This window comes from Alligator mississippiensis, chromosome 3, assembly GCF_030867095.1.
Source record: "Alligator mississippiensis isolate rAllMis1 chromosome 3, rAllMis1, whole genome shotgun sequence".
Lineage (NCBI taxonomy): Eukaryota > Metazoa > Chordata > Crocodylia > Alligatoridae > Alligator > Alligator mississippiensis.
Window position 1 is genome coordinate 195,877,312 of NC_081826.1, and position 56,989 is coordinate 195,934,300.

At 42.0% G+C, this 56,989-nt stretch overlaps 2 protein-coding genes across 5 annotated transcripts; one reads left to right on the plus strand and one right to left on the minus strand.

Annotated features, from left to right (window-relative positions):
• Nucleotides 1-14,359: 14,359 nt before the first annotated feature.
• ZFAND5 (zinc finger AN1-type containing 5) lies at nt 14,360-27,324 on the minus strand. The gene is made up of 6 exons (XM_006258301.4): nt 27,104-27,324; nt 23,024-23,181; nt 22,499-22,610; nt 21,773-21,870; nt 16,333-16,458; nt 14,360-16,027 (listed from the first exon to the last, which is right to left on the minus strand). Exons 2-6 carry the CDS (start codon nt 23,172-23,174, stop codon nt 15,879-15,881), a joined length of 636 nt encoding a protein of 211 aa, XP_006258363.1. The 5' UTR covers nt 23,175-23,181; nt 27,104-27,324; the 3' UTR covers nt 14,360-15,878.
• Nucleotides 27,325-27,332: 8 nt separating this feature from the next.
• On the plus strand, nt 27,333-45,755 carry LOC109280760 (uncharacterized). 4 transcript variants are annotated; one of them, XR_009460985.1, is made up of 2 exons: nt 27,333-27,421; nt 45,143-45,755. XR_009460985.1 is itself a non-coding variant. In XM_059724791.1 (2 exons), exon 2 carries the CDS (start codon nt 35,213-35,215, stop codon nt 36,785-36,787), a length of 1,575 nt encoding a protein of 524 aa, XP_059580774.1. In that variant the 5' UTR covers nt 27,337-27,421; nt 31,681-35,212; the 3' UTR covers nt 36,788-37,983. The 4 variants fall into 4 exon arrangements, 3 of the variants coding, with proteins under 3 accessions (XP_059580774.1, XP_059580775.1, XP_059580776.1); XM_059724791.1 differs by lacking the exon at nt 45,143-45,755 and adding an exon at nt 31,681-37,983 and having other exon boundaries at nt 27,337-27,421; XM_059724792.1 differs by lacking the exons at nt 27,333-27,421; nt 45,143-45,755 and adding exons at nt 27,434-27,862; nt 31,681-37,983.
• The last annotated feature ends 11,234 nt before the right edge of the window (nt 45,756-56,989 follow it).

Consider the following 56,989-nt stretch of genomic DNA (forward strand, 5'->3'; position numbering starts at 1 on the left):
AGCTCTTGTAAGAAAATGAGTCTGTGTTTGAGGTGTGGTACTTTTGGATATAGCAGCAGAATTCTGGATGATTTGAGAAAAAGGGTTGTTTTTTTTTAATGTCGACTTCTAAGGCCCTCAGGTTAGAGGTAACTATGACAGCTAATGAGTAGAGTTTTAAATGTGGTCCCACAAGTTAGGGCCCCAGCCGAGAAGGCAGGAGCACTGGCTTCTATTCTCCACTCCACTACTACTGTATTGGGAGGTGACTTACTTAACCTGTCTTTGCCTCCATCTCCTTATGGATACAATCAGAACAAAATACATTTTTCTACCTATGAGATGTACAGTTGGAAAGGCTGATATGAATTTTAAGTATTTATTACTCCTTGGCACAGCACTCAGTTTCATCAGTAACGTTTATGATTTAAATGTCAATGCTTATTTTAGGGCTTGTCTTACACTAAGAAATTACCTCATGCTCACTAGTTGTTAACCCCTACCAGCTGACGTGTTAAACACAATAGACCCTGTTTGCACTGAATGTTTAACATTGTTTTAATTGCCACAACTCCTCAGGGCTATTTTCCAACCTAATGTAATTGCCAAATGAGACAAATACTAAAAGCCTAGAAATGCTCACCAGGAGAACTCAGTGTACACCAGGTTCATTTCCATTGTCAGCTCAGTCATTTATTTAGGTTTATCGGGTTTTTCAAATTACATTTTTAACAGATATAGATGCATGCACATGTGTAAATATAAACCTAGAAGCTAAAGCTCCGCTTTCACATTCAAATGTAAAACCTAACTTGAGTGTCTGCAATTCCCACTGTCCAATACAAAAACCAGAGAAAACATGTTTGAAAGGTCACCTGGCTTCTGAAACTGGTAGGGGAAGCAAGCTAAACAAGAGCATCCTCCAGAGCTACCTTCCTGCTACCAAGAATCTAAACTTTCTGCACATCAGGAAATGCAGCTGCATCTTATTCAATATTATCTGTTGTGATGGAGGATAAATTAAGACGTACATGTTATCACACTTCACAGAGCCATGTACCTGGAACCTAAGAAAGATTCATGTGCAGTATGGGTATAAGGTGCTATTGGTAAGCTAGTATCCTCTAAACATAGCTTCTGAATGTGCATCAAAGTTAGTCCCTACAGGGCTCATCTACATGTGCCGCTATGGTGTTGTTGTTACTGTGCTGTCATTTAGTACTTCCTTTTGGAAGTACTAAAAGATGGTGCAGTAATAGCCCGTACTGTGCCATGTGCACTGCACATGATTTATTTTTTTCTTTTTAAACAAGGGAGTGCGTCGCTATGGCAATGTAGATGTAGCATCATGGTTTTTGCCTGCGGATGCTACGTCGCCATAGCACGTTGCTATGGCGATGTAGTGTCACATGTAGATGAGCCCACAAAACACACTGCAGTCATCCAGTGATAGTGGGGAACAAAGGTATGGGAGGCAATAGTAAAATGCACATCTGAGAATGATGATGTCTGTGGGGAAGGCACACACAAGTGAGAATGAATAATTCTAGCTCCTGATGACACTGGTACAAAAGGACTAGTTCTCGGAGTATGCCTGGAACACAAATTTTACTGGCAAGTCTTTCAGGTCATAACACCAGACACTGGCCCTGTCATAAGCTCTGGATTCTGTCCCCAACCAATCATCACTTCTGTCTGATCAGGATTGATCAGGCCTTTCATCCAAGTTTGTTTCACCAAGAGCTGGAAAATCACTGTAGTATTTCCTCTTGGTTTGATGGCAAGAAGAGGCAAACTGTATCCCCCACCTCGTGATGGCATTACAGCCCAAACCACCCTGTTCTCTCTCTTAAGAGACCTCAGGTATAGTCAGTGTTGGAGAGAAGAAACTCTTTAGGCTCCTGCAGAGAAGAGAAGCCCTGGCATGTTGAGGATTAGCATACAATACTGTAAGCTCTATCTGGGAGGATGAAACTGTCTCAGCCACCAGAACCGGTGTCTGCAAATAAGATAACAAAACTTCATGGTTAATCATATTGGAAGGCAGCTGACAGAAATAAATCAATCAATAAGGATGTCCAAATTGCATGGCCTCTTGCTAAGAAGAGATCAGTTAGAGACACCAACTCAATCTTCACTCCACAATCAGGCCTGCAACCTGATTGAGAAAGATCAAGATTTTTCCAGGGTCATAAACTTACTTTCCCTTCATAAACCCTTTTGTCCTTAAAGCATGTCAAAAGAAAATCTGCTCTAATCTAAATCTAATCCTACTTAACCTAGTCTGACCTGGTCTTCCAGAATGCTGTAGGAGTCAAAGGGTCTCATTCAAATTACATTTTATGCACCCCTTTTGTACTTGGAAGCTGGTATTCTGTCACACACCTTGAAGACTTACTAGCGTAAACCTGAACAAAGGCCAGAGCAGTATAAGAATAGTGTAATATTCAAGAAAGAGCCTGGATATTTAGAAATATTTGAGATATTAATAAGATTAATAAGAAACCAAGATATTAATTAAGATTAATAAGAAACCAAGACAACCTAGAAGTATTCAGTAAATGTGTGTGCTTACTTGGAAATTATAAAGTTATAATATTGCATCAAATATATAGGGGAAAAGGGAACAATGAGTTAATGAGTTACATTTTCACCTCTAAATATCTGTGATCAAATACTCACTGATGGTACAGGGAAAAGAGGATAGTATAAGGTAAGACTTTATGATCTCATCTTACCGAGTCCCTATTTGCATGGCAAAATCACCCAACAGTTTGGCATGAAGTCAGGTGGTACAGGTGGGGATTAAGGTGCACTGTCAGAGCCAGGTGGGGATGCTTTCATAATGCCTGTCTGCATTGAGCTTAGCTGAGCTCATGCTTCTAGATCCTTTCTTTCACAAATGCTCAATGCACCCACATATTTTAAAGCATCTCACTACATCCCTTTAAAAAATATTTTTCAGTCATTGAATGTACTCAAAAGTGCCTAAGAATTGTTGTGCCCAGTTTTATAGCCGAGGAAAAGGAAGTTCACACAAGTGAAATGTGAAATGATTTGCCTTAAAAGCATGCGATGGATTTGAGAACCAACCTATTCTTCTGCCTTCCACTCACTAACCTCATCCTCTGGGTTATACAGCCTCCTATTTTTTTTTTACTGAACCATTAGATGGTGCTGTAGGAAGAGCCTGTGACTATGAAAGTGAACTAAAAGTGTAAATTAAAAGTGATCAGTAAAGAAAAAAATGTGTTGTGTCCTTTATTTTTTACTTCTCTTCAAAGTACAAAAACCTTAACATTTTTACAAAATATGTATTTTTTTTCATTTAAGAAAGGAGTCCTGTTCAGGCTGGCTGTCAATGATAGCAGGAGAAGATATAACACGAACTAATATGCTACCAGTTTTTAAAGGCATACAAGGCAAAATTTTTCCTGTATAGCTCTGACTGTGAACCTTAATCCTGACCTATAACCTGACTTTATGCCAAATTGTTTGGTGATTTTCAAGGCATCCAAAGTGCTGTTTGTATACCTAGCTTAACACCATGAATGAACCTAATTATCAGAGAGTAGGTGTTCAGCATTTTCTGAAAATCAGCTCCCTTATATGAGTCTGAGGTTGGACAAACGGCAATAGAGATATTCAAAATCACTAGTCACTTTTGAAAACGTTAAGCATACTGAGATAATATTTCAGGATGCATGCACAAAGAAAAACTATTGGGCAATTCCTGAACTGCCATTAAAAAAAGTGAAATGGTTTAGCTGTAGACAGGGGCAGCTATGTTCACTCTCACTTTGCATTTCATTTATATAAGGGATATTTCCCCACAACCAAAGCTTTTCTCTAGTAGAGTCAGTTCCACAAGGCCATTTGGGCTTCACTCTTTAGCCTATGACTGTTTTCCTTATTTAACCTCTTCTCCTTACTAAGAGTTTCAGTATGATTTGTCGGAAGTTTTACTTTGAGAGGACATCACGTAAAAGTTTCACCAGCCATCTGTGTATTAAAAATGCATATGCTTCTCTTGTCACAATCAATCTCGGATCCATTTTTGCTCCTTTTACTAAAGCTGTCACATTTTTGGCAGACTTGCAGGATACATGCTTGCAGCCTGCTGGGACTTTGAATGTGGAGTTGCCAAGTGTCTAATTTGGTTTCCTGAGAGTTCATGACCCTCATTGGATAAGTACATTTGGCCATCAGACAGCCAGTAACATTATACTTCAATGTAAAAGTTTTCAAGGGTGAAACAGCTCTGGTGGTTCATCTAGCAGATTAAGTTGCACCAGGGCAACTACATTTTCACCACGCAGTGTAGGTAGGTTAGGGTCCTACATCAATGTAACTTTACTTATTTGGTGTAACTCCTGTTATGTAGACAAGGACATTTTCTAATAGGTGTTAAATGAATTTGTGTACATCAGGCTTATGTTTATCTACCAAACATTTATCCAGGTTCAAGGAAACCTGAAAGAAAAATATCAAGAAGTTTTGATCTGGCTAAGAAAAGTAGCTGGTAACAAAAGTAAATGGAATTAAAAATATATGAAATATGAGGTTACTCCAGGATAGTGTAACTGAGAAATATAGTCCTCCAGGTGCAGATTAAAAATGGTAACACCATGTTTGAATGTGCTTCTAAATGCAGTCATGCCCTGATCAGACAGCCTGACATTGAAGTTCAAAGACTACAAAGGATTAAACACCTGGATGTGCAGCAAAGAGAAGGTAGTGGGATGTTTTTTATTGGCACTGGGTGCCACAACTCCCATGAAGAGCCAGCAGAAAAAGAGGTGCCTGGCAGCAAGAGTACAGATTGATGCAGTTTCCCACAAATGAAAGACTCCTGATCTGTCCTGAACCAATACTAATTACAAAGTTTGTTTTAGCCAGCATCCCATGCCTATTTCTCAGACTTTAAACCAAATACAATTACTCTGTTTACCTTTGATTTTCCCTCTATATTAAACAGGCCTAAATTTATTTAAGATTATTGGGCTTTCTGACTGCTTCTTGGAGGGTCAAGTGCTGGGAGCTGTTCTTACAGAGAAAGGGAAAACCACATTAAAGATACCAAGGAGCTGCAGGAGGGACAGGAATACTTGCTAACAGCACTTGATCCAAAATGCAAGGAACATGGGAAGCATTAGTAGGATATTAGCTCAGATCATTTGGGGAAGGGGAAAGTTTACAAACATTTAAACATTCTGTACTTATTTCAAACCCTCCCATTTGTGAAACAAAAGCTTCAGGAGGACAGGGGCTTGGACAAGAAAGACTGCTGGGGTCATCTGATCCCAGCAGTCTTTTCTGCCCAAGTGCAGGGGGCTGGACCCAAATATCTGAAAGGTCCCTTCCAGCTCCTACCAACTACAAAACTATGAGAATATATGGGCACACTTTATTTTGAAAATCACCACTAACATTTCATTTATTTTTAACTAGGTACAAATTTAGATGCATAGCTATACAGCATATAAACACCCAAAATAATCATGTTTTCATGTGCTGTTTGCTTTAGGAAACCTTTACTAGGTTTATTAGGGACTTGTAATGACAATATGTAGAAAGAAAAAAAAAATCGCATCACAGAAAATTAAATTTGTGTAGTGAAAATGTCTTCCATGCTCCTTTCCATCTAGTTCACGCAAAGTGATTTTGCAGGGATTCATTGTCTCATAAAGACTTTTAGTATACAAAACTGACTCTCTGGAGACTAAAATGTAGTGGATATGAGTTTTTCATCCCATCTGTGCGCATAATGGACTCAGGTGTACATTATATATGTTGATTTCCCTTTTTTTTGTGTTGATAGCCTTATATCAGTCACTTCTCTTAAAGCGTTTAATTTTTTACTGTTACTGTCTTTGGTATTATAACACCAGTTACAGGTGCTTCTCCTAATTCCTCTTTGGTGTTTCATTGCCCACATAACTATGTTAACATTATTCTTCATAGCCTGTCAGCATTGTAAGAACCCTGACACTTTCTGATCTGCCCATGCCCTTCAGTATTTGGACCATTTCTTTAGTTGTTCATCATACGTTTTCTTATTACAAACTTCAGGCAATATTTTACCATTTCTCAGTCTCACACCATAGACGTGCTTCTTCCACTGAAATCAACTTGAGTTACAGGTGTATATGCAAGGGAAGAATCCAGACCCCCGTGCCATTTTCTTACTGATGATTGCCTTAGTTTTTATTTCGTGTTGGTTACATTGCTGCCTCCTTTGATGAATTTGCTTTCAAGCATTAGCACAGGAACTGTCCAGTCATTCCCTGAAACTGAACAAAGTAAATTAAAACAAAATCAGATGTTCTTGGTTAAATTACAATTGACAATTTAAAGGCCAAAGTACATTCTGCTAAGGTTCAGAACGCCAAGAGGAAATTATAGTTATTTATTTCAAAGCTCTAAGAGGTAACACTACTTACACAACTTTCTCCTGCTGAATCTTAGCCTTACCATTGCAATGACTAATTCTTATACTATCCTTAGCAGAGAAATTTGTAATTTCTAAACACCCCTGACAAGGACCTCATTATTATTCTCCTTCTCCAGATCAGATTCTTGTTTAGACCATACTCCCAACTGGCAAGTCAAATCTGGCACTTATTTATTACCTGTTGCAAATTCAGGAGTATCTGTTCTGTCTAGTAGGCAGAACGTTCTGAATTTAGTGGAGCTACAAACCCCTGATTCTTCCTTTTGAAGTTTCAATAGGAATTGCTGTCAGATCACAACAATGGTCCATTTTGCTCTGTATCAACTTTTAATAATGGCCAGTAGGAGATGCTGCAGAAGGAGCAAGGAATCTTGTGGAGGACAAATTTGAAGTTACATCTCCATATAGGAAGTTTCTGCCAATTAAATGTAAATGAAGCATGAGGGATTATATGCAGTGTATTTATCTACTATAACTGGGGGTGCTTTCAGTAGCCATTGAAATGTTTAACACCTTTTAAAATCCTATTAAAATGCTGTTTTCAACAACTTGTGGTAATTAATTTCACAGGTTAATTAGTAATCTGAGAGGAGATGGTGTGGGGGTGACTTTTAAGTAGTAGGTAGAGGTCTAGCTACACAATTCCAAACAAATTCAGATTAGGTACTAGATATGAAAAAACTTCTACCTCCAAAAGATAAAAAAAATAGTTTTCACTGTATCCACAATTTCTTTTAAATTTATGTACAACAAGAAAATAAACTGGTAATTAGCTACTGTCAGGAAAGGTTTTCACAGACTGAGTGGCTGAGTTTAAAACTAAATGCAAATGAATCTTTAAAAAAAAATCTGTCAAGAAATGCTGTTGAAATCATCAACAGACAAAGCTGAATTTTAAAAAGATCGTATATATATGCAGACCAAACTGTATTTTTCATGCCATATCACTTTTTACTGGCTGCTTAAAATAACCCACCTTGAATATTTGAAACAAAAATGCGTTTTCTTACTCAGTGTATCTTTCCTACTTTGGCTGCTAACACTGTTTTATCGGAGGATTGCTTAAGAACAACTGTCACAGATTTTGTTCCTAGGTCATTAGCTTCTCATTATAAATGCTGACCATCCTGCAAACTGAGCTGTGATAAAAGGGAGCCAAATAGGCACAACATGGATAGAATACATGAATATGTATGGTGATTTAAAGCTTTGGCTTAATGTTATCTTTCCAATTGTATGCCAGCACACACGCTTCACTGTATCAAGCTGCATTAGGAACATTTTGTTCCATCAAATCGTTATAGGCTCCTTGGACTTTGGATCGTGACTTCGTTTTCTGTAAAAGGTCATGTATACCTATACTGTTAATAGAAATGCATCTTTCCTCTGGAACTGACACCTCACACTGAATCCAAATCTAAACATGCCCCACAATTCAAGTTTGCATCATGATGTAGTAGTCCCAAACTGCAAAGTTTGAATTTAGATAAGTGCCCACGGATCTGGAGAGCTCAGATTAGATGTCCTGTTTTGTCCCATTACAGAATTAGCAAATTCAGCTATGAAGGTGAAAATCTGCTAACTTGGGATCTGGCATTCACAACTATTTACCCAAATGTGCATATACAAGCACATACCCCATCCAGATTGAACAGTTGAGGGTACATTAAATTTGTGTCAATAATACCCAGGGGGGAATTGCATTAAGAAACCCCAATTTTTTTTTCTAAAAAAGACAAAAATGCTGATGGTTGCATGGGAAAGTTAATATTCAAGACCTCTGCATACTTCCCTGCCTTCAGTTGGACTCCAAATGCATGGAAGGGTCTTCATGTACTGCTGAGCTTGCAACATTGGGAACTTAGGGCAAGGACTAAGTAACACTGAAGACAGTTTCATCAGGGAAAAAAAAACAAATAAAATTTGCTTTGGTGGTTGCAGTGGCTAGCATTTACTGCCAAGCACAACTTCTTAGTGTTGATGAGACATCCAAATTGAAATAAAATCAAACATGACTCATCACATGAAGAACTGCTGCTCTCAGCCACCCTCTGTATGTATACTGTGAAATTCAGTTAGAATAATACCAAGCTCGAAACTGTTGTTTTTCAGCTCATGTATTTAAAGGTACAGCTAAATAATTTCAAGTCCTGTGTTTTAAAAGAGTAACTGTGGTAGCTGGTGGCATAACTACAGCTAAGCTTAATTAGGGTTTCATTATAAATCTACCTTTTGTGAGAAGGTTAATAACATTAGTTTCCTTATGTTTGCTTGTGACTTACTCTTGTCAGAACAGAATTTTCAAGGGTCTCATTCACTTTCAAATGTAAGCAGATAGCTACTGTGTTTGCCAATACAATCTTTACACATTTGCTTTTGCAAGAAAGCATGTGGTATAGGGAATACTCTGCATACTGTAGTGGCACAAATTACTCACAAAAGCATCAGTAAAGTTTTAAGAACTGCTGTTTTTCCAGAAGTTAAATAGCACTTTTGAGGTGTTGGCTTTTCAAGTTTCTGATAACTTTTAAGACTGAGATCCTTAAAAGATTTTTTTTAACAACTACTTAGAGGAACAACAACAACAAAAGGTTGATTTTGAAGGTTTGATTTTGATGGTTCTTGGAGTGGTGGAAATCGGAAGGATGCCCTAGATTTCATGTCATTGTCATTGAATTGATGCAAGGCCCAGTGCCAATCAGTGTTTACATCAGACAATTGCCAGTATAGCTGATGCAATATAACCACCCTGGCTGCATCCAGATGAGCGCAGACATTTGGCTCCCTGGGGACAACTAGTAGTGGGATACCCTGCTCCACCACTAGTTGTCCCTGGGGAATGCCTGTGCCCATGCACCTTCTGGTGCGTGGCAGGTGGGGTAGGGAAGGCTGGGACTAGCACTGTGCTGGCCCCAGCAGCCTTACCTGGAGTCCTAGGAGCCTTCAGGGGGCTGCAGTAGCAGTGATCCTGTTGCTTGAAGCCTGGCCAGCAGCCAATGTGGCTTCAGCCAGCCAGGCTCTGGTTTTGAGTAGTACTGCTGCCCCTGAATAAATCACTCTACTTTTTTTTTTTGTGTGGGTTATCCAGGGGTCAAAAAAATCCCCCGTGCTGCTCCCTTGCAGCGTGGAGAACAGCTGAATGTATGGCAGACACATCTACGGCGCCACATACTGCACAGCCATGCTCATCTGGATGTGGCCCCTAGGCGTAAACACAGTGATAACCAGTTCAAGAGTTCATATAAGGCAAATAACTGCACTGCTATAAGGCACATTTATAATAGTATAACTACATCTACAGTAGGACTTATACCGATACAGCTGTTTTTGGAAAAATGACCCACGTACCTGAGATACCTAGTTAAATATTCCAGTGTAGATCAGGTTTAACTTAATTTCTTCCTTCCCTCAAGACACTATAGCTTCCCTCCTGAATTCTCCTGGAGAAATCTTTACCATATTGGCAAGCTGATTGAGATAATATATTATATATCTATGAAACCAGTTTTAGAGTTTAGTTACAAACACTATCCCGTTTAATTCCCTGAGGAGTTACATTTACTTTTCTACTAATCCAGAACCTTCGCTGTCTGAAAATTTAAACTACTTCTTGCTATCACAAGGGCAGAACAACTGCATGTTAAAACGAACAAGTTTACAAGTTACCTTATCTCAATATGAAGTAAAGTAACTGAACAAGCTTCATATTTATCAGCTTCCCATTGCAACATAGCTCTTAACTTTTATTGCATAGCTTACTGCAAAAACTTTTTTCATAATTTGCTTAGAGACATATTTTTATTTTATTCAACTTAATAAAACCAAGTCATCTTCAATAGTTTTTCCTGTAATCCACAAGTTACAGGTTGTCACAGTAAGTTTCAGGGTTTGTTTTAAAATGAGCTGTCACACGTAAATCAAGAAGTGGATATTTAATGACTGTAATAGGCAAACTTTGTTACCTCAAAAAGTCATTTTAGGAATAGCACATATAATGCAGACTGTCACAAAAAAATGGAAAAATGTGTTTTGAAGGTGGTTAAAAATAGTATTATCAGCCAAACTCTATGTATAAATTAAAATTACCAAAATTTGAAATCTTAACATTGATTTTATTGTAAAAGATGCATATACAAAGCTACATAACTATGCAGTAGTTTTACTATACTACGCTGTGGAATTTTCATGGGTAGCAACAACAGGTTAAATGCTAGTTGCTTTAAGATTACAGCACAGGATTTTTCATTTGAAATTTGAGGAAAACCTGAACCATTCACAAAATAGGAAGATAGCTGATCAGTATAACTGTATCTCTGTATATCCAAAAAAGTGAAAATAAACCCTTTATTCCTTAGTCCTTGGAATCTAAACAAAAAGAAAAATAAATTTCTAAACTGGATAACATCTTTATTTTGGTTTATATTGAGACCTGATCTTTATAAATCTTCATGCTTAGGCTCTAATACTAATTATTAAGCACATTTCCAAGTACAAATATGGGCACATGGAGTCAGTTGGTGCTTCCAGCCCTATTATAGCTTTGGCAGCCCCAAGGATTGAGATGACAGCTGTAATCATTAAGGTGTAAGGTGTATCCCCTTGTTAGGAGTTGGGAATGCTGTAGGAATCTTGTCTTACTCCCTCTATATTAGCACTATAGTAACAGCAGCTGGATATAAGCTTGCAAGTTCATCCTATGGAAACCTCAGAACCTTTGGGTTCCTTCCCGTTAAGCTACCACCTCATCTAGATTTCATTGAGAGAAGAGGATACATAACAATCATTCCCTTGAAAACTTTAATGTATTCTTCTGCTTATACAATATTCCCCCATAGATTCCTGCTTTTATATAGCAACTGGCACATTTTGGGTCCTTCCATAAGGTAAAATGATCAGTGGTATTTTAAAAGCACTCCCCCAGGACAGCATGTTTATATTGCAGATAGTTCAAAACATCTCAGCATAGCTGCCTAGTGTTAAATGAGGTCTAGTATCAAGTGAAGCGATCAAGTTTCTTTCTTGGAAGGGGGATGGAGCAAGCCGCTACTTTAAACCTAAAGACTGATGCAGGCAGAAAAGCTGTCCCCTAGCCATCAACTAGATATCTAATTAAAAGTAGCCTTGTCAACTGCTCTTGTGTTTGGATAGTCAACAAGCTGTATATTTGGCCAACTATTGCATCCATTTGTCAGTGATGAACTACTATCAACTGTTAATTTTCTGCTTCACTACCCAGGCTGTTTCAGGCAGCAAAACAACAGTCATTTCCTTTGGGACTGTTAGAAGTATTCAGAAAAATAAGTTACCCTTGAAGTCAGTGTCCTTACTCCTTTCCCTATAGTGCAAATGTGGATAGATGAAGCAAACTAGATGTATACAGTTACCACTCTCTCCAGTCACATCACATAGTATTGCCCTTCTCTTTGATGTAGCGTGACTCATTTAAGCATTTAGGTTTCAGAAATTTTAATTTGTAGTCATGGGAAATTCACAATATCTAAGCATAGCTTTAAACTTAGGCAAGTTGTGGGCTCAGGAAAATAAGCATTCAATTCATGCTTAAAAGCAAGTCCTTATGCTTTTGGGAAGCAATATTTACATCTCGGGTACTACCAAAGTTATAACTCGAGAGTTAAGGTAGTAGAATGGACAGTTAGCTCAGTTCAAGAGCATTTCAAAGAACATTCTGTATGCCTGAATTTGGCTTAGTTAAATGAGCGGATCAGACACTTTCATCCTTGTGGAATTAAGATAATCCAGTCCCTCCTGCCCTGTGAAGATTCCTCAGCAAGGGGGAGTCCCCACTAGGTACAGCTTGCCTTTGCCTGTTACCTTACAGCAGACAAGGCAGTGCTGCATCTGAAAAGCACTCTAATGCAGCTCAATTCAGCTGATGAACACAGGGGATACATCTGCACATATAATTAATGCAAAGTAATAAACTCCCAAGCTGTTTGCTAAATCAACTGCTCCCAGGCGCAGTGTCTGCACATGCACCTGGAACAGAACAGCAGCAGTTTGAGCTGGAGATGAGCAGCCCTGGACTAGCAGCTAGTTTGAGGGTAGGGGAGTCAGCCCCAGGGTCTGGCATCAGGGCTGACTGGGGCACGAGAGTGCTAAGTGTGGAACCATGCAGCAGGCCATTCCCATACTCTAGCACCTGTGTGCCCCAACCAGCCTGCCTCCATATGCGTTTTGGCAAAGTAACTGAGCCGTAAAATAGTATGGTCCCTCATAGTACTACCTTACAGTGGAGTTAACTCTAATTTACTGTACCCTAATACCAGCACATGTGTAGATAGAAATGTTTACTGAGGAGCCAATTAATCAATTGTGCAGTAAAGCTCACATGTAGATACACCCAGTATGTTGTAACCTGCATGTAAGCTGGGTAGAGAATAAAGAAGCCCCCATCACTTTCTCCAGTGGTCTGGCCTCTAGTATACCAAGTTTGGCTCTTACATGGCAGAATCTGGACTGCTACATGTATGCTGACTCTACCAAAATATACACCACCTAGAGTAAGAAGCTGTCTCCTTCTTATAGCACCCAACTCATGAGTTCAATTCTTTTCATATTTATTGAATAAAATATTGAAAACACCTATTACTTATTATTATATAATAGTAACCATAGCAGCCCTTGTACATGTACTTGTTCTTAAAATAATTACACTACTTACCCGCCTCTGTTTAGGTACACTGCAGTCCCTAGTTCTCAAAGTTAGCGTGTAGTTTTTCTTATGTTGTTAGACCCCTCCTGTTACAATTCCTATATACAGTAAGCCACAAGTAGATGGAACAGTGTAGAACTCCATGTTCTGGGGAAGAAGAGGACTGGTAGGTTTGACAGGTCTTCCTTGAACAAATGCTTGTCCCATAGAAATGGAACAGGTAGGTAAAGAACAGGTATATCTTTTACGGTTGAGTAGTCCATACATTCAAATTTGAGAAAAAATGTGCTCCACACTTAGAATAGCAAACCCCTTCTGAACCATTTTAAGTAAGGTAGCAGGTTTACCCAGAGATGCACAGCCATGATTAGATCTCTCCACCCACGCTTCTAACCTGCAAGGTCTTCAAATATCCAGGTGCACATTCTTTTCTTATGATCGAAACACGAAAGTTTATATTCGACTTGAACAGAATATTCTGCTTCACCATATGTGCCTGGAAAAATGTTGCTTTCATTTGCTTTAATGAGATCCTTCTTGTTCATAAGCAAGTATCCTCATTCTGGAAGGCAAAACTCCAGAACATGTCCTTGTCCCATTTCATAAGAACATGCTGTCACAGCAACAGCTTAAACTCTTGAGTACTACCATCAGTTTACTGGATTGATACATAAATTATTATCCACTTCTGTTACAAGTATCCTTGGAAAGGAGGCAGCCTTCACCAAAAGTAGCTACCCACTTACTGTGAATACTGGTTACTCCCCTTGTGTTGTTAGGAAGGACAAACAGGCAAGTCCCTTATAGGAAATCCACATTTGTAGGCAGAGTCCAGAGCATGGGCTGCAGTGCAAATTCTTCTGCTCTTGGAGACATGGATAAAGTGGTGCATTCTGTGTACTGGCAATATTATCTATCACAGATCCACTCTGGAAGCTGGTCAACATGCAAAACAAGAAAAAAACCCTTTAAGTCCATGGCTAATGGTCTCCTTTTCTTCCCTGTCAGGCAAGATGCGGTTTATTTGTTGAAAGTTGTGCCTGGCCATCGAGTAATCCAGCCATCATGCTTCTCATCTGAAGAAACCATTTCAAGTGAATCAGTAAATGAAAGCGAGACAGGTTAGAAATATGCGGAAGACAACATCCAGGTAAATCGAGTATTAAACTGGTTGCATCCCATTTCTATACACTATACTAAGGCTCAGGTTACTGCAGTAAATAAACCCAAATGAACTATCACAAAAGGAAGTATTTCCTTCTGTACATGATTTTTATTATTTACATAATACAATATAGCATAGATGCTGGGGTAGCATGAGTATGTGCAATACATAAATATGAACTATCTGTACATTTATCTAATAACTCAAAACTGAAGGACAAAGTTTAAAGCAAAAACCTGATGCTTTTAATAGTGAAGAAAAAAACTAGACTGAACACTGCAGTAAAAATCAGGAGTAGCGCCTTGTGTACATACTTAAATATTTACAGATGAGAACAGGCATTACCACAACACTAGTCTAATCTGTACTTGTTTATATAAAAAACACAAAGTTTCATACATCACAGAAAACCTTCCATTATAACACAGAAGTGATATTACCAGACAAGCATCAGTGAAGTATACTGCCTTTTCTAGAGTTGTTATTGTACAATGCTGTAGATAATGCAGCCCATGCAATACACCCAAGAACACTACAGTCCTACACCCAAGTACAATTAAAAATGATAAAGCAGCCCTCCAAGTGTGGTTCCAGGTACCACTTAAGTCTACAGCAGCCATGTTGGGTATGTTTTTTTCCATGCAAAATGGTGCAATTTTATTACATTGCAAACTATAAAAATTAAAAAGCTCCTAACATTCTCTTGAACCAGAACACATTCAACATAAGTACATGAAAAATTAAATTGCTCAAATACTTTTGCAACTTAGATCAGATGCATATGTTACTTGATAGAGCTGTTGTGGTAAGTCTAAAAATCATATGTAGCTTCCATTTTGTAAACAAGTAGTACAGTATTGTGCTACACAACATTTTTAGCTATGCAAGAGTAAAAGCAGACAACTCTTCTGTTGCAGGACAGTTCATGTAGTTTCAAAAAGGACATTTCCTTTGGGAACCCATTCTTCTGGTTCCACAATGAACGTAATCAGTTCCAAGATGGTTTACTCCTCCTGGTTTCTGGATTTCTTACATTTTTCTCCATACACAATTTTAACTGTCTCTCAAATATGGCACCAACACTAATATCACTGAAAGGTGGATCCTCTGTATAGCTTACAGTCTGCTTGATAACAATGAAGTGTGGAAATCAAAAAATAGAACAAGATTCAACTATGATAGAAATAGACTGCCAACTTTTCTGATATTTTCCCCCCAAAACAGGCATGTAATAGTAGCCAAAAGGTTATATATCTCAAACACATTCCCAAAAGGCAGATCTGCTGCAAACATGCAGATTTTATACATTTGTTTGGCACACATGAACTAGACAAGTGTGTCCTCTGTGCACTTGTTTTGCTGTGCAGGTCTCAAAATCATCCAATTATATTCTGGGGAGGGCATATACATTTTATAGGGCTGTATCTATCCATTTCTGCCTGTAACAAACACCAAAACATCCTGAAATATCAATAAGACAGACAAGACTAAAAGTAAAACTCTGGAGAACATCAAAGAAAAATGGCCATGCATCTGCTCTTTAATGTTTTCCTAGGATATATTAAAATAAAACAAGGTAAATCAGTCTTTTTCACAAGTAGGTTAGTTTATATTCTCTGGATTTTTTCAGCCACAACAACTGGATTTTCTTTCCTGATTTTTGCTGCAGCCTCTGCTTTGTAATCATATGGGCAGTTATGCTTGTCAGAGTAACGGTGAAGTCCACAAAACAAGTTTCCACATCGGCAGTCAAACCCTGCGCAAACAAAAGGAAGCAGTGTCACTTGAAGTTTCAGATAAAAGAAAACCATAATTTTAAAGCTTAGTCACTAGAGAGAAGAAACTAAATTTTCCACAAGTGCTCCAGTAACAGCAATCTAGGAAGAAAAATGCTCCTTTTAAACATTAGTTATTTTAAGGGGTCTTATCCCAATAACTTTGAAATGCTTCCTGCCCAAAGTAAAGTTTTGCAAAGGATGCAAATACCAAGTTCAAGCCAGAAAGCTAGACAATGCAGACAAGCAAAACAGAACTTAAGCAGTTAACAAGCCCTTTTCATACCTGTAAGACCAACCTTCTTTCTACACATAAAGCATCTGTTCTTCTTTGGTTTGGGCAACTCAGGAGCTCTCTCCTCATTCTGTGAAGTACTGGGTTGAGAGACTGATGGACTTGGTTGAGTAACGACTGTTAAAACAAGAATAAATAAATAAAAGCTTAACCTTTATATCTGGAACTATCTTATCAGTTTGATTTCAACTGATAATGCAATAACACAGTTGTTCAAGAGATAGGTGTATGAGTCAGAAATTATGCTGTTTCTTCCCCAGAGCTATGTATACTTCATAGTACACAATACTATAAAGATTGCACATTACTGCCACTGTCTTTTAGCTACGTATTTATTAGCATGCGTTACAAGGCTGTGAATTTTATTCCTTCATTTATTCTGTCAATTTTATTCTTTCATGACTTGTCTTGTATCCATGTCTTGCCTTGTTAACCTCTCCCTTGGTTCTTGCATGTTTATAAGCATCAGTGCTTCCCTACCATTGTAAAGCACCTTATATCTATAGATTGAAAAAGTCTCTCAGAAATCCTAATAAGCACCATATAAAGCTTAAAGCAGGTCTCAAGATTCAAAGCATCATGCAGGCAAGTTAAATTTAAGGCCATGTGGTAACAGCACTGTTATAGGCAGCAATATCTTTAAGAGTCTTTCCCAGAGTTTTACAGGTAGCATTTACCTACCCTGTCTAGGGGCAGGTCTACACATGCCACTAGGGGCCAGCAATAAACTGCAGAGCAATAACAGTTTATTGTTCCCAGGAAGCATCTCTATACATGTGCCCAGACTGCAGCACACCGAGCCAGGTTGCAGCAGCCCCGCTCACAGAGAGCCTGGGGAATCCCTCTGCCATCCCGGGGCTGCTCCGACAGGGTTCAATGTGCTCCGGAGGGGCTGGCTAGAACATGAGGGTGCTTCAGTGTGGGGCTAGTGGGCAGGCAGCCCCAGCACTGAAGCACCCTCATGCCCTAGCCAGACAGTGGGCACCTACACATGTGCTGCTGTGCACGAAAAAGCTCCGCAGCAGGGTAGGACTTGTCAATACAAGTCCTACCCTGCTGTAGAATTTATTATTTTTCTGCGCCCTAATAGGGGCACCTGTAGACACCAAGACATTTACTGCATAGTTAATTAGACAACTGCACAGTAAACGTGTTATGCGACGCATCCTAGAACAGTTTAAAAATGCATATGGGCTTACTTGAAGTTTTTTGGGGAAAATAAAAATTCCTTCTGAAAGCTGAAGGAATCAGATTCATTATTGTGCTTTAACTTCTATAAGCAAGTCAGTTTAATATTTTCTTCATATCACAGGTCAAAAGTGAAGCTGGATCAGGCTATTAAAAATTAGAAAACATTCATAAGTTTCAAATCCCTAGGTCCCTGATACTGCCTGTGGGAGAGACCTGCTATGAACTGTACTATCAGCATGGGAATATTGGAGTTCATAGAGAAATTGATTTCAGTCTAGGAGAAAGCTCTCCACCTTCCAAGGCAAGCACTTCTCCACAGTTTGAAAAGTACAATAGCCCAGGCTTTGGCTGAACCTAAACTACCTTGTACTGCATTACTGCCATTTGCAAAGTTGATAGTCATTGATTCTCCATCCACACATCTCTTTCAAAATTAAATTTAATTGTCCCATCCCCACCCTTCTCCTGAACATTTGGGATTAAGCTCATATTAGCTTTTCCATTTTTAAAAGGTTTCACTGGAAATAAAATCTGGAAGAGAAAAAATGTACAACTCTCAGGGGAATCTGTTTATTACCTTAAAAATTAAACTGGCTTTGGCTCCATTACTATATTTTTCTGAAAATTCTTCTCTCTCACTAGCTCTGTACAAGGTATGCTTAAAACATTTGTAAGTCAACTCTTGAAGTAACAGGTTCAGCATATTCATATATAATACTCCAGAAAGTCTGCAAGCAGGTTTGAGAGCTTGTGTGTTCCAGAAAACCTTAAGTATACAGTACTTAAGTGCATTCCTCTCAGGGTGAAAGCACTTTAAGTAGTAGTCGCATGATTTTCTACACAAGAATCACTTATTTTGTGACAAACTTGCAGGTTTAACTTCCAGAGAAGCCTACTTGAAATGGAAACTAAAATTAATTTCTGTCCCAAAAGTTCATGATGGCACGGGTAGAGGAAGGAGAAGAACTCAGCATTTTAGTTAGAATGATTTTTCCAAAACAATGAAGGTACATCTGCCACCCATACACTTTCCAGTCTTAATTTTTCATAACTGGCTTTGCAAAATGTTCTTACCAATAAGCTTAAATATTTTATTTGACAGCAAAAATAATCTATTGTGTGCCAAGAACCTGGAAACCTGAAACAGGGATTATTTGAGGAACAAGTAAAATGAAAGTTCCAGTTACCTGACAAGAATTAAATCTCAACTGTTTTACTTTTTTTTTTTTTTAAATCAATACTACTGTCATGGTAGACTTTTGGGTTATTAGTTAAATCTTTTGACAATAGACTTCTGGGGGAAGTTTGTCATATGCTTACCACAGAGCCTCAAAATTAAACTAACTTAATCTCAAATGCTAAATATTTATTTCTGGATGAACATATGGCTGAAGCTGTCTGGGGCAACTGAAGTTATGGAAGATAAAGCAATGACCCCTTTTTTCCTCAATAGTGAGTATCTTTCCTATTACGATGCAAATAAATCATATAGTTCTGGACTCTTAAGGTACGTCCATTCCCTCCACCGTACTCTAGAGGTATTTTGTGCGCTTGATGACAGTGCAAGAGACACCCACAGGGCAACTTCACCACCTTATATCTGGGTTTGGTGTGTGGGGAAAATACTGAATCTTATCCTGTCAAGAATCTGCCCGACTGAAAGTGACAATGCATTATTTGGGACTTCAGGTCTGTTTTATTTGACAAAGCACCCACAAACTGATGGGCTAACAAGCTGATAGTCAAAACTGTGGTTGCTGAGGTCCTCTACTGCCTACATACCTTACTGTGCACACTCAAAACATATGAATTGGGATTTACTTTGCTTAAAGTGTGTGTGTCCTTGTTTTGTAATCATGAGCTACCAACTGAAGGACCAAGAAACAAGTCAAAGCAAGACCAGTGTAACCAGTGAACAGTTTTTTCATTTTATGAAATGATCTTGAGACATGACAATGATTCGAACCATTTCAAAACAGAAAATTTAAGTACCCCTCTCATTTGCATAGTTTTCCCATAACCGCTTCCACTTATTTATTTTCATCTCTTTAGAAGTGAAGACAGTTCTAACAGATCCAGTCAGCTACTGGAAGGCAGAGGGCCTTGTGCCCTTGAATCTGGGCTGGGCTGGGCAGGCTGCAGCTGTGCTCTGGGTGGGCAGCTGCAGCACTGGAAGGGGGCTACAGCAAAATTTGGGGTGGCTGCAGCCCCCCCCCTCCCCCCCCCATTGTCTGCCACCACGAGCACAGCACTGCACCCTACCCGGCCAGCACCGATCCAAGGGCATGCCCCCCAACTCCAGACGAGCTGCAACTGTCCTGTGCGCACCCTGCCTGGGCAGCACCAGCCCTAGCCCCACTCCCTCCCTCCTTCACTGTGGGGGACATTGAGCTGTACCCCACACCACACCCCTTCCCTCCCCTCTCACCACGGCTGACTTACCAGCTGCACACAGCTGTATCGGAAATCGGATTGGTATCATTCAATATGCATCCTTAAAAATCAGCCATCTGTATTGGCCCCCAAAAATCTATTGGTGCACCCCTAGTTGGTATGGACTTCTGCTACAAGATTTCTACAGCATTCAATTTGAATCAACTCTAAGACATAGGGGTTATCCAATTTAAAAAACACTGAAGTTTGATGTTAGCATACTAAATAAAATGGTGTAACTTTTCCAAGTAGCTTTTTATCAGTTAGGATGGAAAGAGACAAGTACTATTTTAGCTTGTTGTTTTTGGTGTCAATGAGCAGGCATGTTGTTCCCTAAAGAGATAAATAGTCAAAGGGAGTACAAGTTTTAGAGACTTAGTTACTGCACTTCAGGAGCTTGAAAAAAAATAAAAAATTACATGGGCAGTTTTCTTAAAAACATTTGTCATCTGGGGATTGTGACCATTCTTCAGGTGACAGTGATTCAGGCATGATTTGCTGGAACATTATTATGTATGTGGGAAGAATTTGTATTTACTGCAAGCCTCTTCAGCTACCATTTTATATCTCACTTCTAAAGAGGTAATTTGCAAATTTACAGCTTGTAGTCTCCCCTTTACTTCTACACATAGCATAAGAATGGTCAGCACAATAAATGTTTCAGAATAATGAACACTTATGTTTTTATATATAATAGACAGATCTTGTGTACAAGTATTTAAGAGTTAAAACATAAAAGCAGACTTTCTAACTGAATATAGCTAGACCAAACTGAAGGGCTAGCTGAGTGTCACTCACTACATCTTGTCAACATTTATAGTTCATCCACTCAAAGTAGTTAATGTTTAACAGAAAAGCCTTGTCTATAAATACCAGATTTAATTTTTTTTTAAATTAAATTCAGCATTTCGAAGATTGCAGAACCCAGGTGAAACAAATTTTACTTGACATGAAATCATGTACACATTTGGAGTTTACAAATGAGTTTTACAAAACAGTATCAATTGAATGACTTGGTACTGCAGGTGTAAGCATGTTTTTCTGCAGCCAATTATTTAATCCTAGGCTTCAGAAATATCATTAGATAGCTGTAATCTTTTTGGGATGAGAAAGAAATCTGGTAAAAAAATCTACTATAATTGAAGTGTTTCATGGCCTGCGCTTCTAAGCTAACTACATGTGCACCTATAACCAAACTGCTCAGTTAGTCCAAAGGACGGACTATTGAACTGTTTTCACAAGTTTTAGACCAACAACATTCCCCTGTTAGTCTGTGTTCTGATGTCACTACTGAAAATAAAAGTATAGCTCAACAAGCTTGAGCTGTTATTTTCCAAAGATATGTACTTTTAAAGGAAGTAATTTTCAAAGACTGAATGCAGCAGCTCTTGTGCATCTGCGCAAGCCAACAGGCACTGCAGATAAAGCTATTCCCAGTTTTTTAACTGTAGTTACAATCCTTTGGAACAGAGTAGGCAGGTTCCTAAAACAGATGATTCTGTCAACTAAAATGATGCAAAGGGTTCTAGGATTGCTTCAGCAATTACAATGGAATTTACCAGAACTTGCCCTCAGATGTCCAGATTCAGTGGACTTGTATGCATGTATGAAGGTCAAATATCCCAGCTGTTTCTCCCCTGTACTACGGAGACTGCGCTCAAAGCATCTATGGCAACTTTCAGTTTTGACACATTTCTTGTAACATTTATGTGGAAAAAAAATGATCTACTGAAGAAAAGGCAGTTTATGAAAGCGGTCAGCTTCTGTTAAGTGACTGACTGTATTCAAAGTTGATATGAAGGCATACCTGGCTCTGTCTCTGTTTTTGGCGATATTTTTTCCTCTCTTGAAATGCTCATTTCAGTCATTTGCTGCGTTACAGGCAAGGCGGCAACAGGCACATTTCTGTTTATGTTCAGTAAAAGCAATTCATGTTAGTTTCGATTTTGTAACATTCACAACAAGAAACTATTCCAGCCAGCAATATGTTCTAGAGCAATGGTTTTCAACCTTTTCTCTCATGCAGATGCCTAAAAAAATTGTGAATTCAGGTTCAGATCCTTTTAAATTGTAAGTGTGGGCATTCACATACTTTTGATCTGTTGTAGTCATCTTTCATGGACCCCTTAGACAGTCTGTGGACCCCCAGGGATCTGTGGAACACAGGTTGAAAACCACTGTTCTAGAGCCTAACTTCTAACAAAAGCAAAGTAAAGAGGAAAAGATACTTTATAGCTCCAGAAGAAAAAACAGGTAAATCTGTAGCACACTTTTTTCATCAAGGTCAGAAGTATCCTTTAAAATATAGTTGCTCAAGACAAAATACTGTACATTATTTAGGTCAGTTCTCAAGTACTATCACTACACTTTCAATAAATGTATACATCATTCATTAATTACAGACTAGGCACAAATTGTGAGCTATTTTATTCTCTAGAAATTTCCTGTATTAAGGCCAATATAAACTCAAGCCTCTAACTTGCTTTATTGATTGTAACTCATTTGAGTCTCAGAACCCCACTATAAAACTTACCTTGATTTATCAGATGTGCTGCCAGCAGCACCTTCACAGTTGTTTAAGCTAGCATCTGCTCTCTGTACTGATGCAGAGTCTGAGGTAGGACTGTTAGAACCGCTGGTTGTTCCTATACAACAGGAATGTGAAAGTTGATCATTATTCTTCATATTTGCTTGATATCAACCAAATGTTTGTACATAATTATTAGCTGTTCTCACCCATTCTTGATTCATAGGATTTTCCCTTGATATTTGATTAGATCAGATCTATCACTAATGGTCCAATACAGACTGCTTAAAATATATACAGCAAATTCTCAGCAGAAAAAGTTAATGGAACTAGAGAGGTGAAATACGGAGTTGTTCAGAATACACTGAGAGTGAATGTGTATTTATTTTTTTGCTAACTGCTCTGAAGTAGTAATTCCTTCCATTGCCAGATCGCTGATTTCAGTACAGTAATTTCAAATACTCCTCTTCAACATTTGTTCTATGATCCCTGCCATCTCCTCAGATGATTTTTTTCTTCTTACAAGCTTACCCATTGGACTGATTCTGCCACTATTTTGCTGTCGCTGAAGATGTTCTTTGTAGCAAACTGAACACATTCCATTTGTCCTAGGATTCCCATAAAATCCACATCCTGTACTACACAGCATGGGCCCTGGGGTCTGGTTGGTCTCCTGAGCCATTTCTGTGCTGTAAATAAAACCAAAAACTGCATTAGAAGCTGGCATGTCATCAAAAGTGATTACAGAGTTGGTATGATGGTCATTAGTATCTTTGCTTTTTTTCCCTAGAAAGAATGATGTCAGCATTTTTAACAAGGACTATGCTGTTAATATACAGTTGCTGTATTCAGGTGTATTGACATTTTTATGTATTTTATGAACTCTTAGCAGAAAAAACATTTTTAGTGCTTCAGCATGAGGTTGGAAAAAAAGTACGAATACTGAAACTTAAAACCTTGTAACGTCGTATACAGAATTAATGCAGTCACTGAACAGCAAAATCTACATTACATCATCTGTCACTTACTCTAGCTGGCTTCTATTCTTGAAAAGGTCATATCTGCAGAATAAGCTAGTGCACATTTGTGGACACTAATCGCTTCTGGCCATTAATACAATCAATTTCTCAGATTCCTCAGTAAGAAAACTGCTGCTTCTGCCAATATGACACATTGGTCCCTAATCATTTTACTGAGCTTCACAAATTATGAACAGATTGTATTTTGGTAATATGTTCTGTGAAGCAGTGTGAAAGAAGTCTACCAGAAGAACTGGCAAACACTCTATTTCAATCTGTACTGCTAAGTTTAGGAGTGGTTACACAACAGCGAGAGGTCTTGTTAAACTGTATATGAAACTTGACAGGATGTCAAGATGGCAACAACATGTGTGCAGACCTTTCAGTCTACTGGAGGCAACTAGTATTTATGAATACACACCTTTCACTTCTTAAAAAAAAAAAGACTGAAATGAAAAATGAAGCCTCCAGCTGCTGAAATTCACCTATTTACATAGCATGCTTGCTGCCTGCAGCTCAGCCAAGCATTTTTGCTTTTAAAAAGTAAAAAAAACATTACAGCAAGGCAGCTACATCTTCAGCAGATAATGAAACCCCTCATCTCAATAGGCCAACAGCAAAATTTAGCAATATAAATACTTCACCTTCACTGGTGGTTAATCTCTGCAATGCAAGGTTAGTAGAAAACCTGATATAGCAACCAAATCCTTGGTTCCCAAGGGCACTATTATAATTGGAGCACAGTACAGTCAAGTGATCTGCTACAAATAGAGGACAAATTAAAATATGAGATTTGTCCTCTAGAAATGTAGTTTTAGAACATCTACTGTGTGCAGAACATTGAACAGCAATTAGTAACCGGCTTTCTTTAAAAGTGTAAAGTGTGGATATTGCGGTCAAAAACTCTTCCCCCAAATTAGCAGCCTCCTTTTAAGCAGTATCCATAATGAATAAAAGATTTTCTGCAGACCAGTTTAGGCTTACAGCAAATGTTAAAATGCTTTTAGACAACAATATGAAAATGATGCTGTTGCCCAAAACACACACCTCAAAATTCATCTTCTGCAGGTTACATATCTTACTTTTTGAGAGATGGCTGAAAGTAGTTTTAGCTACTGTAGAGAATCCCTATTTCATTCTGTAGTAAGTGCTGTACAAAACAACCCCCCTCCCCCAAAACCCAAATACAGACTAGGAAAACTACAACGGGAAGAAAGAAAAACTGTCTACTTTTCAAGGGTTTAGAAACAGAAGTAAAGAAGTCAAGTCACCCGTAGGTAAAATGAAGTTTGATAGTTTGGGACTTTCATCCCAGGACATGGACCACACAACCAACTTCCTTGATATCTGTCCTAGACTCCCTGATGAAGGAAACAGATTAAGTATACTACTGATAAAGACAGATTACTAGTCAGGCAAATATTTTTGGTTTGTAGGCTTATCAACTCTACAGCAACTTTAAATTCTGAATATCTTCCTTATAAAACTGTAAAGCTTTAACTAGTCTTTATTCATTTTATCCAGCACTAAACATGAGCCAGCAACCCTTCAGGAATCAACTTGCTCCTGTTACGAATGAATGCTCTGTAAGCATGTTTTACCAATTACTATTAAACTTCGCTTTGGCTTTAAATACAGTATTCCCCCACCCCAAACAGAAGCTGTAATAGCTCCTTTGTCAGCAAATTATTTTTCTGCTTAAGGCACATGTCCCCATCTAAAAGGTCAGATTGTTATTTGCCAAAGACTTAAGAAATTGTGCCATTTCATTTCTCTTGCATCAGGTCCAGGCATCACCTGACTATGCATATGCACTAGCAAGACAACAGATACACCATCCTATCCTATTAAGTCTACTAGTCAGTACACAACATTTTGCTGTTTGCGTTTATGGATGCATACAACAGGGAAAACCCCCAAATAGCTGCTTTTTAAACTGTCATTTCAAGGTCTTCACAACAGGTTTGCTTGCTACTCAGAAGTGGAAACTGCCTAGGATGGAACTTAAGAATCTACAAATTAATACTTTGGTTTACACATCGAGCGTCTTTCCCTGGAAAACCAGCTTCTCATAGCATCACATGCGTGCTTGCTCTCCTCAATATTTCTCAGAAACTTGGGTCACATGGGTGACTGCATTAGCTTCCGCCCGTCACAAGGCTGCAATGTGACAGGCTGAGCTAGAGGCTCAGACAAAACCTCGTCAACAGGGGCCTCTGAAATCAGCTTCTATTTTTATCTGTAAAGGCTGCCAACTCCTCCACAACCCACAGAACTGAAGCAGCAGAGCATACACCCACGGTAATGGGAAAATATAAAATCCGATTAACATGACTACAGCTTCAGAGGGTGCAGATTCTTCAATCCAATCGTGAAAAATGCAGCATCATGAGCCAGTCGCCTCAAACAGCCATTTCCATTCCTAACCCACAGCAGCCGGAGTCGACAGCTGGGTGTGACCGGAGGCCCACAAGACAACTGCTCTCCCACTGCCTGGGCACATGCACACACAGTGCTCAGCATTTTTGGGTGGGCGGCTGCAATGAAAAGTATTTGCCTGCATACAGTCACCACTTTTTCCTACTACCGAAAGGAGGAACCAGCTAGAAGGTGGAGGATATTCTCGTTCAACCCTGTTATTTCCTGTTTGACAAGGAACTAGTTATTTTTTCGCTTGCACTAGCTCAGCTAGGGCCTGCCTGTAACCTTGAGAGAAAGCGAGCGCTGCTGGTTTAAAAAAAAAGTTAAGCCAGGGAACAAAGAGGAGCATCAAGGCAATGGCCTTCAGCCACTCACTATTTTCTTTTTTGGGCTGAGAAGCATTGCCCAGCTGAGAAGCTGAAGCACCAACTGAGCATCAACCTAACCTTTCCCCAAAAAAGCTCTCTCCCTATAAGCCACACAGTATTTTTCCTTGGGGGGGGGGGGGGGGGGGAGGGGGTGAGAAGTGCTGCCCAACTCAGGGACTGTTTGATGCTGATCCACCAACCCAGCATCCACCTAGCCTTAAAGCTTTCTCTCTCTTTAGGAGCTCCTTGGTATTTTTCCAATTTCTTTTTTGGGTGGAGGGCCAAGAAGTGCTGCCCAACTTGGGGGCAGCTTGGTGCTGAAGCCAAGTCTCCATCCAGCCTTTCCCGAAAAGCTTTTTCGTAGGGGGAACCACAGCTGCCTGTGTTGAGATGCCGAGGGGTAGCTCTCAAGCCCCAAACCCGGGGAACTGCGTCAATGACGGGGCTGAATCGGCTGCCTGACCTCGATACTTACTGCCCGCTCCCCACCCCCGTGGAAGCCAGACCCGGGGGCGGAGCGGAGGGAACAGAGCGGGGGGAAGCCCTGCCCGCGCCTGGCGGGGAGGAAGGGGGGAGGCAGCGGCGGGGCGGGCTCGGCTCCCCCCCGGGGCGGCGGCGGCAGACAAAAGGCGGCCGGGGCCCGGGCCTGAGGCGCCGCGCGCGCGCACACATACACACGCACACACACACACACACACACACACACACACACAAAGAAGCGGCGGCGAAAATGGCAGCGGCGGCTCCGTCCCCGCTGTGGGCGCGTGTCCCGGCCCCCCCTCGACACACAGACGCGCGCTCACCTGCGAGCGGGGCCGGGGCCGGGCGCTAAGGGGAGCGGGGGCAGGTCCTGGAGCCGGGTCCCTCCTTTGTTCCAGCAGCAGCAGCGGCAGGCGAGGCGCGCGGGCCGGGCCGGGCCGGGCCGGGCCGGGCTGGGGGGAGGGGAGTGGGGCTCTGCCGCTTGCAACGCACGAGCAACCAGTCCGGGGCCGCCGCGAGCGAAGGTGCCGGGTGGGAGGAGCGGAGGCCGGAGCCGCCGCCGCCGCCGCCGCCAAGCGCGAGGATGGCCGCCGCCGCACGCGAGCGCCGTCGGAGTCGCTAGCGCCGGGAGGAGGAGCCTGGTAGGCAGGAAGAGGCGGTGCTGGGCGTGACGTCACCGAAACCCCCGGCGGGGAGGGGGAGTCTGCGTGCGTGTGTACGGAGGGGCCGTGTGCAGAGCGGCGGCGGTGGTGGTGATGTCACTGGGCTGTCCCTGTCAGTCGCTTGCCGTCCCCCTCCCGCGTGTGGGGCTGGGGCAGCCCCTGCGCTCCTGGGCCCCCGGGCCGCGAGAGGCAGCCCCCAGCCCCTCTGGTGAAGCCCTGGGGTTTCCAGGCACCCGGACTTGCCTGTGGAAAATCCTTTCCCGCAGCCCGCACAATCCCGCTCCGAAGTCCAGAGCCCGGCTGGCCAATGTGGCCCCCAGCCCTGCCTGTGAAGGCCGGCGTGGATCCTCCGCTCCCCCCAGCCCCGGGAACCAGGGGGGCCACGGCTTCTCCCCACCCCAGCTCGCGCAGCAGACCGAGGTGTCTCCCTCTGGCTTGAAGCCTCACTTGAGATGTTTCCTCCTCGTGGAAAAAAATGCGAGTGGCTCTCTGGGTGCCTTGGCCCATTTGGTCTCGAAGCTTAGTTAAAAAAAAGAAAGCAAAGGGAGTGGCGTAGGAAGGCCTAGTTGTGCCTCTTCGTAGCTGTGATGCCAGGGGTCGAGGGCTGGCTGGGTAGACCAGGTGCAGCGAAATATGTTAAACAGTGATGGCACTGAGCAGTCGGGGGTGTGCGCTTTGCTTCAGCACCTGTAACCCAAGGATGGTAGATGTCAGGGATGGGATGACAGGGAACAGGTCGCTGTGGAACGGGGGTATCAAAGATACGGCCCATGGGAGTCACATTTTCCAACCCCTGGTGCTGGACCTGGGTCTCAAGTTAATCCACATGGTGTGCACCCAACCTGCGCTGCATGCAGGCCCCAGGGCACATGATGCACAAGGCACATGTGCAGGGCTAGTGTGGGACTTCCCTCGTATGCCAGTGCTGGCACCCTCGGTGCCCGTTCAGGCCGGTCCGGGATGTGAGCCTCATGTGCCACCCACTCCAGCCGGTCTGGAGCAGGCACCACGTGTGGGTGCAGTTCCGGACCAAGGAGAGTGGGTGCTAGATCCAGCGTGCAGGTAGTGGGGGTCTTTGGGTCTCCCATATGCTGGGTCCAGCACCTGCTTTGTGCAGTCCAGGAGTACGCTGCATGTGGCACCTGCTACAGGTAGTCCAAGACTCGCTCTGCATGTGGGGCCCATTTTCGTGGATCAGCTGGAGCAGGCATCTCATGTAGCTTACATCCTGATCTGGCCAGAATGGGTGCCACATGCAATGCAATCCTGGACTGGCTGAAGCAGGCTCCACATGCACTGGATCTGGCAAGCGAGTGTGCGGGGTATCCATGGGGCCAGCCCCACACCATTCATTGGGCCCATGGGCCAGATGAGTTTGACACCCCTGCTCTAGATGTATCCTGTTCATATGCTCTCCCTGAAGCATCCAATCCTGCCACGGTGAGAACTGGGCTAAATGGACTTTTAGTCTGACCCAGTCTGGTATTTCTCAGGTTCACATAAATGATGCTGTAATGCATGGAGGACTGTAAAGTGGAGTATTCTTCTCCAGTGAGGGCTGGAGGTGATGTATCAGCATGAGCATCATTATGATGCCTATTAACAAGGTTCAGAGATAGTTTTATCTATCACATGCATTTATGTTTGTACAAGTTTATAGAAAATTATTTTTAAATTAAAAATTACATTTACTGTAATGATGCAAGCTAATGGTTCTATTGTGAGGATTAAGCAGCTCAAAATAATTTTTTTTTCCTGTGCTATTACTTTTGTTGGTTTGTAATTTAACCTTCTACCTTTATCCTTTCCCCAAAACTTAACAGGAATGCAGCTTAGCTAATGCTAGTATCTGAGCTAGTTTTTTCAGGTACAGCTTGTGTATCTACATGACACCATGGGCTCCATAGTGAATATGTGCCTTGCTTCTGGCCACTAGCATTCATAAAATTATTGCCATCTGAAAGACACCTAAGTTTCTGTTAGACAGCATGTGCGTAACACTGCTACTACTATGCTCTGCAGAGCCCTAGCTCATCCCAACGTCTTGGGGGTTCAGCCCAAGTGTGTCATCCCAAGGGGCCAGCCTATCTCCTGTTGAAGTTTTCCTATTAAAAATATTCATTACTAAAGGAATCAAAACTCATGGCAGTGGTGATATCTTTTATTAGATCAACTAGATACTTGCAAAAGCTTTTGGGCACAAGCAGCCTTCATCAGGCATAGGAGAGTGCAAGGATTAGAAAAGTTCTCCTAGGTAGAAATGAAAATTCATATTTTGTTAAGACTAGGAACTTTCAACCTAGTTTTCCCACTCCTGGTTCCACTAGAGAGCAGAGGACCTAGGAGTAAGTTTTTGCAACTCATCCTTTTTTGATCTTGGGAAGATGAATAGCCAGGTTTCTCTCTCTGGATTAATCTTTTGGTCCTACAGCTCATCACAGATATGTCCAGCCATACCTTTCCCAGTGGCTGATAGGGAAAGATTCTTCCTTAACCCTTTCTGACTGAGATCCTACAAAGTTATTTTGCTACCGATCCCGTGCATTAGACTGGTATTTGTGCTGTCTACAAAGCCTCTGGCCCTGAGCTACATTCAAATGATGCTTAGCAGCCCAGTCGAAGTCCAAGGGCAAACCCAGACCCATCACTTGGGAAGTAGGTAATTAGGCACAGGTTGGGGTTCTGTGCCTCCTTCCTGTGGTACCTTAAAAGGTCATTCCTTTCTGGTGCATAGTGCTCCACTTCTTACATGCATTCGCCCTACATTATTTTAAATTACACTATTATTGTACATTTATGTACCCCAATTAGGGGTGGATCCATGATTTGGCAAAGGCAGGTACAGGAGAAACCACCTGTGCTGCAGGGGTGGCTGCACCCCTGCTCCCAGCCAGCGTCCTCCTGTGCAACCTAACAGTGTGGACATACTGCGCCAAGTCCCCAAAACAGGTGAAAATCCCCTCCATACTCAAAGGCATGTCCCTTCCCCTGCTCTTGTTGCTTTCCTACTGTTCCAGGTATGGGGCAAGGTTCAAAGCAATTCCTGCCTGTGGCAACCAGGCTGCCTGCAGGATGGGCTCAGTGACAGTGACAGCAGCAGCATCGGGCAAGGAGGTGGGTTCCCTCAGCCAGCCCAATGTCCTAGGAGCAGGTATAAGGAGTGGGAACTCAACCCCCTAACCATTGCCCCTCCCACTGTTGTTCCCATCTCCCCATCTGCAACCTGCGACCTGGACTGGAGGGGAAGGGGGAATGGCTTAGCCCCATAGAGGAAAGGGGCATGGCTTGGCCCTTCAGTGGGGAGTGGAGTAGAGGGCATGACTTAGCCCCGTGGGAGAAAGCGGGCAAGGCCTGGCCCCAACCCGGCACTGTGGAGGAGGGATTGCAGCTTAGATTCATGGGGAAAGGGGACATGGCCCACTCCCAAACCAGCCCCATAGCAGGGGAAGGGGTTATGGCCTGGCCCTGATTCAGATGCAGGGATGGGCTTGGTCTGGCTGCAACCAGGAGTGGGGGGATTGGAGTCTGGGAATTTGGCAGGGGGAAGGTGATCATCATATCAATAGCAATCTCTCCACCCAACACACCAAATTTCCCACCCCTGAGTAGTCAGTTTTAATAAGCATTCCTAGTTCTGTCTCATAAAAAATTAACTTTGATTATACTTTCATACATTATTCTTGAAATGAAATGTGTGTGCATACTACTTCTACATTTTTCCAAATAAATATTTAATCTGTGATGTAATACACTGCTGGAGAGGTTGTTACTCTCTCTTAATAACAAATTGAATTTTTGATGAGTGTGATAAATATAATAATTTATTCTTAAATGATTTGTGTTTCTATAAGTATCAGAAATATTTACTACAAACAAAATTAAAGTAAAATATGTAATGATAAAATGGAAATCTTATTCCCATGACATTTTTAAACAAAGATGATCTTTTTTCCTCCTGCGTGAATCTAAGTAACATTAGCTTACAGATTAAACATTCAGGAGAACTCAAGAGATATTGATATTTTCCATATTTAGTTTAATGAAAACATGATAATTTTTATTCTATCCTTTCAAATATTAACGCTTTTAATTTAATGTATAAAGTACATACAGATTTTATGCTACTCATAAAAGAACAGAAAAAAAAAACAGATGCAAACTTCTCAGGATAGTGAGTACAGCAGAAAAATATTATAAATACCCAGAGATAATTTCTTCTATCATCTCTCATATTGCAGGGTTGGGGCAAAAACTGGGCTTTGCAGTATATTCAGAAGTTTAACAAACCTGGAGTGTAAAGGACTAATGCAGAGAGTAAGGTCTATCATCAGTAAATCCAGCTGCCTGGTAGCAGTCTCCTCATCCGAACAGAACTCTAATTTGAATGGCTCTGCTCATCGCTTGTACAGAATTCACATATGGAAAAATATGTTCTCTGGAGGAATCAGAGCTGCGTGTGTCAAAATCAATACTGATATCTGCTTGCTACGTGTTCAGTTACCATTACAAATTGTAGGGCAAATGATGTAATAATGCCAGTAACATGCTCTGCACAAAAAGCCCACCTAACCATTTTGCTTTGACTTCAGGTTCTGAGTCACCCCCCAAAATGGATGGTGTTATTGTTCAGCCACTTTGTGAAGATAGTTTTAAGATCTCTCTTTTCGCCTTCCCAAGGCTTTTCATAGGGTTTTATTTGTTGGATGAAATTGGCACAGTTAAAAATTCTTAGTTTTTTAAATTTAAATGCATTGTTCTGTTCCCATTGCAGCCAGAGGGAATTTTGCTTTAAATGGTGGTGGGAACAAGATGGGGGACATTTTATGGTAACTGTTGGTGTTTTCTTTTTGTCACAAACACTTATTTCGGTGAATGGTTCCTGTGTATTTGGATTGGAACGAATAATTATTAGAAATAACTTTACTTCTATTATAATCTATTTTTATTGCACTTTCAGGCCTACTTAAATGTATGTAGTCTTATGTAAGACAATATATAATATAACTATATAAAATAAATGAGAAAGAGATTGAGATGTGAACAATAAGAGATTGTTTCATTTTATTTTTTTTTTTTTTGCCATTTGTCTTCTGTTGCTTGCTGAACAGCTGTGACCTTTGTCCTATATATTCTTCACGAGACACATGTGTTCTTGGTAGGGTCTTCTAGTTTTCAATCATGCAACATGTATTTTGTCATGTTTGAACAGAATAATAGTTTTTGGTAGAGTGAAACTAATAATCTTCACATCAAAACTAAGAACCCGATATTACTGTATCTTAAAACCTCCTTTTGATCCTATTGAAATCAATGGGAGTGTTATAAACCACAGGGCTTATAAAATGTTTTATAAAAGGACAAGGAAAAAGAAAATTATGTAACCAACAACATTAATGAACCAGAAGTACATCTTAATAGATGGTAAGGGTGAGGCTCCTTACCAATATACCTTTTCTACAGCTATATAATAAATCAATACAAAGATACCACCACTTAGAGCCTATTTTGAATAACAATATAAGTCAATTTATTCATTTTATAGAACATCTTTTAAATCAATTTACTATATAGCTATGGGTGTTTTCTTTGCTCTGAGAGGATCTTCATTCCCAGTTGTATGTATTTCAAAGATAGGAGATATATATCAAAGAATGTTGGCTTAAGGCTATGCTTTCTAGTTTTTAGGATTCTCATGGCCCAAAAGCCATCAATACTTTTAAAGGTCATTATCAATTATTTAAATCTAAAAGCATGAAAACAAACATCAAATTATATTTTGAAGGATGAAATTGTTAGTTTTCTTGAACTTGATCCTGATCCTATTGACACCTGTATAAATTAGGAGTACCTCTGACAAAGTCAGTGGCATTGTACCAGCCTAAATTTGTTGTGTGAGAAATACCAGGTCCCAGAGGAGAGGAGGGGTCCTTGAAGCTTTATCATGGCATTTTCAAAGCTTGATTTTCATCAACTTGTGACTGCTCCCAGTGCAGCTAATAGTACCACTCACTCACTTCAATAAGAACAGCATTATGGCAATGCTAAGTCCTTTTCATATTCCCACCCTAAATTACTAACCAATTGTAGCTCAAATATCTATTGTCTGCTGTAAATGGTCAGGGCAGATTGCTCCTTTGTCTTTGTTCCTCTAGCTCCCTCACAATGATTTTCCTGAGTACACTGTAGAGCTGGGTGTGTACTTTTGTTTTTACTGCTTATCCACTTTATTTTCTAGCCTCATTCAACCCCCTCTATTGTTCTCCTTTAAAGACTAGGCTAATTATTTGTATGTTTTTTGTTTCCTTTTATAGACTTTTAAATACATTCCAATAAAAGTCAAAGCCTGAGTCAGAATGTAGGTAGAGTGTGCCCAGCCTTCCCCTCGTTTTGTGCCTCCTGATATGTGAGCCTCACCTTTTATCTGCTGAGATCTTTTCTTTTATTTTTGGATGTCTCCTGAGCAAAGACTATCAAACATAGCAAATCTTATCATTGATGGTACTGATCTTAAAAAAATATCAACAAGCCATTTCATCAGACCTGAAAAGCTTAGCTCATTACCAACCTGGTCCCCAATCCAATAGAAATTATAAATACATTTTCATTGTTCAGAAATCAGAAGGTATTTAAGGAATGGATTTTGCTGTTACTGTGTTGACTGATGACCCATGAAGACAACTGAAGTTGGCAGACAGGAGTATATTATGAAAGCAGATGTGAATCAACTGTAGTACACTAAAAAAAATACTATAGTTCCACAGTCATGGGAATTTATGTATGCTGACCCCACTGAGCTTCTGCAGATAGGATCAGGATACCGGCTAAGTACATACAGTCAAAAAGCCCGAAGCTGAATCAATTTCAATCTTCACAGGTTAGTCTAAACTGCATAGATTGAACCAATGAGCAAGTAAACAGGCATTCACTTTTAATTCCAGAAATGCAGCCACATACCCGCAGTGGCCCAGGCCAGAAGCCGGGGGACACTAGAGAATGCTTCCCTGCTCAGCTGGAGCAGAAAGCTTGGGCCAAAGCTAGTTACTCATCCTGTGAGTGGGGGTTTGCAGGGAGGTACAAAGCATCTTGGGATGCTGGGGCATTGTGAGTTAACTTGAATCTGGAGGGATCTGGGGCAGAAATTCAATAAACTGATTTAACCTAAATCAGTTAAGTCTGATACTACATCCTGTCAGAGCCTAGTGGTTGAGTGCCTCGGCACAGTGGAACTTTCTAGCACAAGACACGGTGAGATTTTGTACGAGGGAATTTCTCGGCATGGTAGAGAACCCCAGCGTGGAAAGGTTCCCGCCACTCATATGCAAATTCACACACTACTATTGGCTGGTTCTAAATTATTCCTATGTGGCGACTAGCAATTGGCTCGCTAGCCGTATAAAAGGTTGGAGCAGTTTCCGCCCAAGTTGGAGAACTCCGCGCCCATCTTGGAGTGAACGTGGCGGACTGATCAACCGCTGACGACTCCCCGTCGCTGACCATCCTGACGTACCCCGTGTCCTGCATGCTCGTATTCAGACCCGTTAGAAAGATATCTCGTCTTATCAGAGCTCCTCGGTTAAACTGAAACTGAAGTTTGAAGTTAACTTTCTTCCTACGCTGTACATCTCGACAGTGTAAGTAAAGCCATCTTTGTTTGAACCAGTACGCGTTTGTGCCTAATTCTACTCCAGCGGTCAAAAGTACCCATCTGTACGTGCTGGGTTTGTGGCCACAACCCAGTCGACCCTTTCCCGGATCCCCCTCGGCCCCCACATGGCGTCACGAACAGGATCAGGATCAGGATTGGGAACAGGATCAGGATCATCAGGATTGGGATTTGGGGAAGACCCGATGGAGTTAGAATTAGTTGGGAGCTGCCCCTGGCGTAGTGGGAGACGCCACGTGTTGAACGCCGCAGAACTAGGCGCCCACATCGCCTATCATCAGGCGGGCGGAATAAGTGAAAGGTGCGGCTACCTTTCACTGAAGGGGGAAGAAGAAGATTCGGAAGAATGGGAAGCACATCTACACCCCGGAGCGTTCGGGTGTGTGATGAGCAGTGAGCGGGTCTTGTTTAAGCCCCGGGAGGAAGGGGGCACTGCATCCTTCGCCGGGTTCGAGCCGAGCGAGGTGAGCCCGACCCTCAGCCAGGAGTTTGCCCGCTGTACGCGACTCGTGCGGGAGGGTGGAGAACCAACGCCGACCGGCCGCTTCAGTCCCCCAGCCCTGACATTTGGGTTGAAGGGCCGCGAGGTTCTTTCCGAGCTTCATGAAGGTCTAGAGGTGGAGGAACGCGCCACCTCCGAGAGGGCAGGCCCGAAAGACAAGGGGAGAATGTTGAGTGTACTGTTCCGCGCCATAACAACTTTGCTGTGGAAGAATGCAGATTTGGAAGCCCAGCTGCTTGCAGCCATTCAGGCAGCTAAAGAAGCAGTAGTAGAGAAAAGCCCCGAGTCGACGCCACTCCAAGATGGTGCCGAGGAAGAAGCGAGCTGCCCGGAGAACCCAGAAGAGAAGGGCGGGTCTTCAGGAGAGTCGGCGGGAATCCACCCAGCAACCCCGCCCACCGAGGTGACGTCGCTCCTGGCAGCCCTGCCTCCTTACTACGGGGAGGGGGCATCGAGTGGAGGGTTACATCCGCCCCTCCCACTAGATACAGCAACAGCTCTGACAGCAGCTTGTTCTGCAGTGACAGTCAGCCGAGTAACTAATGTGCAGGGTACAGTCTGCACCACCTATCGCGCCTGCACTTGGACTGAGTTACAGGAACTGTGTAAAGAATCAAAGATAAAGCCTGAAGAGACTCTAGCCGTGTGGTTAGGACGTCTGGTCGTGGGATTTGGATCCGACTTGTTGGACTTGGAAGAGGCTAGTGTCCTAACCCAACAAACCTCGTGGAGTGGAGGGCACACCACCGACATAGACCTAGTGACGTGCAACGTTCATTGGCTCATTCCACTTCCAGTGCTTGTCGTGGGCCAGGTCGATCACAAATCCCACATGTGGCACAACGGCCGCCCATCGAAGGTCAGTGCAGAGCAGATTCTACTGGCGATAATAAGAAGCTCATACTGTTCCTGGAACTCCCGAGCGCGCGCGCTGGGACTGACACCGCCCCAGCAGCGAAGACCGTGGCCTCACCGCCACCTGCAAAACCTGGGAACTGTTCCGGTGACTTTCAATGGCATAGAAGCCTGTGTTGAAGTTTATGGAGGAAGAAACGCCACCATCCTTCGAATCCTCCTCAACCCACTAGCTGGCCAACCTGCGAGTAATCTTTTACGACAACTCCCGCGGTTACAGGCCCTCATGAAGTTGGACACAGGAACCTCTAGCGAGTTAGAGTGAATGTGGCACCGCCGCAAAGAACACTAGAGGAGAGGATCATGTTTGGATTCCTCCTGCAACATTCTAGGCTCACGAAGCGGCAGCTGCAAATCCTGGGAGACGCGGGCCAATGGCAACTGGCCTATGAACTAGGTTTCCAGTATCCAAGAGAGTCAGACGACGACTCCGGGACGTCCTCATCTCGCTGAGCAAGGACAAGACCACGCAGCGTCTGTGCATGGATCGTCATCCGTGATGGTGCATCTGCGGGTGTGTGAGAGTTGTCCAGAGCCGAGTCGTGTCCGAGCACCTGTATCGTGTGCTTTGAAAAAAGTGGGAAGCCGCGAAAAAAAAAATCTGATTAGCTGTTCCGTTGCGTGCGCGGCTCCATATAGATATTGTAATATAAGTTAATTAACTGTTCAAAGAATTCTTTCTTGACAGTTGTTTTGTCCGAGGCTCTGGATACGTGTCAGAGGCGGACCCAGAGAGAGGTGGAGAAAACGCAGAGGCCTGACTTCGCCATGACACCTATTGAACTCCTCGTGATTGAACTTTTTGTAACTAATGTACTTATGTGTGTTTGTGTTTGTATTGGTTATTATTTGATTCGATCCTTTGAGGACGAACTTTTTTCGTTGTATGTTTTTGTATATAACCGGTTACCTTATGAACCCCCTGAGAGGAACGATGACTTAGACGACGTGCATGTGCTCCAATTTCCAGCTGTGCCATCGGCAAGGGGGCATGTCAGAGCCTAGTGGTTGAGTGCCTTGGCACAGTGGAACTTTCTAGCACAAGGCACGGTGAGATTTTGTACGAGGGAATTTCTCGGCACGGTAGAGAACCCCGGCGTGGAAAGGTTCCCGCCACTCATATGCAAATTCACACGCTACTATTGGCCAGTTCTAAATTATTCCTACGTGGTGACTAGCAATTGGCTCGCTAGCCGTATAAATGGTTGGAGCAGTTTCCGCCCAAGTTGGAGAACTCCGTGCCCATCTTGGAGTGAACGTGGCGGACTGATCAACCGCTGACGACTCCCCGTCGCTGACCATCCCGACGTGCCCCGTGTCCTGCATGCTCGTATTCAGACCCGTTAGAAAGTTATCTCATCTTATCAGAGCTCCTCGGTTAAACTGAAACTGAAGTTTGAAGTTAACTTTCTTCCTACGCTGTACATCTCGACAGTGTAAGTAAAGCCATCTTTGTTTGAACCAGTATGCGTTTGTGCCTAATTCTACTCCAGCGGTCAAAAGTACCCATCTGTACGTGCTGGGTTTGTGGCCACAACCCAGTCGACCCTTTCCCAGATCCCCCTCAGCCCCCACACATCCATCCACGTTTATCTTAAACTGGTTTTGGCCATTTTGAAAGTGGTTTATGTGCAGTGAATTTCTTTTCTGTTACAGAAATGGTATGTTATAGTTTCTGATCACTTATACTGGTTTGTGTGTAATTGTTGTCCCTAAACAGTTTATGGCCTACTGTGCTGGTAACTACAGTTGTTTCTGACTGATGTAGTATGACAGAATGTAAATTGAACCTTTTTGACCAACGTTAGAGTTTATGTAATGTCAAGGGACTTTCTTAATGTCTCAGCAATTATTTAGATTCCTGCTGTATGCACTGTGGAACATAAATATTATTGTACTAAGTCAAGGATTTATTTAGAACTAGAAGCCTTCCCATACATTCAGATATGGTAATATTTTAGTTAATTTGAATACATGGGCTATGATTCTGCTAACCACAGTCATCACTACTAATGATCTGTGAATATACCTGTTCAGTGGAGGGACCGGGGGGAGGTGGGGGGGGGGGGGAGGAATTGCTGCATTTACTCTCAGAAGTTTTCAGGGCAATTTTAGTTTCTCTGATACGAGGAGAGGCTAAAGGAATGTTTGCTCAGTTTTCAGGGTAAATAATTTGCCACCTCAATTTCCCCATACCAGAATGTTTGCAGTATCATGCCGTAATTCTGCTGCATGTTGATCTTGTATTCACTAAAGCTTTGGATCAAAAACAATTTATAGTTAATGTTTTGAGAGCGGAAGAGAAATGAACTTGGTAGAACTGTTGAAGGAAGTGTTAAGATTACCCCTGTGGAGTAGTTAGAACTTGTGCACAAAAGATACAAAAATTCTTACGTCTTGGTGCTAATATCAGATTTAGAAAATAAAGGGAAAATAATTTCATATTTTGCAGCATGGAAACTCATGCCAGATAAAAAAAGATCTGATGAATAGGCTTCCAAGTTTGGGTATACAAAAGTCAAATGTATTTTTTTGATGAAGTGAAACTTTTCAAAAGAGTCGGCTTTTGAAGACATAGCTGAAACATACTTATGCATCAGAGAGACAGGTAGCTATGTTAGTCTGAAGTCAGGCAGAAGAAGGATAAAGATACACCTTAGAGACTAACTGAATCAGAGATAATAAGGTTTTGTTAGCAAGATCAATTAATCAGACACCAATTTATGCACCTCTGATTAGTCTCTAAGGGTGCTGATACACAAGTGTGGATGCTGTTCCAACACACTGTAATTACAGCACATCAGAGCAGATTCGATTAATCGAGTCTGCCACAGCATGGTAATTACCACGCTCCAGCCAGCCTCCATGTTTTGTGTATCAGTGTCCCTACGCTTCAAAATGGTGGCGGGATGCTTTATCTAAAGTTTGTCCAACTGATAAACAAGATGCTCTGGGTGTTTTAATTAGAGCATCTCACAGAGCCACACTAATTAACCCTCCCCCCCCCCCCCCCCGAGCACATGTCTAGACACCCTAAGGGCCCTGCTACATATTCAAATGAATGCTGGATATAAACCATTTACATAGAGTTGCTATACATTTTCAAGCACTAACTCTATAGCCGGTTGCTCTTCTCATAGCTGGATAGTCATTCCTATCATGTGATAATTACTTTACACATTTGGGTGCTTTAAATTTATTGTGTGATTAACCATATAATTGTATAATGTATGTAACATGTAGCAGGGTCCTACGGTGCATCTCTACACTGCTTTCTGCCATACTTACATATCAACATCTCTCAAAAGAGTAATATGTTCTACAGTGATTACTAGCTTGTATATCCTGTATGTGCCTCAATGAGTTAACTGCCTTATTTATCCCTATTGATATATTCAATCCACCTTCACTTCTCTCAGCAATGTCCCCTTCTCTTACCTTTTCTTTTTAAATTTCTTACTATGTAGAGTCCCTGCTTTCTGCAAGTCCATTCATAGCATCTGGTGAAAGCTGGGGAAGTTTTCCTAGGACTACTTATGCCTCTTTGTATGAATACGTTTCTGAGGTGCCCTTCTTTTTAGCCCTTAACTAGAACCTGAACGTGGTATACTCTCTTTTTAGGAAGAGTGAAATTTGCCGTTTGTGCAGCAAACTGTTGATTACTGTTTGTAATGTGCTACTATGTGGACATTAGTGGTAGTAGAAGATATACAAATACCCACATGATCCTGGCCATAAAAATGACTATCACATGAGGTAAAATAAGAAGACATAAAGCAAATTTTAAAAAATGCTTTTTCAAATTGAAATTTAATTTAAAATCAATGCTTGTGATCTTAAATGAAAAAGTATGCCATTATATTGGAATGTTCGTAACCCTTTGTGTTAGTGATATGTATTCTAAGAACAATAATATAAATATAACATTTTCTAGGATAAACTGATTATTTGCCCTCCCCCTTCCCATCTAAGAGTGGGGTATATTCATTACTTTATACACTCTGTTATTCTTAATCTTATGCATATACATGGAGGAAAATTATAGTTTTTCATTAACTGTTTAAAAATAAGACATCTAAAATTGTGCTTGCAAATTGTTTCCATGATTGCCCTGTGTTTAGTTTTTATAGCAACAAATTCTTCTGGGAGAATTAAGGCACATTTTAAAATTTGGCTTATATTGTGTGAAACGTTCCTCTTTTGAAAGGTCCAGTTCAAAAGTTGTGTAGCACTGGAGTTTATAGGAAATATGGTGTGTGCATGCATCATTGATTAAAATAGTAAGATGAGCAAGATACAACTAAGTAACTAATTTACTGCGCTGAGCAGAGCTGGCCTTAGGGAAAATGGTGCCCTGAATGAACTTGTATTTTGGTGCCCTCCCTACTTGCCCAAGTGAGTGGCGCCACTGCAAGCAGCAGCAGGGGTGTGGGGCACAGTTCAGCGGAGAGGCAAAGTGGCATGGTGCACCAGGCAGGCGGGTGGGCAGGCACTGTTGCTGCTGTGCAGAAACAATGGAGGCAAAGTAAACCTGCTCAGTAAACCTCACTAATTGTGAGTAAATTTGCTACCTTCAAATGCAATGTAACTGCCTGTGCCAGACCAGTAAGTGACAAGCGGTTCAGGACTGCACTGACCAGGATTGAGACCCTGTCTGTGCTGACACATTGGTATGTTGAGTGTTTTTCCCTTGGGAGGTCTCAGCTGCCATGTCTTGATCTTAAGGTCAAAATAAGGGAGGTTAAAAGTATGTCGTTGACTGCCCTAGTGTACGCTTTATATACGCGTTTCTTGGGGCTCCTCCACCCCTACACCCCATCCACACACCACTGCAGCTTACCAGCCTTATGGTGTTCAGTATTCAAATTATAGGCAACCAGCTAGGTTTGGTGTTTTTCTTCCTTAAAGGATGTCTTGATTAAAGGGACGTCCCATGTGTAATTAATTTGACTGCCCCGGAGATGTTACAAATCAAATACTTTCATTAATTAATTCACTATTAAAAAAAAGAAGTCTCAGTCTTAATTGAGAAATCATCACAGTCCATGATCAAAATTCATCAGGCAACAATGTTTGAAATTAATTCATAAATCACGTCAGTCCAACTCAAGTTCAAAATCAAATGGGTCTCTAATTAATTTTCAGACCGCATGAGTCCTTAGTAAGTTACTGAACACTCTTAATTCAACACTGCCCCTATTCAGGTGGCTGGCTGTCCTAACCACTTGCCCTTAGCTAATTCTGCTCGTAGGGGTGTTTGTCCACTCCCGGGCCCCTTCTGGATGTGGCTCAATCAAAAGAAAAAAATGAAACAGTGCAACAGAAAAAAGGAAAAAAAGGAGAGGCGGTATTGTTTCCACCTCACTCATGCATCCTCTTGTTCGTGTCCAAGTGCTGGGGTCCCGGACCCTGCATCCCTCTGCGCTGCCCAAACCCCTCCCATGGAGTTTCTGGTCCCCAGGACCAGTCACATTTCCTCAGAGTTGAGCAGGAAACAGGCTCTCCAGTCCCTGCCCTACAATCATGGAGCAGGGGCTGGGAATTCTCCCGGTCAGGGGCAGGTCCCAGCCCTGTGCCCTGGCCAGGTGATTGAGGCATGGGACGTGGAAAGAGGTGCAGGGGTGGGGTAGGTCCTAGTCCCCTACCCCGATCCACCGATCCTAGAACTCCCCCTGGTGGTGGAAGGGGCCCATTATGGGGCCCCAGGAAGCAGGAACAGTTTGCTGCCATTAGCAGCCAATCTGCTCCCGCTTCCCTGCATTTGTAGACACCTGCCTGGGAACATTTACTCGTGAGTAGTTTTCTCACAAGTAAACTGATCATGGATCAAATGCATGTGTAGACACACCCAGTAACTAGCAATTTCAGGTACAGCTGTTGTTGGGTAGCAAACCTGAGATACTTTTGAAGGTTGATTTTTTTTTTGATGTGTTGTGGAACCCACTCTTCTAAAATCAGTCACCTTCAAGATGTCTCAAGTTTAGAAGCTACTTCTTGAGACAATCAAAATTACTAGTTAAAAAAAAATCTTTATCTAGGGGACTTGCTCAAGGTCATAAGCAAATTAATGGCAAGGCCAGGTACCAAACCACAGAATCTGGTGGTTCATTTAGCATCTGAGTATCTTCAGTTCCCAGAGGCTCTATTTGGAGCTCTTAACCTCTCTAGAAATAAGGTCTTTGACTGCTAGTCCAGTGTTCATACCACAAGAGCATGATAGCAGTATGTTGTGAAACATTTGTAATGCTCTTTCACTTGTAAGCAACTTGTTTCAGATGCACCTCAGAGGTCTCTACTTGTTTTGGCTGCTTTGTAACCCCATGTGACCCAGCCTTCTTTAAGCCTGAATTGTAAACAAATGCTTGTATTTTTCCCCGGAACTTCAAAGAGTATCACTCATGTTGCATTTTCCAAGATAACATACTTCTGAAGAAAACTTTCACAAAGCTGCCCAAAAATGCATTGTGACAGATGATGAATATGCAGAATTAGTGAACCAGGGCACGCAGTTCCCTTAATATGCTCCAAAGGGACAGCAAGCCAAGAGAAACCTTATCTTCCACTCCATCTCTCAGCATTTATGAGATTTCTTTGTTCCCCTGTTTTCCTGGTTCCCTACAGATATTTGACAGCCTCAGTTTATAATTCCATGGCTCAGGACTACTTTTGCCTTTTGTAGTCTTCTTACAAGAAAAATATTATTGAATTTCCTTTATAAAAGATTTTAAATGATATTTAATTGGACTTACGCACAAGGTAATGACAGTATAGGATACAGCACAGGATTAAAAGGGAGTATTGTCTTAGACAGTCTGGTCTAACATGGTATATCTTGGGATTTTCTATTAATCAGCAGTAGTACTTATATAACTGATCTTTTTTGATTGACATCTAATAACAGTCATTTTATCATTTGTTATTTTATATAGTTTACCTTATTTCTGGCTGGGATGATGTAGTTGGGAATGATCCTACTTTGAGCAAGGGGTTGGACTAGATGACCTCCTGAGGTCCCTTCCAACCCTAATTTTCTATGATTCTTGTTTTCTTCCGCTTTTCCCTAAGGAGGAAATCCACTTATTACATCCCTGGCTGTAGAAGTCCTTGCTGTAATAGGAACCAAGTGGAAATTATGTTCAAAACTTCTGAAAAATGGGATACTTTAATTTAGATGCTTAAATCTGAATTCATGTGTCTAACTTTAATCACCTAGTCTGGATCATTTGGCTTAAGTGACCTACCCTGGAGTTCTTTACAAGGAGACTGGATGAACACCTTGCTGTGGTTATTTAACCCCAGCAATCTTTCCTGCCCAGAGCAGGGGGGCTGGACCTGATGATCTCATGAGGTCCCTTCCAGCCCTAAACTTCTGTGAATAAGTGAATCTGTGTGACCTATTCAAGGTTAAGAATGCGTCAGTGGCAGAATCTGGGAAAGAAACCAGTCTTAGTTCCCAGTCAGGTGTTGTAATCATTAGAATATTGCTTAATAGGGAAGATTAACCTACCCAGAGCTGTCTAAGTGGCAGCCTCTAGGCTGCATAAGGCCCTCAAGGGGTTATTTTGCAACCCCTGCCCACTCCCCAGGTGCCGATCCCTCCACTTCTCTGGTGGCTGCTACTAGGGTTCCCAGGCTCACCCTCCCTCCTCCTTCTTCCCTTGGGGTGGCGCAACTGTAGGGGCCTGGGGTCCCAGTGCAGTGGAGGACCCATGCAGTATGTGGACCCCGTATATTCCAAAGTTGGAGAGCCCTGGCCTAGCCCATCCATTCCAGCATATACAAACTCAGATAAATCTGTTTTTAGACACTGTACAATCTTGAGAAGTGAACTTTCTCTTTCAGATCTGTCCCTGGATGACACTAGGTACTGTTTAAACTGTCCTGATCCTCAGTGCTCTGATAACTTAGTTACTCTGCAACTGGGAAGTTTCATTGCTCTGTAATCTTAAGGTCAAAAGTCACAGTATCAGGGTAAGTAAAGGGAGAACCCCTTTAAAAACTGGTGTTTTTTCATACTAGTTTAGATTTCTCCTGAACAGTGTGAGTGACCCCCTAAGATTTTAGGCCCGATCTACAATAGTTTGCCAACTCTTTAAATTATTCTCTGCAGTGTTTTTTTCTGGCAGCAGGCTAGAATAACTGAGTTTAGGTCCAAGATGGACTGGCGCTAGAACCCAGGTAAGGCGTGGCATGGATAAAGCTTTCTGCTGTACAGCCAGGGCTTGGTGCAGATGAAGCCCTCCCCCCACCCCAATGACCTGTTCCTGAATGCTGCTGAAGCCCCCAGTGGCTCCATGGGTCACATCCAGCCCATGGGTTGTAAATTGCTGGCACCTGTTTTATATCGTTCCAGTTGACAAAGCTGATAATTTTGGGGGGGAAAATAAAACAAAATAAGAGCATATTTATTTAATAAGTAGGAAAAAAAGTAGTGTTTTCTCTTCAGACAAATATATTATCTGCATCTCATCTTTTGCTGTTTTTTTTCATTCTATTTAATATCTTATTTATACCCTTTTTCTACCCAGTTAATCTTTAGTTGCCTGGCCTTGATTTGATTTCGTTACTTTCTTTTTTAACTTCTTTAACTTCTTCTTGGGTTGTGTTTGCATGTTAATAGGTTGACGCGCTCATCGTGGGAATGCTCAGAGCCTGGGACCCCAGCAACAAGAGCATCCTGCATGCCTACCTCATCTCCTGCTGCTATGTCAAGCTAATACACTGCCTCATGGTGTCTGACACAATCTGCTGGTCCTGTGACATCTACGTGGAGCAGATCACAGGCCACCGCCAATTCACCGACCCCGCCAGACCGACTGCCACCAGACCGGACCCAGAGGGAACTGCCTGAACCCCACTCTGCACCTCACGGACTTAGAGAGGAATCTTCAACAACGGACCACCCCACTCCACCCAAAGAAGACCCCCACGATGAGACTCTATATGGACTTCCTCCAACCTGCTTACTCCACTATTGCAGACTATTGTACGGGTTTGTTTGTATCTATCTTCTTTCTCTCTTAGTGTTGCAAACCCCCTCCCTCCCCTTCCCCTACCCTGGGCTTAGTTGGCTAACATTGTATTTTCTTTAACCTAGTTGCATTCCCCTCCTCACCCCCATCGCTTCTATGTTAGTCCCTCGCTCAGGTGATCTGTATTTCCCTACTGGTTTTGTCATCTTTTTAGGTTCATAACTCTTAACATCTACTAATAAAATTCAGTCCTCTCTGTGATCTCACAGTCTACAACGTTGTATTTTAGACCTCATCATAAGACTAAGATCTAAAAATCAAAGAGGTTTTAAAGTAAGATATATTTGGGATGGTTGTCTGAAACTAATCATATTTAACTGAACTGTTAAGTTATCTCCATAGACCACCAATTAGATGCTCTTGTTCTCTGTAGACATAAACCCTCTTAATGTGCCCCAGTTGTCCCACTTAAGTGCCCCACCTAAGTGCTTTGTCTTCTAGAAAGTGACCCAGTGACCTGTTACCTTACTAGGTGTTCATATTTCAGTTTGAAATGAGTGACTCACTTCTGTTCTGTTTTCTCCCCTTCTTTTCTGGATACGGCATGTTCCTCTCATTTCAGTTTTGAGCTATCGTTTGGGGGTAGCTTGACATCTCAATCTGATTCATCACAACCTATAAATCTATCCACTGCTTTCAGCTAATCTGCCACTTAAAATGGCTTCTATCCCACCCAGGAGTGAACAAAACAGCTGCAAATTCTCCCTCTTCCTGAAGAAGGCTGTTTGTACCTGAAAGCTTGTAAAGAACAATTTTTCCAATTTAGTTGGTCTAATAAAAGATATCACATTTATGTAAAGAACCTTGTCAGCCAAAAGCAGAGTAGAACATACACCTGAGAGCACAGTGAAATACTAGGGTCAGTAGTCTTTCCTCTCATTCCAAAGATGCTGGTTTCTACAATACTGCATATAAGCAATGTTGAGATGATTATTAACAAATGAAATAGGAAGTAAGGAAACATGTAGAGTGGTGATTCCCAAAGGGTGCTGCAGTATGCTAGTGTGTTGTGAGAGCGATGGAAGTGTCATCAGATCCTTTTAGGGGTACATGTTCTCCTCCCTCATCCAGCACCTTGCACCTGCCCTAGCTTCTCCAGTGGCACCTGTGACTGCTCCTCTGGGGACTGTCACTGCTGCTTCTGCCTCTGTCCACCTTTCCCTGCCTCCAAACTACCTCTGTACTGGTGCCCCCATGTTCCCAGAAACGATCCTGGACATGGGGGTGGCTGCTGGTATGTGAAGCACTGGAAGAGCAGCTTCAACAGCAGAGGCTGTCCTTAGCCCCTGAGGTACATGCCAGGGTTTAGTAGGGGGCAGACAGTGGAAAGGACAGGGCACAGAGGGGAGAGGTCCTGCCTCTGCTACAGTTAAATGGCACTAGATAATTCAGTGATTCTCAAGCTCTTTATCCCCCATGCTCCCTCCATATGTCTTCTGAATTTAAATCTATCGAAATAAACTGGGATGCCATACAATTCAGAAAAGTGCACTGCCAATTTTAATCTGAAAAAAAAAAGTATGTTCCAGCATCAAAAGCTTGGGAAACACTGATGTATAGAATCAGAAATAGTAATTTCTGATTTTTGATGGCAAAAATGAAATGTATGCCTAAAATATAACCAAGAAGCTGACTTGTGAGAACCTTTCTTACACTGAAATCTTTACTTTTTAAAATAATTTCAGAGTTAAAGCTCAGATCTCTTATCAACAAGTCCAGATGAGAGTGGAAATATGTGATGGGTCCTAAGTATAGGCAGAGTTAATAGTGATGCCAGAGTTAATCTTGTTTATACGAAAGGGTCCTGTTTTCAGTTCTTCATATCTTAGTCAAATTTGGGATTGTGTAAATGGAGGTAATGTCTACCCTATAGAATTCTGTCGACATAGGTCTGCTGGTCAGGGGTCAGAAAAGATGTGAGCCCTGACTGACATATCTGTGTTGGCAGAAACTTCTCATGTAGAAGTAGTTATACCAGAAAAAAAATGTGTGCTTTATAATATAGCTTGTCTTGATGGGTTTAACCAATTGCACATCTGCTAGGATAGGACTCATGCTAGTAGTTGTTTGTCAGTATACTACGCTGACTTCCTATACTGGTAGAGCATTCCTACCAGAGACATAGCAAGAGACCAGCCTAATCATAAAAGGGCTGAATTAAAAATTGCATAGGCATCTTTAATTCTGGAATTCCATAGCTTTCAAATGCTTGACTTTGCAACCTTCCAAGTACTTTTTAAAACAAAATACCATCGCAAATCTAGTGTGGCTGTACTTAGGTAACTAGGTCTGAAAACGGCATAACATGAAGTATATGAGAATAAAATCCTGTAGCTTTTCTGCAAGGTGATTTGTCACTGGGAGGCAAGAGAGCATGAAAGAAAATGATGTTTGTTTGCTATTGAGCTCAGACTATACAGGCTCTGGTGTAGTCCTTTCCCATCTCCTTATGACAAGCTGTTTAGTAGAAATCACAGATCTGCTGGAATCTGATATGGCTACACTGTGGGCACTTCTACTATGGCTTTGAACTTATGACCTCTGGGCTACTAACTATGCAACTTAGCACCCACACAACCCCAGCTGCCTTTTGTGGCAAGCTACAAAGATGTGTGTGTGTAAGGGGAGAGGATGTGCTTTCATATTCACTACACAGATCCTCTTGCCAAAATCCTAGCTAGTAAATCATATCTGTCACTCCTATATGCCATGAGGGCTGTGTACCAGGTGCAAGTTGGCTATTACACATTGGGATCACAGATTCTGTTTTGTCCTTTGCCTCATTTAACATACTCTTAAGCACGCGGTCCACTTACTTGAGCTATATGTTCATTATCAAAATTAGGTTTGTAATGATGAAAGTAAAGATGAAACCAAGTATTGACAGAATCAAAGGATGAAGAGATGGTGGAATTAGCTGAGTCATTAGCAGAATCAAAGGGAATACAAGAGTGATTGTCATCAGCTTAGAAATAATACCCTACAAGTAATATTTTAAAATTATATGACTGGGTTAAAAAAACAACAAAAAACTAACAAGCTGAGAGATGGCTGTCTGTGGGATATGGACTGAGCTAAAATGGTACGGTAATTCTTATACTGTCATAGAGTGCTATGCTGCTCAGTATGGGAAAATATTCATATCACTATGGTTATTACTAAAAAGCTAGAATTTTACTGGGAGGTTAAAAAAAACCCTAGTGAAAACCTCCAGTGGGTCTGATCCAAGCTCTTCTGAAGTCAATAGAAAGACTATTTATGTGTTCATATTTGTAAGACTGAGACATGCATTTCTATTGGCTAATTCAAGAAAAATTCCATCCTCCGTTTATATGTAACTCCTCCAATGTCTGTTTGATGAATGAAAAAAGCAGGATTGTATTCTAAACAAAACTGTTTGGTTTTTTTGTATTCCCTTTGTTGTTTTCTATGTATGATGTTATCTATGTGATATCCTTTATTGCCTTAAAGTTATTGGTTTAACAAAAAATACATAGAAAAGGGAAAAAAGTGTGTTGGTTTTTTTTGTTTTTTTGTTTTTTTAAATTATGCTCAGCATTGGTCTAGCTTAGCTTCTCCTCCAGTTAATAGTAAAACTCTTGCTGACTTCACTGGAACAAAATTAAATCAATGTTGAGTGTTTTTGAAAATCCCACCCAAAATATATAATAAAACAGGGCCAAATTCTGCCTTTTGATATACACAGCTCTTATTGAGGCTAATGGGAACCATGTGCAAATATCTGTGGTCAGAATTTGGCCCAAAGACATTCAGTTGTTCCGTTTTGGAGGATCTGATTTTACTCACAATAGCTAATGAAGAGAAGTACCTCTTTGACATTGCCAAAGTATGGGAATGGCATTAAGGCCTTCAGGCATCAGAACCACAAACAGATTATTTTCTCCCTTGCTGTGCTTTATCATACTCTGATTCCATTTGCTTCATGCTGAACAACACTGCTTTGTTATTAAATAAAGTTTACTCTCCCCAGTTATGAGAGAGATGTTACTCTAGCAAGCTTTGCTACTTTAACATTTCTGGTAGAATTGCATCTGCACTAAAGCTTTTACTCATTTGACTAAGTTGCCAAAAAAAAATCATATCCTTAACCTACAGATACAGATATGTACAGGTACAAGTTTCAGCTTAACTATTATTTATCACTAGCTCTTACTATTATTACTAGCCCTTAGACTCTCAGTATTGTTCCATTCTGAGTTCAAGCAAAATGATTCCATTTTCTCCCATTTGAAAGCTATCCATAAATGTACATTAATCATAGCACTTGGTCCTTTCTACAATATGCTTCCAATTCTCAGTAAATTTTGTGGGTGAAAATCGGGCAACTCCCTTTTGGCTGAAGGGAGAATCAGGGATACATTCAGGCTGGGTGTACATTAACTTCTTTCCCTGTAAAGTCAGGCATAGGGTCCCTGAGGCAGGAAAGGTCCACCAGGAGAGATGGCGAGAGCTCTGGAAAGCATTTACCCTCTTCCCTTTGCTAATAATAAGAATATCCCAATAAATGGCAGAGAGGAGTCAGGAAAAGGGTGTGACCAGAATGACCATACAGTGAATGCTTCCTCTCAGCAGCTACTCTTTTGTGGCTCTATGGCACTCTCTTGATTTGCACTCCAACAGAGGGTAGAAAACCCTAACGTAGGATGGTGTCTATTAAATCCTATCTGGAAGGGCAAAAGGGACATTCTGTTCAATTGTCCTGTCCGCTAATATGATTGAAAAGTCATCCTAATGCATGCTAACCCATCAAGTAATCCCTTTGAAGCCAGGGGGAGATGGCTTCAAAGCTGTTCATGAGCATTAACTGGGCTCTCAGTGCTGCTAAGCTCTCTCAGCTGAATTAGTATGATTTAAAAAAAAACAAAAAAACCACTCATTTTGCTCCTCATCTTGTTGAATTTTGCCCACAGGGAAAACACACACATGGGATAAAAGTAGTGTGAAATGTAGGGTTACTGGGCCTTTGTACACACAATAAAATTGGCCTTTAAAGTGGCTTAAATGCCCTTTTGCACCGCTTTAATGGCGTTACTGTTTGCATGCTCAGTGGCGTATTACACTTTAAATGACTTTGGGCATGTATAGACAAAATGAGGGCCCTAAATTGAAGCAGTGGGTTTTAAAAAACACCGTGTCAATTTAGGGCTGATTAAACCCACATGTCATGTGCACACCCCGCTGACTTACCTGCCTCTCTGGCAGGGAAGAGAGGGCGAGCTGCCAGGGGGTTGAGTGGCCCTGGGCTGGAGGGGGTGCGCTGGTGCTTTCCTCCATGGCAGCTGTGCTCCACGCCACCCCCCACCCAGCAGCACCTGCCCACAGGCACCTAGATTGGGCGGTCCCATGGGGCACCACAGCCGCAGAGGGAAGCACCAGGCCTCTGTGCAGCTCAGGTAGGCAGGCAGACAGGCAGGCTGCGGGGGGTTGTGGGGGAAAGATCATGCTTGCTGCTTTTCTTGGGTGGAGCTGCTTTCCCAGGCTGCTGTCAGGCTGCCTGCAGGGCTTCCTGCAGGAGCTGCAAGGAGCCCAGTGCTTCACTCCGCAACTGTAGAAGCAGCAAACTACTCCTTAAAGGAGTTTTAGTTTGCTGTGCCCCAAGTCATTTAAGGTGTATTATGCCACCAAATTTCCTACAGCGGCTCGAATGAGTACGCAATATGCTGCTGAGGCATGCAAACACCAACACCATTAAAGTGGTGCAAAATCATTCAGCCCACTTTAAAATGTTGTGCAAACACGCCTCTCATTTCATCTACACATGACCTTTGTTACACAGCAAGATAAACCACCTCTGAGGTGTTTTAGGTTGCTACCTAACAAAGTACAACGGTGGGCTTCCAGCACCCTGTGCACCATCCCCATCACCTTCTGCTTCCAGCACACTCAGACACCCTCCTGCTGCCTTGCCGCTCTGCCCCAAGGGCAAGCCAGCTTTCCCAGGCAGTCCCAGGCAGCTGGGATGGTGCAGGGGTGCTGGAGCTTACCTGCCTCTCCAGCAGCGGGAAGTGGGGGAAAGCAAGCTGTTGCCAGGTCGCATGACTCCCTGAGCTGTGAGGATCCTGGTGCTTTCCTCCCTGGCAGTGGGGCCTCCCAGATGGCACCTACCCATTGATACCAGCCTGGGCGGTCCCAGGGGGGGCACTGTAGCCATGGAGGGAAGCACCAGGCCCTGCACAGCTCAGGGGCTCTGTGACCCAGTGGCAACCCATGCAGGCAGTCTCCACCAAAGAAAAAAAATACGCGGCAAGGAGCCTGATCTTTTTTTTTCTTCTCCCCAGAGCCTGCCTGCCTGCCTGAGCTGTGCGGGGCCTGGTGCTTCCCTCCATGGCTGCGGTGCCCCACCCCGGGACCCCCTGATGACAGAAAGGCAAGCAAGGATTGGGTCCCCACCCTTGTGTACATGCTACGGGTGTTTAGTTCGGTTTACTTCTTCCTAAATTGAAGCAGTGGAAATGGTGGGTTTTTAAAAATCCACCATTTCAATTTAGGGAGAACTAAACTGAATTAAACCCCCATGGCATGTACAAGCACCCACTGACATTTGTCTGAAGAACCCTGTAATGGGCCAGGATATGGGCAGCCTTTGGTAGATGTTCAGGAGCACGCAAGACGCTTCACCCTTTACACAGTTGAGCAAGGGCTGAATAAGGATTATTCATTCCTGTACCTCATTCTGAAAAGGAAATAGTGAGAGGCCAAAAAGAGACAGGGTCATAGCCATGCATCCCTTCTCACCCATCCCTGCTGCAATGCTGATGATTGCCTAGGTTATGTACAGGTATTCAAAAGCTCAAGGCAGAATCGATTTAAGTTACGTGGTTTTCTGTAAGTGGCATAGTTTAGATCAGTAGTGAACAGAATACACATTCACTCTTGGGGAGGGGGAGGCGAATCTTAGACCAGGATCTGCCATTTTCAAACCAGTCTCTGTGTGCCAAACTTCTGTTCTGCTATGGGTATAGACTGATTTCTGATCACTTATACTGATAAAATATGTCCATACCTAGACCTGGAAAGCAAGGTTGCACACCAGAGAAACAAATGGCTCCACTTTGCTCATGGACATTTATACACTTACATTTGTCTGCTGCAATGAGCCAGAGATCCAGTGTGTTGGAGCAGACTCAGTTAACTGAGTCTGCTCTGCATGCGAACTGACATGCCCAGCGCTGCATCTCATGCATTTGTATAAATAGCAAAATGGTAGTGGCAGACAAGGTTCCTTGGGTGAATTTGATATCTTTTATTAGACCAACCCAAATAGTTGGAGAATAGTTATTAAGCAAGCTTTAGGGTTCAAAAACCTTTTGTGAGGCTAAGGAAGTTTTAGTTCAAAAGTGTGCCCCTGCCATTTTCTGAACTCTGATGCACATTTTGCCATTTATACAAATGCAAGCGCTGCAGTGCCAAGCACTTTTAAAAGCACCCGGGGCTATAGTGCAAATATGTGTACAAATCCCCATAATAAATGAAGCAGACTGAACTACATCAGCTTCCTTAACTTCCTCCTCCTTTCTCTTCATTCTCAAGGAGCCACAGGCACTCCCTGGAGCGGCATGAATCTGTAGCACTCCAACCAGAGCATAACCAACATGACCAAGCCTTATATTTTTATTGACAAATGCGATTTAACAACTTCTTGTCATGCTAACACAAAGACCCCATTGACTTTGTTGGGCTTCAGATTGAGCCCACAGCTATCAACAAAAATTGAAACCAAGCCTTTCCATTTTGTAGCTGCATGTTTCCTAGTTTAAGACCTACCAATTCAGCTTGGCATGGGATTACTTTGTGATTTGTTTTACCATGCCCCCCTGCAGAGAAGGACTCAGCCAGCACACACATGAGTATGCCCCTGCTTCCAGTTTTTCCCAATTGCTTCAGCACTGCTATTAAATATCAGGGAATTAGGAAGCATTTTAGGCATTGATGTATGTCAGTGAGTATAACAGGCATCCTGCTTCGGCAGATGAATGCTAATGCTCTGAGCTCTTTTCCAGCTCACAGCTGTTTCGTAGTGGTGCTGGTGTCTGTGCTCTAAGAACAAATGAAAACAAAAGGGTGGCTTGTCTGCACACTGAGTTCTTTCTAACGTTCTGCTTTGTAAAGGAGAATGGTGGAAGGTTTTCCACACTTCTGGCTTCCATATCTCTTTTGTGTGGGGTTTTTTGTTTGTTTCAAGTACAAAATTAGTCATGCTTGTTAGAGTCATTGCCAAGTCTGTGGGTTACCAATGACTTTGGGTAAGTTTTATTCATGCATTGTGGGCTTGCTTAGAGAAAATGATCACTGTGGACCGCTGGTGTAGAAACAGCCTCAAAACTATTGAAGAGGTGGGCAAAATGTCAAGCTTTGTTCTCTGGCCCTTGGGTAAAACTTTACCTTGTGTGGACTTCTACCTTCAAAACCAAAATTCCCAGTGAAATGAAAAGATTTTCTTGTTCTTTCAATAGTGTTACCCCATTTGGCCACATAGACCTTATGTATTTCTTACCTATCTTTTGGACACAGTGGGAGCATCTTCCTGTGACGCTATGTCACCATAGCAATGCACTACAGTGTAGTGTTGGTGGTCAAAAACTGTGACACTACAGTTATGTCACTGTATCAGTGCGCTCCCTACGGTGACATGGCAGCCAAGAATAACTGTGCATGGCACACGCAGTGCAGTATGGGCTGTTACTGTTCTGTCATTTAGTATTTCCAAAGGAAGCACTAAATGACAGCGCAGAAACAACGGTGCAGTAGGGGTATGTGTAGATGTGCCCAGTGACTGGTGGCTCGGTAATGTTTTTCTCTCTAAGGTGTTTAAGGGATGTTGGCTTGTCCCCTCCCTTTCTAGTCTACAATGCTGGAAAGCTGTTGCCTGTATCTACACAGAATGGGGTCCCATGCTACCTATTTTTCCAGCCATAGGACTTTGAATGATCATCCTCTGAAATGATGCTGAAAAGGTTTGCCTTATTCTTAAATTGAAAGATTCCAAAATGCCTCATGCATTCTATTCCCTACAAAAAAGGGAAAGTAGATAGAGAAGATCTTGTTTGATCCAGGGATAAACAGACTCTTTCAAGAGGGCAAAATAACTCTGGATATTGAGCAAGTTATGCAGCAACCCCTAGGGATCTGGGAGGGGAAGAGAGAGGGGTAGCAGTTCAGTGGGTTTCCTCTCTAGAATACCCATTATTATTCAAATGATTTATTCATGGTATATTGGAAAAGTCAAAAGATATAAATGAAGCAGATATGAAAGTCAGTATTAAATAATGGTTGGATTGTCAATTGGTTTGTACTGTTGGTCTCTGCTTCAGAGTACCTGTGCTACATTACAGGACATCTGGAATAAAATTCAAACTATTAACATGGGTTAGCATTTGAAATACCTAAGAATGTAAGTGTTATTTAATGCACATATCATACCATTGATCTTTCTCCTGAACTGATTTGAGACTATCTGGAAGGAGCAATTACACACGCATGCACACACATATATAGATTCTGTGAATATTTAGCACACAGGCGACCAACCTATGGCACGAATGCTACAAGTGGCGCACACATCTTCCATGTGTGGCATGCAGCAGATGGAGGAAGGGACAGGCAACACAGTGGCAGTTAGGGCAGGGACAGAAAGCAGAGCAGCAGCTTAGTAAAGGGAAAGGGACTGGAGTGGTACTCAGGGAGAGTGTTGGGTTAATTTTGTGGCATGCCTGACAAAATGGTTGGCATCCACTGACATAGCAGATAATGTACAAAACAGGTCATCAGCCATTTCTGGCAGCAGGTTGGAATGATCGAGTTTGGGTCCAAGGCAGACTCGTGCTTGGACCTGGCTGTTACTGCTTCTGCCTGCTACTGCTTCTCTAAAGTCAGACAAAGGCAGGACAGAGTTGCGCCTTATAGACTAAAAAATTCAGAAATGCATAAACTTGGTGTATTTAAATCACTCTTTCTTTTTAAATGCCTGGTCTCTGCAAGTCCTTTCATAGCATCTGACAAAGTAAGCTATTGCTTACAAGTGCTTATGCGTCTCTGAATTATTCAGTGTATAAAGCACAACTCTGTCCTGCCTTCTGCCTTAAATTTATTTGTGAACCTGCTGGGCTAGGGACAGCAATGACACACAAACTGGGATAAGTGATCAGAAACTGGTTCAGATCTGTAACACAACAGAAGTAATGCAATAGAATAAACTGCTTTCAAAATGGCAAAAACTGATTTTGGATAAACCTGGATGGATGTGATACCAGACTTAGCTGATTTAGGTTAAATCAGTTTATTGAACTTCTGTCCCAGATCCCCTCCAGATACAAGTTAACTCATAGTCCCCAGCATCCTAGGAAGCTTTGTACCTCCCCTGCAAACCCTCCCTCACAGAGTGGGTGGGCTAACCTTGGCCTAAGATATCTGCTCCAATTAATTGGGGAGGCATGCGCTAGCACCCCTGGCTTCTGGCCTGGGCCACTGCAGGTATGTGGCTGTATTTCCAGAATCAGAAGCGAGTAACTGTTCACTTGATTATTGGTTCAATCCATGCAGCTTAGACTAACTTGCAAAAATTGAAACAATTTAGCCTCAGCCTTTTTTACTGTCTGTACTTAGCCCTGTAGTCCATCCCCAATAGAGTTTTACAGTCATGATAAACTCTTTCCTTCTGCCCTTGCATCCTCTTAGATTATGGACACATGAATAGATTAAAAGCACAGGAACCTCTGGCAAGTTAAGTTTCCTATTTAAAAAGAGCAACAAATAAGCCACAGGACAATATAGCCCTCCTCAACAGAGGTAAATTCACTCCTTGACAAAATCAAGCTGTCAGATGCTGCCTTTCAAATGTCCAGCCTGCTTGTTTGTGTGAATTTGCCATGGTGCTTGAGGTTTATGCCTCAAAATTTACTTAGCACTCATATGGCTATTGTCTTAGATATGTTAAGGTGACTGATTAAAACAGATTGATTTGGTGATTGCAAACTCAGTTTCAGCAAGTTAGCCAAATTTATAGTGCCATTCCAATAGCATTAGCTATTCCTCTTTGGCTGGGATTCTCAAAAGGGTCTGAAGATATTAGGTGCCCAACATCATCAAAAATTTCCCAGCTCCATTCAACTTATTTAAAAATCTGAGCCATTTATATAAAATCTTAAAGACTTGATCCTCCATTTACTCTGGTGGGTTTTGCACTAGTGAACTATTTGGATTTCAGTATTGTTATTCCTGTGTCTATAGGTTGTCAATAATGCATCATAAACTTTAGCATATCTTTATTTTATTATATTTAGCTGACTTCACATTCAGACAAGGGATAAATGTCAGTGACTTCAGTGGAGCTAGGATTTCACCCATGAGTGACTGGTAGTACCTTAGTCAGCGGTGGGGTACATGCCCCCACCCCTGAGACCAGTCCCACCGACCAG

Excerpts from the sequence above, each read along its gene's own strand:
- ZFAND5 (XM_006258301.4), bottom strand. The coding sequence starts at position 23,174 with ATGGCTCAGGAGACCAACCAGACCCCAGGGCCCATGCTGTGTAGTACA. Across the intron at positions 22,611-23,023 it reads TGGCAGAATCAGTCCAATGG|GAACAACCAGCGGTTCTAAC; the intron begins GTAAGCTTGTAA and ends CCTGTTGTATAG. Across the intron at positions 16,028-16,332 it reads AAAGAAGGTTGGTCTTACAG|GGTTTGACTGCCGATGTGGA; the intron begins GTATGAAAAGGG and ends TTGTTTGCGCAG.
- LOC109280760 (XM_059724791.1), top strand. The coding sequence starts at position 35,213 with ATGGCGTCACGAACAGGATCAGGATCAGGATTGGGAACAGGATCAGGA.